A 72,089-nucleotide genomic window follows, 5' to 3' on the forward strand; every position below is an offset into this window, starting at 1 on the left:
TATGATTTCTGAAAGACAAAAAAAGGATAAGTTGAAATGGATAGAATCCACATTTTAAACTAAAAAAAAGATACTGCCATTCAAATAGTTAAATATATATAAGCACATTAATATATATTAATACCATGTATATAAAAATATTATAAAAATGAGATATTCTCATAAACAAATGTGCAAGCTTCTCAATATAGACATCATGAGGCACACTCCCAATCTGGATGTGGTTCATTTTAACTCAGTTACCAATCACTCAGTGAAACATATACATGGTTCTGCTGACATAGTTAAAGTATTGAAAGTGAAAGAAAGTGTTAGTTGCTCAGTCGTGTCCGACTCTTTGCCACTCCATGCACTATAGCCTGCCAGGCTCCTCTGTCCATGGAATTCTCCAAGCAAGAATACTGGAGTGGGTTGATATTTCCTTCTCCGGGGGATCTTCCCGACCCAGGGATCGAACCCGGGTCTCCCGCATTATTGCAAGCAGACTCTTTACCACCTGAACCACTAGGGAAGTTAAAGTATATTTTATAGTGAATAGAAATATGTATATGTTACATTAAAGAAGCTACTCAATGAACTGTACAACTGAAAAAAAAAAATCTCTTATTAGGTCTCAACACTCAGCTTATAAATGAAATACAAACCAACATACCCTATCCTGACACCCCTACCTTTATCACGTGAAAAAAACTCAGTACTTCAGTAAATATTTTTTTTCCTAAGTAAATGTATTCTGTGTACTCATTCATGCAGTTGATATTCACTTTGTATCAGTGTGAGTCAGGCACATGACAGGTTTTTATATACATTGTATCATTTATAATTCATCTTAAAATTATAAAATTGAAATTACAGTACCCCCACACTGTGGCCAGGGAACAGAGCCGATGTGATTAGACAGAAGTCCTTGGGGAAGGTGTCCTTCCAGAAAGGAGGAGTTAGTTCTTGGGAGGAAGCTCTTTGCATGCTTCCTGCATCCTCTTCTTTCTGTTGGGCAGGCAGACATCAGAGGCTTAGCTTGTTGCAACCTTGGGGACAAAGGCAAACGAGAAGGAAATCAAGCAAAAAGATGAAAGGAGTCTAGCCCACAGATGTGCTATTCAGCCTCCAGAGCAGCCCTCGCCTGCTTATTCGGACAGAAAAAGGAAGTTGGCTTAGCCACTGTTAATTTTTGACAAATAATGTGATTACATAGATAGAAACTGAAAGGCTAGCATAAAACATGGGGATGAGCGCTTCGAACACTAGTTATGTTTTCCTATTTTGCCAAGTGGTTCATATCCTTAAGGAACTTGAATTTCATGAAAGAAAAGACAAGTAAACAGGCAGAGTGATGGTGGCTAGTATATTACTACTAGAATTACTATACAGGGAGTCTCGTAAGCACTTTTTTATAGGGTCCTGGATTTGGCAGAATTAACCTTAGGAGAATTCCTTTACTCTGCTGCCACCTTTTAACCTCGTACTCATCCTTCTTGAATGTGTGTCTCATAATAAATGAGATAAAATTTCATCACAGGGTAGAGAAAGAAAATGTTCAAAAAGACCAGAAAAAAAGCAAGCCTTTACATCAAAGATGTTTGCTTCCTAAATTCACATTTGTTTTTTAAGTTTGTTTCCAGAGATCACAGAATTATTTTAAAAGTTAGTTATTTTAGTGTACATCAAGAAATTGTTCAAAAGATCAGATACTTAGTGTCATGAAAGCTACTTATAAAACTGTTTTTTTACTATGCATTAACCTGCAAGTGACAGTTACTGTAGATGTTTCTAGAAATGTCAACTGCTTTCTGGTTTAGATTCACTCCATAGCACCAACAAGTAGCTTCTAATTGACATTTTACTTTTTTGCTTCAAGCTAAAGACAGATGGGTATATATATGTGTGATATGAAAAGTGTGTTTTCCCAATATTCTTTTTCAAGTCAAATCATAGTCAGGTTCCATTGGACTTTTTTGAAAAGGTGTGTGTCTGTTCTTTATTTGTAGTGGTTTTTTCTGTCTCTAATTGCAACCTGACTGAGATTTTTGCATCCTGGAGTCACTAAGTATATGGTAGCTGGCAACTGGAGATTAGAATTTCAATATATGAATTGTCTCTTTTGGAGGCTTACAGAAATTGTTGGTAAAACAATAATAAAGTGATTAGACAACACTACAAATTGACATCTGTCTTGGGAATTCTAAGTGTGAAGATTAAAGCTAAGGTCAAATATAAGATTGTATTTTAATTTACTATACTAATTGAAATGACAAAACCACAGTCAATTATGAGTCTGATGCTTGTTGAAATTAAGGTTAAAAAGATGCTTGTGAGAATGTCTTTTTTTAAATTAATTTAATTTTTATTGAAGGATATTTGCTTTATAGAACTTTACTGTTTTCTGTCAAACCTCAACATGAAGCAGCCATAGGTATACATATATCCACTCCCTTTTGAAACTCCCTCCCAACCCCCTTTTAATATCCATTTCTAGGATAATCATTGCCTAACAGTTTTTAAAAGATGGAGGAAGATACTCGATCTGATGAAGAAACTAAAAATTGTCTGTTCTTAAATAAATAGAACACTAGGGAAATATACTTGGATAAGAGTGATTCTATAAATAAGTGCCTTTTGTTAATAGTAATCTTGTTTAACATTTGTTAAACATGCTTCCTTTGAGAGGCTTAAGGTGCTTTTTAAAAATCTTTGTTACTCTTTCACAGTAACTTCGTGAAAAATGAAACAGATCTCCTCTCTAAAAATGTCATTGTAAAAAGAATTTTCTCTGTGGGAATAAATGACCTAACATTGAATAAATAGCCCCCAAAAATCTATTGCTTCCTTTGTCTGCCGCAAAGTGTACAGTCAGATCAATGTCCCATTGAACTTTGCACTGATGTGAAATTGTCTGATATATTTAGTCAATTTGGGGCATAACATTTTAAAAATAAGTAGTCGATCATGTCTAATTTATCAGTTTATGTATCCCCAGCAGTTCTTATATGTTCATAATATATAATAGTTGTTCAATAAATATTTAATAGCTGCATTAGTATCAGATGCTGCTGCTGCTGCTGCTGCTAAGTCGCTTCAGTCATGTCCAACTCTGTGCGACCCCATAGATGGTAGCTCACCAGGTTCCCCCATCCCTGGGATTCTCCAGGCAAGAACACTGGAGTGGGTTGCCATTTCCTTCTCCAATGCATGAAAGTGAAAAGTCAAAGTGAAGTAGCTCTGTCGTGTCCGACTCTTCGCGGCCCCATGGACTGCAGCCTACCAGGCTTCTCCATCCATGGGATTTTCCAGGCAAGAGTACTGCAGTGGGGTGCCATTGCCTTCTCCGAGTATCAGATGAGGACTATATAAATGCCATGAAAGATGTGCATGCAAAGGGTTTAGAGGTTTAAAGAAAATGTGTCTCTGTTTTTGTTGTTGTGTAACAAACTACCACAAACTTAGCAGTAGGTACGGACTCTGGGTAGGGCTCACCTGAGTTCTTTGCGCAGAGTCACATGGCTGAAATGATGGTATTGGCCTGGGTTGTGTGACTACAGGAGTAACTATTCCATCATAGTTTGCTGTATAATATAACCCCATCCAGCTTCCCTGGTGGCTCAGTGGTGAAGAATCTGCCTGCCAAGCAGGAGATATGGGTTCAATCCGTGGGTCGGAAAAATTCCTTGAAGAGAGAAATGGCAACCCACTCCAGTATTCTTGCCTGGGAAATCCCATGGACAGAGGAGCCTGGTGGGCTACAGTCCATGGGGTCACAAAAGACTCAGACACAACTTAGCAACTAAACAACAGCAACATAACCCAATCCAGGGAGTCAGTACACATTACATGTGCAAGTTATACTCACATTCAACACGGTTTTAGAAGACCTGTACACCAGGGAGCGAGAGTCATGGGGCCATCTTAGAATTCTGCCTTCCACAGTAAATAGGGGTGCACACACACACATACACACACACACACTCCACACACATGAAGGCAAAAATCAAGGAGATCATCATTTGAATATTGTTACCCTTTCTTCACTGAGATTACCTTTTAAGAATGGGAGTAAGGAAAGAAGATGGCAATTCTACCTATAATTCAGGTATTTGCAAATTGACCTGTTCCATGGAATAAGAGCTATATGTATTGAGTGCTTATAATGTGTCAGACATCTGTCTGAATTCTTTCAATAGATTAGCTCATTCCATCCTCCAGAAACTGTAAGGGAGGGACATTACTATCTCCTCATTTATAGTTGGAAAACAGTCACAAAGAGGTTATGTTGTTTGTCAGAATCAAAACACTATTAAGTGGCAAGGATAGAACACTGTGCTTAACACATATTATACCCTCAATAAATGTATTCAGTGGGATGTCCCTGGTGGCCCAGCTGTTAGGACTCTGCTTCCAGTACAGGGGAGGTGGTTTCGATCCCTGGTTGGGGAACTAAGATCCCCTCAAGCTGTGCCCCCGCAAAAAGTCATTAGTAATTTGATTATCATTTAGGATTACTGGAAAAAATAGTATAGAAAACCAAAGAGGACATGAGTACATATCTTTACTAAACAAGCATTTTTACTGCTTTATGTTAGAACCTCTCTGGAAGGGTACCCATCTTGGAGAAGTATAAAATAAAATCAGGAAAGAACTTCTAAGTCAGTTACTTCTGTTTAGCAGTGCTCATTGTAGTGCTGTCCAATTTTTCAGTATATCGACTAAGAAAACCCAGGGTAAAGAACGGACAAAATCTTAAAATAGAAGCAAACAACACTGGGTAAAATCTCTGTTGTGTTTGAGAAACAAAATAGTGCATGAAAAGCATGTAACCCAGGTTTCATGACATAACCTGACTTTGACCTTTTGGTAAAGAAGTTAACTAAAAATCATACAACGAGTTGCTTTGTTTCTCTCAAAGCTTGGTTTTGGTTCTTCCAGTAGAAACCAGTTCTCAGGGGCTGATTCTCAAGTAGCCCCAGGACTGAGTCTTTTCTCCATCTCTTATCCCAGGCCCCCATCCCCCAAGGACTGATTATCTCCTCAAACACTTGATTCATCTGGGCAGATGTGGCGAAGTCCAACAAAGTACCAGGAATCCAGACTCCATGTCAGGGTCGCTCTCGTAGGCCTGGGTGCTCTTGGGATGAGAGAGGAAGCTGCAGGAGGCATGGAGGGATTGTAGAGGTTTTACTCCCAAATGCTCCAGGAAGGAACTGGGAGCAGGATAGGCCATGCAGTGTGCTTTCAATTTCACACTTTCTTTTTTCTTTTAAATTAATTTATTTTTTTAATTGGAGGCTAATTACTACATGCTTTCAAACTGTGGTGCTGCAAAAGACTCTCGAGAGTCCCTTGGACTGCAAAGAGATCAAACCAGTCAACCCTAAAGGAAATCAACCCTGAATATTCACTGGAAGGACTGATGCTGAAGCTCTAGTACTTTGGCCACCTGATGAAAAAAAGATGACTCATTGGAAAATACCTTGATGCTGGGAAAGATTGAGGCAGGAGGAGAAGGGGGTGACAGAGGATGAGATAGTTGGGTGGCATCACTGACCCAGTGGACATGAGTTTGAGTGAACTGTGGGGGATAGTGAAGGACAGGGAAGAGTGGCGTGCTGCAGTCCATGGGGTCACAGAGTTGGACGCAACCGAGTGACAACAAAAACAAGAAACTCAGTTCAGTGGAGAAAAAGCATCATGTTTCTGAATTAATATTTTGTAAGATCTGTTATAAAATTTTAATCTCGCATGCTCAATAGAGTTCAAGAAAATTATACTTCTTTATCAAGAAGCATAGAAGATTATTAGTTATTTTAATTTAAAGGGAATAGGGTAGTGATCAGTTAAGTGACCCTGAGATGATAATTCTATGACACTTTTATAGTCATTTGATTTTGAGATAAAGAAGCAACAGATCAATAGATGTCTGCCATGCTCTTGAATCAGAGTGCAATTTGAGTAAGAATTCTGTTCAAATAGATAAACACAGGACATAGCTATAAAGAAGCATGTGTTGGTTGCCATGGTTAAAAAAATACTAGTTTAAGTTTGGTGAGGTGCAGAGAGGTAATCAGGACAAACAAAGCCAGCTTAGAATTACTTGATTAGTAGAACTACGTAGAGAATTGTGTTAAGAGTTGACCGATAGCATTGGTAAACATTTTCTAAAGCCAATGAACATATGGAGGCAAATTTTAAGAATTTGTTACTCTACAGGATTGTGTCTTTATGTCTCTTAGGATGAGAGTATGTTAGTTGACATCATCAAAAAAAAGTTTGTTGTAATTGTTGAGCTGTTTCCTCTAATAATTACGCTTTTGCCCTGAGGTTGGCTTAAAAGCTTAAATTATGAATATTTCACATTATATTATTTTCATATTCCTCATACATACCTCATGCAAATTAGCTTTCTTATAGGCTCACACTGACCTTTCCGTCATTGATGGAAATTAAATTGTAAAATGAATCTGCTTAGGAAAATCATTTTCAGAAAATATTTCTTCCTCTGTGTTGTTGAAGTTGAAGAGAAGCTTTTAGCATGCCAAGTCATCAATCCTACTATATAATGAAATAAAAATCTAGACAATTGGTAAAAAAATAAGATGTTTTGTTTTTCTCAGGATGAAAATGAAATAACTCAAAATATTGGAATACAGCAGAAGAGAAAAAAGTGCCTACAACAATTACTGTGAATATTCTCAGAATTTTAGGATGCTTTTCATACCATATATTAGCATACTTGATTTTTTCCTCAGGCTGCTTGAAATTGATGAAACACATATAAAGACAAAGACATTTTGATTCTGTAAATTTCTGAAAATTTTCAATTTGTACTTCTAAAATAGTATATATTCATAGTTTAAGAAACAAAAAATACCTGAAATATCTGAAAGATGTGTTTTTGCATGTAGTAGTTACAGATAATAAACTATTTTCTGTTTTACCCAAGAGTGCTTTTAGAGTAATTTTTAAATTTCTTATGATTTCTGAGGCAAATAAAACTACAAGTTGTATATTTTCTGTTCACAAAGTCTCATTTGCCTGCTAAAATTCACAAAAGTGCCTTATGATGTCTGGTGGCACTCAAGTCTTGTATGCTAAAAATGGAGAAAAAGTTTGGGCTTCTCATGTACCATTTATTTTAAATTCACATTGCATCTTATTCTCAAAACTCTGAAATCATATTACATGGACTCTACTTTTATATAAACATCCTGATTCAATTTTCATACTGAAGTGTTTTTGAATGTAATGTCATGCATGGAATCAAAAATAGAAGCATTGGTGTCTTATTTTTGCACTCAGTAATTTGGTTTTTAAGCCAGGTTTACAGGGAACAGACCTATAAAGAGAGTTTATAGATTTCAGAATAATCTCAGCAACTGATTACTTAGTTTAGGAAGTTAAAGTCTAACAGATAAAATAGCCAACTTATAAAAGCCCATGAAACTCAAATCGATTTTTTAGAAATTTTAATTTAAAAAAAGTGGAAGAAAGAATAATTACAATAATTTATATAAAGTAGTAAGATAGTCAAGCTGTTGACTTCAGGATTTATAAAACAAAAAACATAAGTATATTCAATAACTGTTTAATAAAGTCTATGATTAAGTTACATATAACTTGCTAATATATGTACAAGTCTTTCCTATTTGAGAATATTTTCATAGAGATTCCCTGGTGGCTCAGATGATAAAGCATCTGCCTACAATGCTGGAGACCCGGGTTCAATCCCTGGGTTGGGAAGATTCCCTAGAGAAGGAAATGGAAACCCACTCCAGTATTCTTGCCTGGAAAATCCCATGGATGGAAGAGCCTTGTAGGCTACAGTCCATGGGGTCGCTAAGAGTCGGACATGACTGAGTGACTTTCTTTCATAGAGATTAATTATCTGGTTCTCCCAGAACCTCCAAACCTTCCTTTACTTTTATGTCAAAGCCTAATTTTCCTTCTAGGTAATTCATTGTTTTTCTATGATTTTAAACATTCTTTTACTTTACATAACATGATGAGCAACTTTAGAAGGATATATTCATCAAAAACTTTGAGATGTCTGATTGTGATTTTGCATTTGGTATCTGAGTCTTTTTTTTCTTCTTCTTCTTCTTCTTCTTCTTCTTCTTAAGGTGAAGTTTGGTCTGAATCAGGTTTTTGAGAGAGTCATTTCCTAGGCAGGTTGATAGGGAGTCTAGGGGTCCCCAAGGAGATAGGAGTCTGGAATTCTCAAGGAGGAAGAAAGGACAAACTTTTTTTCTTTCTCCACATTCCTTAGGATTATATAACAATAATGTATCCTGCCTAAGGACAGTTTTTGGATTCAACCTTCTGTTATCTTAAAATGTAAATTATGGGAGTAGACCTGGTCTTTACAATGATGTATCTTGCCTGAGGACAGTGTTATCTTAAAATGTAAATTATGGGAGTAGGTCTGATGAGGTCTTTACAACCTCCAGACATTCTTTGGATTATATAACCTCATTGTTCACACTAGCAAGCGGGTACTCTTTCTGCCCCCTTCTGATGCCTATGTCAGAAGCTTTCTCTATCTCCTTTATACTTTAATAAAACTTTATTACACAAAAGCTCTGAGCGATCAAGCCTCGTCTCTGGCCCTGGATTGAATTCTTCTCCTCCGGGGGCCAAGAATCCCAGTGTATTCGCGTGATTCAACAACAACCTTTCATCTTGGGGGCTCGTCCGGGATCCTTCAGGACAAGGTAAGGATGCTTGGAGCGTTAGTTCTTTGTTCTCTTAGAGAACACGTTTTCTGCTGTGCTTTACTAACTCTACCATGTGCTTGTGTGAATGAATGGCATGCCCTGCGTGAAGCAAGTAAGGGGCCCTGCTTTGCGGTTCCACGGTGATCTCATATGGCTTATGGCAGAAACCTGTCGGGGTGTTATACCGACCTGCCAATGCCAAGAGGCACCCAATGTCTTCTTCGGGAACCGACCAGAAATGGGCAAAGTGTGTGGACCGAACTCTCCTTTCTTGGTCAAACTTTTCGGTCTCTTTGACCATTTCATAGCTTCTTGGGAATTAGAAGTACTAACTTAATCTATTGGATCATAGACTTTCAAGGGACTTGTGATCTATACTGTTACTGTGTACTGTGGCTTAGGTCCCAAACTTGGATTGGTAGTCAAGAAAGCGCCTAGCCTTGCTAGGAATCAAAAGTTCAGAAGCTAGATGGAGCTCTAGCTCCCAGAACATCTCTGAGGTTAAAGGTTACTCAGATTGGAACTGCAATGGGTTTTTTTCTTTGGTAATGCCAGCTCTTAGTAGATCAGAGGAGGCTGTTATACTGGTGTGGTGATGCTTGGAAAGAACATCTCAGTTTTATGTTCACGTCGGTCTTATTGTGGTCAGGAAATACTTAGGGTCGTGCACAGGCACTCAGGTGACGAATGTTTTCCCCAGCAGTCTTAGCTTGGGAGGCATTCTGGAAGGTTACTCTGATCGCACCCCGGGTGACATCAGAGGCAAGCAAGGTTAAAGGTGAAGAGCTGGACATCAAGTAGGGATGCTATCAAGTCTACCCCTGGTACATCCCCACCCCATCTTGGTGGTAGAACCGGGAGGGATGAGTATGGCGCCTGCATCGGTAAGGGACAGACTAAGTCCGACCAGGAAGGAAAAGCTTTTGGTGTAACGTCTGTCTACACCCCCATCTAAAGCAGGGAGGGACGCCTCCGGTAGAAAAATGGCCTTGGTCGCTTTTTTCTCTTTTAGAGATGGGAGCTAACAATTCCAGCCTCACTCCTTTGAAAAACTGGGATAGATTTGATCCCCAGGGCTTAAAGAAGACACACCTGGTCTTCCTATGTGATACTGCATGGCCACGGTATCCATTTGAGGATGGCGAACGGTGGCCAGTTGGAGGGTCTCTTAAGTATAATACTGTTCTCCAATTAGACCGGTTCTGTAAGGAACAAGGGAAATGGGTAGAAGTAACATATGTGTTGCCCTTTTTCTCTCTGCAAAATATGCCAGACTTATGTCCTAAGGGTATAGATTTGGGCGTGAAACCTTCAGCTCCCTCCTTTACATCTCCTGTCTCAGTACGACCTCAGACCACTCTCATTTCAGTAGAAACTCAGACCATCGAAGTAAGAGATGAGATGGAGGACAGGAAACAAAAAGAAGAGGAAAAACAGGTTTCTCCAATCTATCCCTGGGATCATATGCGCAGAGCAGCCAGAGAGACGGGAACAGCCACACGAGCTGTTGCCTCTTTATGAAACACCCACCGGGAGAAATAATCAGTCTGTGAGAGTTAATAAGCCTTTTTCTTATCAAGAAATGCAAAGAATCAAGGAGGATCTGGGAGACTATTTAGAGGACCCAGAAAAATATATTAGAGCTTTTAAAGGTGTTACTCTGCTTTATGACCTCACTTGGAAGGATGTGTTGTATATCTTGGGACAAACGCTGACTCCCGAGTCAAAGAGTTTTGGGAAAAGCGTTTGCTTATGGAGATGAATGGCTTGGTAATGAATCAGTAGGGAAGAGGGAGAACGAGATAGTGGCCCTCCCCACTGGGAATCAGGCGGTCCCAACTATAGAACCAGACTGGGACTACAACACAGCTAAAGGAAGATGGGATCAGAGTCATTTTGTTAGATGTATTCTTGAAGGACTTAGGCAGGCGTGCCTTCTAAGCCTTTAAACTATGGCAAATTGGCAGACATAGAACAGGAGGAGAAGGAAGCTCCTGGTAAATTCCTAGATAGACTGAGAGAAGGCCTTCGCAAATTCACTGAGATTGATCCCGAAAGTGAAGAGGGAAAAGTGATCTTAAAGAATAGATTTCTCACTCAGTCGGCTCCAGATATCCGCCGTAAGCTATAAAAACAGCAGTATGGACCAAATCAGTCTTTAGATACTCTGTTACAACTGGCTCAGACAGTCGATTATGGTAGGGAATATGAGGAAAAAAAAGAAAGGCAAACAAAGACAAAGAAAAGGCGGAAGGCTTCGCCATGGCTATGAAAAACGTTCTTAAACAGCCTGAGAAAAATGCCCAGAGGGGCCCAGGTGAAAAGGGATGGGCTTGCTATTACTGTGGAAAGGAGGGGCACCTCAAGTGGGATTGCCCTCAGGCATCTAAGCCGCCCCTGGCTCCATGTCCGGTCTGCAAAGGACCACACTGGAAGAGAGACTGCCCCTAGAGGCGTAGGTCTCCGGGGTCAGACTCTCAAGACAATCAGGACTGAAGGTGCCTGGGGGTCCCCACACAGGCTCCCGTCCTAATTACACTTGAGGAACCCTGGGTATTAATAATTGTGGGAGGCCAATCCGTTGATTTCCTTTTAGATACTGGGGCAACTTATTCTGTGCTTACTGAAGCCCCTGGCCCACTTTCTTCCCGATCCGCTTCCGTAATGGGACTGTCTGGATGAGCCAAAAGGTATTATTTCAGTTATTCTTTATCTTGCAACTGGGATTCTGTGCTGTTTTCACGAGTTTCTGATTGTGCCAGAATCTCCCTCACCCCTTTTGGGAAGGGATATACTGAGCAAGGTCCATGCCTCTGTTTTCATGAATATGGAGCCCTTCCTTTTTCTCCCTTTAGTTGAACAAAATGTAAATCCTAGAGTATGGGCTGATGGAAAATCTGTGGGTCGAGCACAAAATGCTATTCCTGTACTTGTTAAGCTCAAAGACCCACACGTATTTCCACATAAGAAGCAGTATCCACTGAAACCTGAAGTTAAGGAAGGGTTAAAACCCATCATCGAAAATTTAAAGGAGCAGGGACTATTAATTCCCTGTAACAGTCCTAGCAACACTCCTATTTTAGGTATAAAAAAATCGAATGCTAAATGGAGACTAGTTCAAGATTTACGAATAATAAATGAGGCTGTAGTTCCTTTACACCCTGTGGTGCCTAATTCTTATACGCTGTTGTCTGAAATTCCTGAACGAGCCAAATATTTCTCAGTAATTGATTTAAAGGATGCCTTCTATTCAGTGCCTTTGGCAGAAGAAAGTCAATTTCTATTTGCCTTTGAAGACCCTACACAGCCAGCTTCTCAGTTAACCTGGACAGTTTTGCCCCAGGGATTTCGTGACAGTCCTCACTTATTTGGACAAAGTTTGTCACGGAATCTACAAAACTTTAATAGCTCTGAAGCAGTGGTGTTACAATATGTAGATGATATTTTGCTCTGTGCTGAGACAGAGGAAGCTTGTTCGAGGGCCTCAGAAGATTTCTTAAACTTTCTGGCAGGCTGTGGTTACAAGGCATCAAGAGAAAAGGCTCAGCTTTGTCAACAGTCGGTTAGATATCTGGGCCTAATCATATCAGAAGGGACTAGGGCCATAGGCCCTGAGAGAGTTAAACCTATACTAAATCATCCCCTACCTATGACTTTAAGACAATTGAGAGGATTTTGGGGAATTATAGGTTACTGTTGCATTTGGATTCCGGGTTATGGGGAACTTGCCCGGCCTTTGTATAAACTTATAGCTGAAACTCAGCAGGCCCAAACCGACAAACTGGTTTGGTCTCCAGAAACTCAAAAGACTTTTAAGGTTCTTCAGACTGCTCTCCTGCAAGCTCCAGCTCTGAGCTTGCCCACAGGGTCAGAATTTAATTTGTTTGTCACTGAAAGAAAAGGTGTGGCATTGGGAGTTTTGACACAACCCCGAGGGCCTCACCAGCAACCTATTGCTTATCTAAGCAGAGAATTAGATGTAGTTTCACGTGGGTGGCCCACTGCCTAAGAGTAATTGGGGCAGCGGCTTTATTAGCACCTGAAGCTTTAAAAATAATTAATGGATGAAACCTTACTGTACTGACTTCTCATGATGTGAGTGGAATCTTAAATTCTAAGGTTAATATTTGGATGACAGACAGTAGGCTTCTTAAGTATCAGTCATTGTTGTTAGAAGGACGAGTAACTAAGCTTAAAGTTTGTGGAAATTTAAATCCTGCCACTTTCCTTCCTGAGAAGGAAAATGAAACACCTGATCATGATTGTTCTCAATTCCTAACTTTAAACTATGCAGCTTGGGAGGATCTAAAGGATACCCCATTAGACAATCCTGACATGGAAATATTTACAGATGGCAGTTCTTTTGTTCAGGATGGAAAGCGTAAAGCAGGTTACGCTGTGGGGACTGCTGAACAGGTTTTGGAAGCAAAATCTCTCCCCCAGGAAACCAGTGCTCAGTTAGCGGAGCTTGTGGCCCTGACCCGAGCTCTAGAGTTAAGCAAAGGGCAGCGGATGGGCCTGATAATCTATGTGAGTCTACTTCTGCTGACTCGAAAAATCCTGAGTCTGCCGTTTGATCCTCAAGACAATGCCTTCCTGTCCTGGGCTCACTCCTAGGCTGCATTCCACAATGGGTCTAACTGCTGGGTCTGTGGAGCACTCCCCTCTTCATCAGTGGAAGGCTTCCTGTGGTGGACATCCCCACTTCAAGGAAAAGACTTTCTCTAAGTCTGTGAATACCTTCGACAACAATCACATGCAGTGCCTCTTCATCTGATGACATCTACCAACCCTAAAATTGACTGGTGCAACACGTTGCACTTTAACTATGAACATGATGTGACTTTTAATTTTGATTCTGAATGTTGTGTTTTTGCTGTTTGCTCCCTGCATCTGTAATTGTATAACTGGATTTGTTTCTAGCCACATGACAGCTTTTAAGTTACGAATGGTTGCTCAAACTCCTGCTACTGCTGTAGCTTCCTCCAACTACTATTTGGGGCCCCTGGATCAGATATCCTCAACATGAGGATTAGGAGAATATGTTGCCTCACCAATTTAGGGACAATGCCCCTTGTCAGCTCGGAAGTAGTTATGGAACGAGAACGACGCCCCTTTTCCCTAGGCAACATAACTCTCCTAAAAGAAAAGGGGAATGAGAGAGTCATTTCCTAGGCAGGTTGATAGGGAGTCTAGGGGTCCCCAAGGAGATAGGGGTCTGGAATTCTCAAGGAGGAAGAAAGGACAAACTTTTTTTCTTCACATTCCTTAGGATTATATAACAATAATGTATCCTGCCTAAGGACAGTCTTTGGAGTCAACCTTCTGTTATCTTAAAATGTTAATTATGGGAGTAGACCTGGTCTTTACAAGGATGTATCTTGCCTGAAGACAGTGTTATCTTAAAATGTAAATTATGGGAGTAGGTCTGATGAGGTCTTTACAACCTCCAGACATTCTTTGGATTATATAACCTCATTGTTAACACTAGCAAGCGGGTACTCTTTCTGCCCCCTTCTGATGCCTATGTCAGAAGCTTTCTCTGTCTTCTTTATACTTTAATAAAACTTTATTACACAAAAGCTCTGAGCGATCAAGCCTCGTCTCTGGCCCCGGATTGAATTCTTCTCCTCCGGGGGCCAAGAATCCCGGTGTATTCGCATGATTCAACAACAACCTTTTATGTTGAAGAGATTTAAGCAGACACCTCATTTATATTTTTGCTAAACACTCAGTCTCATGACATGGAAGAGAAAAATTAAGCTTTGTGATCAAAATTTACAATTTAAGTTTTTGCTTTTTATACTATTACCCAGTAATAGTCATTCCCACATTCTATAGATGTATTTGAATCGTGGAAGCAAATCTTTGTAGCATATATAAAGTAGTAAAAAGAAACAATAGGCCTTTTAAAATAAAACAGAAGAATGAGCCAACAGCTCTAATTGGGTCTTATGAAAATTAATCAATCAGCTATATAAAAATTAGGGTAGTTCTATTTAAAAACAAATTCCAGAGATCAACTCATTTAGTATTGTTGTTGTTGTTCTGACTCCGTTGTGTCCGACTCTGTGACCCATGGACCGCTGCATGCCAGGCTTTCCTGTCACCATCTCCCAGAGCTTGCTCAAACCCATGTCCATTGAGTCAGTGATGTCATCCAACCACCTCAACCTCTTGCCCCCTTCTCTTGCTTTCAATCTTTCCCAGTATCAGAGTCTTTTCTAATGAGTCAGCTCTTGTACAAATTTGCTGGCATATTAAGTGCAGCACTTTAACAGCATTACCTTCTAGGGTTTGAAATAGTTCAGCTGGAATTCCATCACCGCCACTAGCTTTGTTCATAGTGATACTTCCTAAGGCCCACTTGACTTTGCACTCCAGGATGCCTGGCTTTAGTTGAGTGATCACACCATCTATGATATCTGGGTCATTAAGATCTTTTATGCGTAGTTCTTCTGTGTATTCTTGCCACCTCTTAACATCTTCTGCTTCTTTTAGGTCCATACTGTTCCTGTCCTTTATTGTGCCCATCTTTGCATGAAATGTTCCCTTGGTATCTCTAATTTACTTGAAGAAATTTCTAGTCTTTCCCATTCTCTTGTTTTCCTCTATTTCTTTGCACTGATCACTGAGGAAGACTTTCTTATTTCTCCTTGCTATTCTTGGGGACTCTGCATTCACATGGGTTTATCTCTTCTCTTCTTTGCTCAGCTATTTGTAAGATCTCCTCAGACAACCATTTTGCCTTTTTTGCATTTCTTTTTCTTGGGGATGGTTTTGATCACTGCCTCCTACAATGTCATGAACCTCCATCCATAGTTCTTCAGACTGTCTATCAGATCTAATCCCTTGAATCTAGTTGTCACTTTCACTGTATAATTGAAAGGGATTTAATTAAGGTCATACCTGAATGGCCTAGTGGTTTTCCCTACTTTCTTCAATTTATGTCTGAATTTTGCAGTAAGACGTTCATGATCTGAGTCACAGTGAGCTCCTGGTCTTGTTTTTGCTGACTGTATAAAGCTTCTCCATATTTGGCTGCAAAGAATATACTCAGCCTGATTTCAGTATTGACCATCTGGTGATATCCATGTGAATAAATATAACTTATCATTTGTAATCAAACTATATATGTATATATCTATATATATTTAGATATTTTCTATCTGTCTATCTACCTATCATTTTTTTCTAATTACCCTGAAAACTTATTTTACAAATTCTTGGCAAGATAGCCACCTAGAAAAAAGGACAAAAAAATAGAATAAAAGAAAATATATCTGAAACTGGCTAGCAAAAATAAATTAATGGACCAAGTTGCATAGTTACTGTTTCTTTCAGGATCCTATGATCTTTTAGAGAATGTGTATAGTATATTTTACAATGATGTGTTTATGAATAATATAGGCTTCCCTGGTAGCTCAGCTGATAAAGATTCTGCCTGCAATGCAGGAGACCCCAATTCGATTCCTGGGTCAAAAAATTTCCCTGGAAAAGGGATAGGCTACCCACTCCAATATTCTTAGGTTTCCCTGGTGGCTCAGATGGTAAAGAATCTGCCTACATTATGGGAGACCTGGGTTCAGTTCGATCCCTGGGTTGGGAAGATCCCCTGCATAGTGTGTGGCAACTCACTCCAGTATTCTCGCCTGCAGAATCCCCCCTGGTGGACTACAGTCTACGAAGTCACAAAGAGTCGAGCCACTAAACACACATATGAATAACACAGATAAATGAAGTTTTATGGATTGCACCATGATTTTTCAGTGAATTTACTTCATAATTTGAGTTAGCCTGTATCTGTTTCGGTGGTGATATTCATTTTTCTGTGTCTTTTAACACAGAAAATACCACTTTTCACTTTCTACCAAAAATTTGCTTCCAAAACCTCCGTATAAAGTAATTTTCTATGAATATAGCCTAAATACATTTCTGGGAACTCGTACTTAAAGGGAGCTTATAATGAATCACATTATGATGTGAATGATGCCCATTTATCTATTCCAGGAGATCAGCTCAGGTTTCCAGAGACTGGTATTTTAAAGTAGGTTTCAATGGAGAGAGCATTTCAGTACCTAACCTCAGACTATAAAGTATACTCAGACATATAGTGGAGACACAGAGATGTGACTCTGGTGTTTTACTACATCATTGTGAACCTGTCTTGCTAGTTTTTAGAGATAGGTGAGGCAAGATTACATGAACATTTTGCATGTTATATTGAAATGATTGGTTCATGTGTTTGCCTACACAGGAACCCCTATGGGGTGTAATATCTTCAGTGATAAACTTTATACTGTGTTACTCATCTTTGCATTCTTACCATCCAGTACAGTGACTAGAATCAAGGTGAAGCTGTAGTAAATGTTTATTAAACTGCAGGGGCTCTTTGTAATTAAGTAAGGATAAATTAGGCATGAGGTATTCTGCTAACCGCTACTGCTAAGTCACTTCAGTCGTGTCCGACTCTGTGCGACCCCATAGACGGCAGCTCACCAGGCTCCCCCGCCCTGGGATTCTCCAGGCAAGAACACTGGAGTGGGTTGCCATTTCCTCCTCCAATGCATGAAAGTGAAAAGTGAAAGTGAAGTCGCTCAGTCGTGTCTGACTCTTAGCGACCCCACGGACTGCAGCCTACCAGGCTCCTCCACCCATGGGATTCTCCAGGCGAGAGTACTGGAGTGGGGTGCCATTGCCTTCTCCAATGAGGTATTCTAAGCTATAGATTATTAAATGGGTGTCATTAGTATCATTAATATGGATTTGACCTCATTTGAGTTCCTATTTAAATATTCTTATTCCTCTGCATGTATTAATGTTCAGAAAATAATTTGGGAATGTCACATATTGATGGCAATCTTTTCAAATGTTTGTATTTATTTCTTTGGTCTGGTACATGGAGTCTATTAATCACAATTTTGGTATTTTTGGTAGCTCCAAATTTGATAGTGTTTTAATCTTCATATTCCACACAATTATTATTTATTTTCTGCCAATAGGTAAAGATATCAGAGATGAAAGTTTAAATAGACTATGTGAAAGTTAATACTGTTGTCTTACTAAATCTATGATAAATTAGTCCCTTTGGTTATAAATTCTAAAAGTCGCATTTTTACTATAGAAAATTTAATTAGAAAGCAAAGTCCACATTTGGAATATAAAGAATGATTATATTTTTAAAATCACAGTTGAGGACTGGTTTTTAATTTTATTAAATGCAATATTTTACCACTCATGCTGCTAATTTCTCCCTTTTGGTTCTCAAGTGATATGATTTTTTTTTAAATGTTACTTTTAATTATGCTTCCCAGGTGGTGCTAGTGGTAAAGAACTCGCTGGCCAATGCAGGAGAAATAAGAGATGTGAGTTTGATCCCTGGGTTGGGAAGATCCCTGGAGAAGGAAATGGCAACCCATTCCAGTATTCTTGCGTGGAGAACTCCATGGACAGAGGAGCCTGGTGGGCTACATTCATGGGGTTGCAAAGAGTGCGACACGACTGAGCAACTAACACACTTTCACTTTATGATTATGTCATTTTTTAATAAAATGACATTAAAAATCCTTTGAAGGAACTTTTTTACTCTTGGAAGGAGCTTTCTTGATCAGTAAGGCAAAAACAAAGAAATGAAATTAACAACCAAAAAAACCTTAATTAAAATGTGTTTATATATTGTATATGCTTTTGGTTAGTTTTGCCTTTATAAGACAAGCAAAGTTTTTGCAAGATAATGGTTCTATTTTTCTCTAAAATGAAATTAGTTACTTAACTCCTAGCTTCAAAAGAGAAGTGATACCTGCATCATCATTTACAAATGGATTTGAGATTTGAGATTAATATGAAGGGTTATTTGTAAACAAACATGGCTTTCAGTTGCATATTATAGAATGCAGATTTTTTATCAGAGAACATCCCAGGAAGAAAGTTTCTTTTGCTCTCCCTTTCACTCTTTCTGTTTGTTTCATCTCTGAGTGTTCAACAAGTAACAGTATTAATCAAATACACAGTGTTCAATAAATATTTGTTAATTCAGTCACTATGCTACAGAAAATGGATTTGTATATGTTATCTTAAACTTTATTTTCATTGTTGAAAAGACCTCAGGTGATATAGATGAATGAGCTTGTTAAATTATCACGGGGTTTGGGTTTTGTTTTCATTTTTAAACAGATGATAATTAAAGAGCAAGGCAATTAAATATAAGGTTTCTTCATATGACACAGTGAAAATAACTTTAATGTGTTTAAATTTAGCTAATGCTATAGTTAAGTCTGTGAGGATTTCAGGGGTCATGTATCTTCAATAAACTTTGTTCCCTTTTTTGCTCATAAAGGATGACTATACTGAACATAACCAAATAGTCAAGCTTTGTTTTCAGCTTTTTCTTTTAAAACAAAAAATTGTTTTTAATATTCCAATATTTTTCACTTAGCTAAAAGTCATTATTTACTTTTATTTGCAGTGAACAATTATAAAAGATTTTGTGAGAGCAATAGCTGTCCCTATATTTTATTCTGGAAATCTCATTTTTCTCAAAGGATGTTTGTTTGATTTGTAATCTAGACATTACTAGAAACTTTATATTATAATTAAAATGTGGTACTTAAATACAGGGAATGCTTTCCATAATCCTGCCCATGCACTAAAATAAGTTAATCTATACTTGGTACTTTATAAATATTTTAAAATTTAATCATCTTAAGAACACTTTAAATGTTTTATTCCAATACTACAGATGAGAAATTGAAGTTAACATTTAAGTAACTTTGCCAATGTGTTGCTCTTGAAAAGTGGCAGAGCCAGGATTTAAATAAAAATATGCCACATTGTAAAGATTTTACCTTTTGCTGAAATACTGTATTACTTTTCTCATAATGCTTCCTGTTGCTTCCATTTGATCCCAAGGCTGTTTATTGATCTTCTGTTATGTACAAAATGTGACAGTCTGGTTTGACTTTTGTCTCTGTGCATCATGACACCTCAAGACATCTAATTCAACTCGTCTCTCTTTGAAGTCAAATTGCTTCTTTGACCCTTTTTTTTTTTTTTTTTTTTTTACTGGCCATTAAATAAAAATTTAAGTTATATTTCCTGTGATTTTTTTTTTCTTTTCACTATACTTCTAATTTTTTAACAAAATTGTTTCCTATTCTTAGGCCAATATCCCATGTTAATTTTTAGTCTGAAAATTTCCTTCACTGACCACAGTTATGTGCCTCTTTTTTAAATTTGTGTGTCAACTGAGAGAGTCATTTCCTAGGCAGGTTGATAAGGAGTCTAGGGGTCCCCAAGGAGAGAGGGGTCTGGAATTCTCAAGGAGGAAGAAAGGACAAACTTTTTTTCCTTCTCTACATTCCTTAGGATTATATAGCAATAATGTATCCTGCCTGAAGACAGTCTCTGGATTAAGGACAGTTTCTGGATTAAACCTTCTGGCTAATTCTGTTATCTTAAAATGTAAATTATGGGAGTAGGTCTGGTGAGGTCTTTACAACCTCCAGACATTCTTTGGATTCATTGGAGAATATATAACTTCATTGTTAACACTAGCAAGCGGGTACTCTTTCTGCCCCCTTCTGATGCCTATGTCAGAAGCTTTCTCTATCTCCTTTATACTTAAATAAAACTTTATTACACAAAAGCTCTGAGTGATCAAGCCTCGTCTCTGGCCCCGGATTGAATTCTTCTCCTCCAGGGGCCAAGAATCCCGGTGTCTTCACGTGATTCGACAACCACCTTTCACAACCAAGAGGTGCTTTGAAGAATATCAGGTCAATAAATGAATAGAATCCATAAATGTGAGGACCATAAGGAAAATCAGAAATCCTGAGTCCTTATCTTGAAGAAATGTGTGGAATTAAGATACTTAGAAGTTAAATGAACATCTGAGGATCAGGCATCTGATTAGGGAGCTCAGATATTGGAGTAGAAATTATTAATCAAGGTGTTTTGTCACTGAGCTTAATGCTAAGACTCTTGGGTTTTTGTTACATATTTCTGCAATTCCATCAGCCAACATTCAGTACTGTCTGCATGTTTTTTACTTGACTTCTACAACTGCTTATTTTGTTTCCTTTATTTGGCTCTTTGTCCCCCCATATACACCCACTCCTTGAAGTCAGGGCTTGGCTTCATTAAAAAGTCCTGGTATGATTTTGAAGGATCTCATGGAGTATTTCATAATTTATGTGATATCAGATGCTTCTGAAGGGCATTTCAAATGAAAAAGCTACATATTAGCTATTTGTGGTCCCTGAACAATGCTGTTAACATCAACCCATGGTTTTTTTCTTAAGAGATCAGAAAGCTTGTATACAGTCTTAACTCTATGCATAAAGTAATCAAACTCTTTAAAAAGAGACTGCTGTAAACAAAGAAAATATCAATCAACCAAAGAAAAAATAGAAAAATAATTTTCTTAGTTGATCTTTGAAATGCATAATACCTTGTTTTCATATTCACAATACTGGGAGTTGATATTAGCATTAAGATCAGTGACAAAACACCTCGATTAATAATTTCTACTCCAATATCATTCTAAAATAAGAAAATATGCCTTTGTCTAATTTGATGACAGGAAGGATAATCAATAATCAGTGAGAGCATTTAGACCAAATAAACATTAACTGGACAAGTGAAGAAATTAAAAAATATTTATTTCTATAGGTGATATCAGAGAAGGCAATGGCACCCCACTCCAGTACTTTTGCCTGGAGAATCCCATGGACGGAGGAGCCTGGTAGGCTGCAGTCCATGGGGTCACTAGCGTCGGACACGACTGAGCGACTTCACTTTGACTTTTCACTTTCATGCATTGGAGAAGGAAATGGCAACCCACTCCAGTGTTCTTGCCTGGAGAATCCCAGGGACGGGGAAGCCTGGTGAGCTGCCGTCTATGGGGTCGCACAGAGTCGGACACGATTGAAGCGACTTAGCAGCAGCAGCAGCATAGGTGATATACAGATTTACATTTTACAGTTCAACTAAAATAACATTTGCCAAAACCAAATGTATGGCATCTTTAAATACCAACATTTACAGACCATGCAAAACACATTTATAGGAAGAGAAATATATAACTATTAGCATCATCTTATTTGAATAATATAGTATTAAATTATTCAGTGAGATGAGATTTGAAACAAGAACATGATCAGTGGAAGAACATTTTCTGAATATAAGCCAATGTGGCAGATGCCTGAGCTCCCAGGGCCTTGGACTCCTTGCTTTTTTATTTCTTCTCATTCCAAAAATGAAGGCTCACTCAGGGGATAAACCTCTTTTGGTCATTATTGAAATGATGGACTACCCACTGTTTTAGTGGCAAGTTCCCCCCACAGATGAGAAGATGCTCCTCCCTGAAGCCATTGCATCATCTGGTCCTGTTTCTGTGACCAGCAGTGGTGGCTCTGTGTGACTGGGTGAGTTTATGCTCACTTTGGAAGGAGCCCAAATGTGGATCACATTATCAGTGATCAACCTAGGTTACGTGTGATCTGGAAGTTCTGTAGAGATGACTGTGTCCTCCCAAAAGTTTCTGGTGCTGGTTTATAACTAGAGGTGATAGATTGCTATTCAAGAGCCAGGGTTAGTAAACCAAGAACAAATGGTCATCCTCTCTCATTATGAGAACTGGATTGCTGCTATACTTTCTATAATCAAGCATAGAGAACCTTCATCATTATAGAAAGTGTCCAAATACACGTCTATCTGAGCATTGTACAGTCTGCATCTAGAAAAAATTTCAAACTAGATAATTGGCCAATCTGTTGACAATTTTGCAAAAGCTTAACCTTTATTTAACTTTACAATCTTGTACAACACTGTTTTTATTTCCTTACTGCCTTTTAATTAAGGAGCTTTCTGACTATGAATGAAATGAAGTCAAATGGAAGCTTTTACAGAATATCTTGGCAGATACATTATATATTGTTAGACAAATAACGGTTTTGATTTGCATTTTTAAAATCATTTCAAATGACACACTTATTTTAAAAGATGTACCCATTTGTCAACATAAACATGCTGTATCTTAGAAGCAAACGAACAAGCTTACGAATAAAATGAGCAAAAATAATTTTCTTTATAACCAAATGGCAACATCTGACTTTACATCCTGGAATTCATTGTAGGTAAATGAACGCGATCGTCTTCTCAGATTTGTTGGTCTCTGTGATCTTCCTTCTGTCAAGTCTAAATAGATGTCAGATTTCAGAAAACGCATGTAACTGTCTTGTTCCATGAGCTGATACACTCTGCTTTGGGCAACATCAAAACTGTGGAGGGTGGGTTGGGTGATGCTCTTGGAGATGATTTCTTTGGTGTGAAAATCAAGGTTAACCTGGAAAATAATAACAACAAAACGGTAATTATAGTCAGTCTCCTTAAGTAAACACCTTGAGAAACAAAAGTACAGGACTGATTCCAGGTCAGAGGGGGCAAACTGCGCTTGGATGCCAGGTGAGTTTCCTGTTGTGGGCCTAGGGATCCAGTGATTCATTCTGGGCTGTCATTTCATCTGGCTCTTCTCTTCCTGTGAGCCTGTTCTTTCTGTTTCTGCTAATGCAGCATCGTGGACCATCGAACTGGTACATACCCAAGAGATCATTAGATTCAACTCATTTTCAAAATGGAAACTAAACTTTGTAGAAATTAAATTATTTTGCGTGAAGGTTAACAGTGTGTTTGGGACATATTTGGGATTTCAGTGTGAGGCTTTTGCTATATTTCAATGCTTTTTTCATTTTATTATACACCTATAAGTATATGTGTGTTGAAAATGCCTATTTTTTAAAGGCATAAAATCTTTAAGGTTTTTTATTAAAGCACTGATTACATATTTGGTGGTAAATTTTTAGTTTTCAGGTAGGTTTCTTCCTTTCCCTTGATGGGTAACAGTACATAACCAGCTGCCTTTGTTTGCATGTGTGCGTGCTCAGTCACTCAATCCTGTCCCATTCTTTTAAGACCCCATGGACTGTAGCCCGCCAGGCTCCTCTGCCTATGGGATTTCCCAGGCAAGAATATTGGAGCAGGTTGCCACTTCCTCCTCCAAGGGATCTTCCCAACCCAGGGATCAAACTTGAGTGTCTTGCATCTCCTGCATTGGCAGCGGATTCTTTACCGCTGCGCCACCTGGGAAGCCCTGCTTTTGTTTACCTGTGTATAAGTCTTGCCTTGGGGAAAACAGGATAATACATTGAAACACAAAACAGATTGAAACACACTGAAACTAGGAAAATAAGTGTTGTTTCATGCAAAATGATATCTACACAGGCAATGCTACTTTGTGGACATTATCAATTTATAGTCAAACAGAAATCTTAGCAGTGACAGACTACAAGTTCTATCCTTTAGTGCAAAGACTCTATTTATTGAGCACATACTAGAAATATAGAACCTCTAATTCATATTCAAGGATAATCAAGTAATACTTGCTAGTTTATTAGCTATTTTAGTAATTCTTTCATACAGTTACCTCATACAGTTACCTCATTTGAGCTTGCAAAAAAAGAAAAAAATCACAATTGCTTTTTCAATTGAATTCATTACCACATTAGGTTTAGCTTATCTTTCTATTATGAAATTTTCTTTTCATTTATCTTAAGGTGTGGGGATGATAATTATGGGGCAACTTAAACTTTGTACAGGTAGGTGAGCTAACATTAAAATGGTATATGATACATGCTTCTTGATTCTCTTATCTTCCCCACATGTAAAAATGTTTAGTTTCTACAAGAGGTTTAGTTTCTACAAGAGGTTACTTGTGCTGTGATTAATATTATAAATGAATGAATCTTAATGTTGCAATTAATTATATTCACTCAGTCTAGAATAAAAATATCTCAAGGAGTAATATCAATTATACCTTTCCTTCCATGGCAATATCTTTATTTTTATTTTTTAATTGTCTTATAATGCATTCTGTTTGTATATAGAAACCTATATACAAGCATATCTCAGACATGTTTCAGGTTCCCTTCCAGATTACCTCAATAAAGAGAATATCTCAGTAAAGCAAGTCACACAATTTTTTGGTTTCCCAGTGCATAAAAAAGTTATGTTTACGTGATAGTCTAAATGTGCAGTAGAATTATGACTGAAAATACAATCTACATACCTTAATTAAAAATGCCTTATTTCTAAAAAAAGGCTAACCATCATCTGAGCCTTCAGCAAGTCGTAGTAGTAATATCAAAGAACACTTATCACAAATTGCCATAATAAGCATAACGATGCAAAAGCAAGAAATATTGCAAAAATTATCAAAATGTGACACAGAAACAGGAGATGAGCCAATACTGTTGGAAAAATGGCACTGATAGATTTGCTCAAGGCAGGGCTGTCACAAACCTTTAATTTAACACAGTATCTGCAAAATGCAATAAAAGTGAAGGGCAATAAAATGAGGTAGGCTTATAAAGAGACACCATTTTTGTTTCAACAAAATTCTGACCTTTTTGGTAGAATGTACAGCAATACTGATTTGATGAAGTCATATTTTCTAAAAAAAATTTTCAAACAAATGTACAGTTTTACAATCATCTTTACCTCTTGTGGAGCATCATTCTGTATAAATTTCTCATATATTGCTTTTGCTTTACGAATTATTTGTTGAGGGTCTTTGCTTTTCTTGAAATCTTCACAGGCTATCCAAAATTCAATGTTTTCCTCACTGAATTCAGTTTTAAGAAATCTGGTAAAAGTCTCCAGTCCATCTACCAAGAAAAGACGTGACATATTTTAACTATAAGATATTCATTTTGAGAAAACATATTACTTTATATTAAAGTTTAACCATGAATGTTAGCAGAAGAGGTGTGCTGTCTTCTCTCTGATTCAGGGCAGTAGCATACATCTTGGTCTTCCCTGGTGGCTCAAAGAATATTTCTGCAATGCAGAAGACCTGGGTTTGATCCCTGGGTCAGGAAGATCCCCTGGAGAAGGGAATGGCTACCCACTCTAATATTCTTGCCTGGAGAATTCCATGGATAGAGAAACCTGTAGGATCTACAGGGTCACAAAGAGTAGGATAAGACTGAATGACTAACACTTTCACTTCCTTCATTACACATATCTTGTACAGTATATATGAGAGTTGTTGTTCAGTTGTTCAGTCATGACTGACTGTTTGAGACCCCATGGACAGCAGCATGCCAGGCTTCCCTGTCCTTCACTATCTCCCAGAGTTTGCTCAAACTCATGTCCATTGAGTCAATGATGCCATCCAACTATCTCATCCTCTGTTGCCCCCTTTTCCTCCTGCCCTCAATCTTTCCCAGCATCAGAGTCTTTTCAAATGATAGACCATGTATCAATTAGCTGATTTCTTTACAACTATGAAAAAGAAGTACCATTTCTGTTGAAATAAGACCAGTAGTATATTTAGACATGAGAAACAGGGACTTTTGGGCTTCCCTGGTGGCTCAGTGGTAAAGAATTGACCTGCCAATGTAGGAGATATGGGTTGAATCCCTGGATAGGGAAAATTCCCTGGAGGAGGAAATGACCATACACTCCAGTATTCTTGCCTGGGGATCCCATGGACAGAGGAGTTTGGTGGGCTACGGCCCATGGGCTTGCAAAGACTTGGACATGACTGAGCACGCACACATGCTGACTCTCTCAGCCATACCTCTCCCTGGGCTGTGTGTGGTAGGGTTAGTCTACATAGCCAAGGAGCCATTCCAGCTGGAGACCATCACAACTTCTGCACTATGCTTCTTAAATTCAGGGCCTTAGAATTATCTGTAAAAAGACTTTGTGTTTCCAGGATTTACATAGATCTCTTTGCCAAGTTCATCCACAAAAGGCACCTGATCCAGTGGAATGCACACTCCAAGGCTTGAATGTGGGGAGGACTTGAATTTGCATGTTGGGGTGTTCACCCAAATGTGATAGGAGGCATCTGACAGTGTGGCACCAAACCATGGGTGGAAAGTGGAAGAAGGCAGGGCATGCTATTTGGTAGAACTGGGAAGAGTATGAGAATTTTAAAATCAAACTTAATCTGCCAAGTATCAAAACAGAAGGATAGAATATCTTCTTTTAAAGGTTTATTAGCCTGATCTATAATGGTTAAGAATCTAGAAATATAGTATTGGACCTCCATTTTCACTTTTGTCCTGCGCCCCATAAATGTTAGGGGCAAGTATCAAGTCTTACGGAAGACTGCTAGGGTTCAAGTTCTTGTTCAGCTAGTGACTATGTGATGTTGTCTTGTGGCTCAGCTGGTAAAGAATCCACCTGCAATGCGGGAGACCTGGGTTCGATCCCTGGGTTGGGATGATCCCCTGGAGAAGTAAAAGGCTACCCACTCCAGTATTCTGGCCTGGAGAATCCCATGGACTACAATCCATGGGGTTGCAAAGAGTTGGATATGACTGAGCAACTTTCTTAACTTATGGGTGTTGCATGAATTGGTTTTTCTTTCTGTACCTTGGTTTCTCAGTATTAAAATGAAGATAATGATAGCATCTACCTGATAGAGCTGTTTAGAGAATTAAATGTGACAAAATATACAAAGTATGGTTAAAACAGAAACTGGCACATAGTAAATATGAGTTTTGATTGTGATGACGGTATTGATGATCTTGCTGATTAAAATATTTGTAAAGCTCAATTAAATAAAATTTCATAGCTAAAGCTGTGGCAGACTCAGAATTCAACATTAAGACAGCTGACTTTAAAACTAGTTCTCTTTCAATTTTTTATAATATTCTAGTCTTTTTGACTTACAGGTATTTTTTACATTTAACTTCGTTGAAAAAATTATACATTTACATGTAGTCATAGGAGATAAAAGAGCCCATGTACCCTTTACCCAGTTTCTACCAATATACATTTTATAAAACTGTAGTAAAATATAACAAATAGGATAATGATACTGGTATAGTTAAGATACAGAATATTTCCATGATTGCAAGGATATCTCATGTTGCTTCTTTACTGTTATAGTTACATTTTCCCCATATCCAACCCCTCCTTAAACTTTAGGAATCAGTAATCTGTTCTCCATTATAATAATTTGGTCAATTCACAAATATGAAACATGTAGTATATATTGCTTGGGGTGGCTTTTTTCATCTACCATGACTCTCTGGAGATACATCAATATATCAATAATTTCCAACTTTTCATTGCTGTGTTGTATTCCATGATGTAGAATTGTTCATTACCACTGAACTATTAAAGGCTTTCCTGATGGCTCAGATAGTAAAGAATCTGCCTGCAGTGCAGGAGACCTGGGTTATATCCCTGGATTGGAAAGATCCCCTAGAGAAAGGAATGACTACACACTCCAATATTCTTGCCTGGAGAATTCAATGGACAGAGGAGCTTGGCAGGCTATACAGTCCATGTGGTCACAAAGAGTCGGACACGACTGAGTGACTGTCACTTTCACTTCCACTTTTCATTGAAGGTTTTAGGAAGCTATTATCAATAAGGTTGCTGTAAACATATATGTACACATCTTTTAATATAGACATATAAGATTTTATTTCTCTGGGATAAGAGAAGTGAAGCTGTTCAGTCATATGGTATTGAAACAGAGAAGAGGGCATTCATTGAAGGAGCATTAATAAAAGGTAAAAATGTTCCTTTTAGATTTTTCAGATAAATTCTCTCAGTGAAATTCACATTTGAGTTGGATACAAATGATTCTTAGCGATCTTTCTCTAGGTTTGTTCTCTACCCATTCAGTCACTAAGTCATGTCTGTCTCTTTGCAACCCCGTGGGCTACCACTTGCCAGGCTTCCCTGTCCTTTTCCATCTCCCTGAGTTTGCTCAAACTCGTGTCTGTTGAGTCAATGATGCTATCCAACTGTCTCATCCCCTGTCGTCCCTTCTCCTCCTACCTGCAATCTTTCCCAGCATCAAGGTCTCTTCCAATGAGTCAGCTCTTCACTTCAGGTAGCCAAAGTATTGGAGCTTCAGCATCAGTCCTTCCTGTGAATATTTAGGGTTGATTTTCTTTAGGATTGACTGATTTGATCTCCTTGCTGTCCAAGGGACTCTCAAGTGTCTTCTCCAGCACCACAATTTGAAAGCATCAATTTTTCAGTGCTCAGACTATTTAGTGATCCAACTCTCATGTGGTTGTGGCTTATTTCTCTTTCTGCTCTTACAGGTGAGTTATTACAAAAGGTAATTGCACAAGGCATGAGCTCTGTCTGGATTTCTCACTTGGCAGCATTTGATAATAACAGTATCCTCCTTTTTGAAATATTCTTCTTCCTAGGATTCTAGGACAGCATACCTCCTAGTTTATACCATCCAATCACTTTAATGTAATTGTCTGCTCTGGCTTAACATTGTTTGTTCCCTGGTTAAATGTGATGTTCACAGGGATTCTTTACAGTCTTCTCCTTTTGTCCCCTCTATCCATTTCTATTTCCTTTTTCTTAGTCTATTCTTCTGTATCTTCCTCTTATAACATTTTCCCTGAAACTCCTTTCCCTCTTACCTTCTTCTGTATTTTATGCATATTGCTGGCACCTACAGGCAAGATAAGGTGTTACAAATAATCTTGGAAAACAATAAAGTTTTTTTTTAGTTAAATTTAATTAGATCAAAATAAGAATTTTAATCTCATTATATGAAATCATTAAAAGAAATTTTTCTCTTAACCTCAGCTTTTCTCCAGCTACTGATCTATATCTTTCCCCTTGCAAATACAAAGTCTCTTGAGGAAGCTTTATATAGTTGGTCTCTTAATCTCCTCCACTCATTTACTTTCCTAGACACTAAAGTGTGGTTTCTATTCAACACTTGACTTAAATAATTTTTACCAAAATGACTTACTGTTATATTCAGTGGAAAAGTTTCTTTCCAATCCATAGATTACTTCATCTCTCTATGTCAGCAGACAAAGATATGTTTATAATTTTTCTATGGCACTTACACTTTTGAGTTTCTTTTTCCTCTGACTCTTGCTTTTCTTCAGAGTCCTTTGGACAGCAAGGAGATCAAACCAGTCATGAGCTACATGAGTCATGATCCTAAAGGAAATCAACCCTGAATATTCACCAGAAGGACTGATGCTGAAGCTGAAGCTCCAATACCTTAGCCACCTGATGCAAAGAGCTGACTCTTTGGAAAAGACCCTGAGGCTGAGAAAGACTGAGGGCAGGAGGAGAAGAGAATGACAGAGAATGAGATGGTTGGATGGCATCCTTAACTCAATAGACATGAGTTTGATCAAACTCTGGGAGAGAGTGAAGGACAGGGAAGCCCGGTGTGCTTCAGTCCATGGTGTTGCAGAGTCGGACGTGACTTAGTGACTGAACAACAACATTTGCTTTTCTGAATACTTCTCAATTTATCCTTCTTCATTCTTCCCTTTAACTCTATTTCCAGGACAATTATTTCAACACTTCAAAACAATGAATATGCTGATGACTTTCAGAAATCATCTCTAGCTCAGATCTCTTTCCTGAGCTCCAAGCTTATATTACCTGGTAAACACCTCCACTGAATTTCGCACCAAAATAATCACATCACAGCTGAATTCATTATCTTCACCCCAAAGCTTCCCAGAATGTTTCCATTTAATGACACCATCAACTCAACATCATAACCCACAACCTTGATATCCCCACAGATCCCCATTTTTTCTTCTCAACCCAATTGATAGTCATATCTTGTCAGCTTATCTCCTTCATATATCGTACATCTCTCTTTTAAAATATTTAATTATTTACTTTATTTGGCTGTGCTGGGTCTTAGTTGTGACATGTGAAATCTTTAGTTGAATGTGAGAACTCTTCGTTGCTGTATGTGGGATCTAGTTCCCTGACCAGGGAATAAACCCATGCCCCCTGCATTGGGGGCACAGGCTCTCAGCCATTGGACCACCAGGAGAGTCCACCTGTCTTTTCATTTTAATGCAATCTGGAATTACCTTTATTCAGATCAGGATCATCTTTTACATAGCTAATTTTAACTACCTTCTGTCAATAATTGATGATTCTGTCTCCAGTCTTCTCTTGCTTCCTTCTCTCCCAACCCTCCACTTTCCTAGTTTATTATCCACATTCTAGTCAGTAATATCTTTCTAGAGCACAAGTTTAAATATGTTTCTTCACTGTTTAAAATTTCCCAGAAATGCCTTAATCTCTTTCCACTATCTTTTTCACACTTTAAGCTCCAAGCATAGTGAAATAACTTAGAGTTCCACTCATGTGCCATGTTCCCACATGTCTTTACCTTCTATTGGAAACATTTTCCCTTCCTACTCCAATTTTACAAATCAGATTTCATCAGGTTAGTCTGTATCAGCCATTGAAGTTTAAATCTGGAAAGATTTCACCAGTCTCTCAAGGGTAGGTTGGGTGTCCTTCATATATGACTTCCTAGTACACTGGGTAACAAATATTGTACTGCAGTTGCTTGCTTATTTTTGTTTCTCATTCTATATTATGAGATTTGTGAGAGGAAAATCCTTGTCTTATTTGCCAAAAAAAAAAAAAAAAAAAAATCCCCAGCATGAAGAAAACACTCAATTTTTACTTACTAAAAGAAATAAGAAATAATTGAATACAAAGGAAAAGTACAAAATTTCATTAAAAATACAAAAGTTCTAGGGTATGTTTTTGTTTATTTAATGAAATAGAATACTTTTAAAAGAAATTGTCAGAGCCAGAAAACATTAAGTAGCAATAAACAACAACAACAACAACAAAAACACAAAGAATCTTGTCCAATTATAAATATGGACACCCAAAATATGAAATTAACAATATACTATTCATTTAAGAAGTCAATCCTTATTTTAGCATGATGCCTTTAAACAATTAATTAATGTTCTAATTTCAAGCTTGTCAAGCAAAAATCTTATTATGGTTTGGCTCCTTTCTTGAGTGCACAGAAGAGAAGTGGCTACCAGTGACAGTTTTATTTCTGAATCTATATTATTAAGTTGGACCTCAGCCTCATGAGTTTTGCCAAAGTGAGCCTCTACTGAGTGTTGGGTCCTTCTTAACATGCTAATATTCAAGTCTGCAAGGTTAGATTTTTGTGGAAAATGCCAGCCTGTGTGGCTTCAGATAAGTTGACAAGCCTTCACAGAGGTACACAGCTCCATTTTGGATATCACTGTGGGTTATAAGCATATTCTCAATTTTTTTGTCAACTATTTTATTAAATAAATTTGTTTTCATCCCAAATTTCCCTCCAAGCAACTCATTAATTTATTGAGAAAAAAAAATTTATTGAATGCTAAGTATTTCCTGGACACTGATCTAGGTTTTAGAGATCCAGTAGTGCTGAAAATGTTTCATCATATTGGGACTTGAACGCATGTGCCAGGATTTGAACTGGACCAAAACCCTGCTTGGGACTCTAACTCACATAGCTGGGACTCAACCCAGCCAAAACTCACAGTAATGAAACTTGGGTTCTTGTTGTCTTATCACAGTGATAGGTAAGAAGTGGATTTGTTCAGAAACACACTCCACAGACAGCATGGGCCATCACAGAGGGTGAGTGAGCCTGTGAAATGTGGTGTGGTTAGCTTTTATGGGCTGGCTAATTTCATAGGATAGTGAGTGGGATGTGGAGAACTGACTCATTAGAAAAGACCCTGATACTGGTAAAGATTGAAGGCAGGAGGAGAAGGGGACAACAGAGGATGAGATGGTTAGATGGCATCACCAACTCACTGGATATGAATTTGAGCAAGCTCAGGGAGTTGGTGATGGTCAGGGAAGCCTGGCATGCTGCAGTCTATGGGGTCTCAAAGAATTGGACATGATTGAGTGACTGAACTGAACTGAACAGAATGAGTGGGTGGGTTATTCCAACTCTTTTAGGGAAGGGGTGGAGATTTTCAGGAGTTGGGTCACTGGCACTTTTTGGTCTTTTGTTGGTGCCTTGGAACTGTCATGGTGCCTCTGGCTGTGTCATTTAGCTTGCTGATTGAGGATCAAGGTCTAGTTGAAGTTGACTTGTCTGCCATCTTGGATGCATTTGATTCTTATTGGTTTTCGTGGTGTCCTCAGGCTTGGTCGTTCTTTCAAAAGTTGTGCACTGCCCCCTTCCCTCCTGTTTCAGTACCCAGTAGACAAAATCCTTGCTTTGATTTTTAAACTAGAGTCTCACCTTAAATAGAAAGAGATATTGCATTCAAACTATAAAAAAGAAGAGGGCCATAATAGAGTAAAAAGAATCAAATTTGCCTTTTGACAGCATATAACCATAAAACTTGTGGATGGCATCCCCGACTCAATGGACATGAGTTTGAGTAAACTCCGGGAGTTGGTGATGGACAGGGAGGCCTGGCATGCTGCAGTCCATGGGGTTGCAAAGAGTCGGACACAACTGAGTGACTGAACTGAACTGAACTGAGCAATAAAACTAGACAAAATATCAAAACGGTCATTTTCACAGAGTATAACTGGCAACAAGGCCTGGGAGCAGTATGAGAAGAGAAACATATGAAGTGATCCCTAGGTTTGCTCTGCCTTTTTACCTGAGAGTACATATAAGGCTGGAATGGATACAGATGGAGCTCAACAAAATTAAAAATCTTGTTGAGGAGGCAGAAATGAGTTTGGGGATCATAATATGTTTGGAATTTATGGGTCGGTCAAGGTAGTAAGGGAAAAAAAAAAAAGAGAGATCTGCAAAGGGTTCCTGGACGTCTACATGCAGGTTCTCTGCCCATTCTTGGCTGAGGGTCATGCTGTGCGTGGGCAGGGTAAACTCTGTGAAGCCCAGAAGAGTGTAGTGGCTGAGAGGTGAATGAAGATCAGGAATTTGTGTAGGTATGGGAGGCTAGAATTCTGACCCAGCCATAATGGAGACACCCCACAAGGGTCATGTTTTTGTCTAAATACTTTGCCTAAAGGCAAAGTCTTTGTCCTCAAACTAATATACACTGGAAAGAGATTGGTTCTAAAGATCAATCTGATCAGAAATAATCAAGGGGACCCACCAGTGATTTAATCAGAAAAATAATCTAACAGCATAATCTAGACTTCTATACCTTCCTCCTTGCTCATATGCAATAAATATTTATTAGGAATGCAAGTAATATCTAATGTGGCCTATTATCAATAACAAAAATAGTCAAGAGAAATTGACCACAAGGTATCTCAAATTTGGATATTGAACTTAGGATGTTATAAAAGCTATTATTAATATGTTGAAGAATGTAAAGTTTAAAAAAGACACAATCAGTGGATAGATGCAAAATACAGCAGAGAAATTAAACTTATATAGAAAACAATCAAATGGAAATTATAGAACTAAAATGGAAAATATTTGAAGGAAAAAATTCATGGGATGGGTGTGATAACAGATTAAAGACTGCCTGAAAAGATCAGTAGACCCAGAAGATAAGTAGGTAGAAATTATTTAATCTAAGGATAGTAGGAAATTTTCACAATTAGAGATATAGATTTTATTTTTATCCACCCATAAATTTATAGAACAAGTAGAATGTCAATGAGAATATATAAAACCTGAACATTATCAACTAAATTGACCTGACAACTATACAACATTGTACCAAACACATCTTTTCAAATAAATGAGGAAGATTATCTAAGATGGAAAACAAGCTAGGATATAAAATGAATTTAAATAAACTTCAAAAAATTGATATCTTACAAAGTATGTCCTTTGCCCATAAGGGTTTTAATCAAAATTAACTAGTAACATAACTATAAAAGTCCCCAAATATTTGGAATAAAATGATACATGTAAATAATTTATAGGTCAAAGAAGAAATCACAAGAGAAATTAGAAACTATTGAATTATTATAAAAATACAGCACATCAAAATTTGTGGAATACAGTTTAAACTGTATTTATAGGGAAATTTACTGCATGAAATGCTGTACTTTACTAACAAAATATGGTCCAAGTTTCTACTTTAAGAAGCTTGAAAACCAAGAGCAGATTAAGACCTCCATAAGTAGAAGGAAAAATTCATAAAAACATAGCAGAAGTCTATATAAAAGAAAACAAAGCACAGAGAAAATTTACAATGCTGAAAGTTCTTTCAAAACAGAACCCCAAGTGAGGCTGTTTAATAGTAGGAAGCAAATAAGTGGTATTATCACAGAATCTTAGAGATATTACAAAGACAGTAATTATTATGAATGATTTTATGTCAATAAATGTAATTTAAAATGGGAATATTATTTTAAAAATACCTATCCAAACTGACAGTGAAGTGGAAAATCTGCAGCTCCAATTAATAAATAGATCTTTATAATAAAGATCTCTCCCCTCCCCCTCAAAAACAATCTTTGGGCCCAGATTTGGTGAATTTCATCACCAATGTAAGAAAAAAAATATTATAATCTTCCAGAAAACAGTGGAGGGATGAATAATTTCCTTCTTATTTTAAGAGGAGAGAATAACTTTTAATACCAAAACTTAAAATTATAACATGAATACCACCCCAGAAATAAAAATTAAGAAAGGAAAAGAAAATTATAGACCAATGATCATAGTCATAAAGATTCTGAACAAAACATTATAGTCAAATTCAGCAATTTAAAGAGGGAGAAGCATATATTCTAGCATTAAGGCTAAAAAATTGTGAAGTAAATGATAGCTTTCTTTGTCTACTCAGTTCATTCTCAACTTATATTCATTTCTTCTATTCATTGGTCTCTAGAACTATTCTTCATGATCCGTGGTTATTTGTAATATAAGTTCCATACAGAGTGAAGCAAGAAAAATGGATATGGTAGAATTATGGCGATAACTAAAAGGGTTTGCATTTATAACATGTTTAGAGGTTTTGAGGGCTGAGTGCTGTTTATATGCATGACTACATTTAGTATTTACAACAGATGTCTGGAATATATCCTACGTTCATTTACATAGCTGAGGAAACTGATATTCATATAAATACAATTGTCCCAGATCTCACTTTTCAAACAAATGTATTGTAGAAGTGTAACTTTCTCAAGAAAGCTACATTTTCTGTCAGAGGTAGAGCGACGGTCCTCCAAAGAAGTCCATGCCCTAATTCTCAGAACCTGTGAATATGTTACCTTACTGTGGAGAAAATGCTTTGCTAATTGATTAAGATTAAGGACCTTGAGAGGGGGGAATTATCATGAATTATCCAGGCAGACCCAACCTAATCATTCAATCCTTAAAAGTGGAAGAGAGGGGCAGAGAAATGGACCAGGGAGGTACAATATAAGGAGCACTGCTACTGCCCTTGAAGATGGAAGAAGATGCTCCCAAGCCAAAGAATGTGATGGCTCCCAGAAGGTAAAGATGACCTTAATTTAGAGCAGGGTCATTAAGGAGACATTGGTCCAAGATTTCAAAGACCTGAGTTCTGTCAGGAACCCACGTGAGTAGGAAAGGGATTCTCAGCTAGACCTTCGGAAAATAACAAAAGTGTGCTGACACCTCGATTGTTTTCTAGTGAGGTTCATGCTACACTCCTGACCTACAAAACTACAAGATAATACATTTGTGTTGTTTTAAGTCCCTAAAGTTGCCATAATTTGTTACAGCAGCCACAGGAAAGGAATGCAGTCTTCAAATCATGTGTTATATATCACCATGTATTTCTCCTATATCTGGAACTTGTCCTCTTTGGCATGAAGCACTTTTTTAATGTTGAAAGCAACAGTTTGATTATGTTAGCAATCCAGAAACTTAACGTGAGATATCAGTAGCCAGAAGTGACACAACCTACAGACATTCCCTCTTAGGTATGGGATCTCTCCAACCACTACCATAATGGAGGAGCCATGTGGGTCTCTTCTACTCCATGGCTCCTTCCATTGGTGTTTGCACTGGGATAAGGGGGGAGTCTGCCGTTTCTTTCCCTCAGTAAATTGATCCTGAACACCAGATGTTAGTGGCTAAACTTTACTGAAAAAACTAGGAAGACAGGCAAAGGTCAGTCTCCATAAGAATTTGTGAAGGCATCCCAGGACTGACATACAACCCAGAGCTTGTCCAGTGATTTAGATGCTAGAAAGATAATTCCTAGTCAAGCACAACTGTCTTAGGAGGCCTTAGTGCTTAAGCGCTTCCTGGATAAGTCAACAAATTCTAGTCGCTGAAAAGAAGGAAGAACAATCAATGTCGGTGATATTGAACTACTCTTTTTCTTACTTTTCTGGCACAGTTAGTGTTTGATTTTCAAGATTTATTTCTCTTGCTGAGTAGTGTGATTTGGTCAGAATGTAGCAGGGACATATAAGTGGATAATGATTCCTTAAAGCATTTTGATAGATTTTCCCCAGATACCTAAAAATATGTATATTTCAGAATAAAGTTAATGATTTACCTCTGTTTTAATTATTTTTAAGCCAAAAATAGCTGTCAAAGTGAACACAGGGGGGGTCAAATGTGTGGGTTCTACCCTGGCTTGGTGACCCATTAGCATTTATAGGGGTCTGTGATTCTTTAGTGTGTTCTGATTTGATTTTCCTTTCCACAATTCCTTTCTCTCTCTGCAGCTCAGTACCTGAATGTCTGAAAAAGCAGTTTGAGTCATTATTATTGTGGATGATTACATTCCTTTCATTTTTGAAAACTACCATTACAGCAGCAACCTTTCAAGACTTCGGGTAAAGCTGGAGCCCCAGGCTGATGACTTTAGAAAACAGGCTGAATAAGCATCATTTGGCTGCTGGTTGGCAACAGCTTGAAAACTTCTTGCTGTTCTATTTACATGACTAGAAAGATAGTTTTGTTTCACAATCTCTGGTTTTACTTTCTGTCCCCTTTCCCCCTTCTTCTCTAATGATCCTAGGGAGACTAAGGCACAACAGGCCTTTCAACCCCTAAATAAAAACTGCAACAGAATGTTGGCAACGTTAGGTGTGTGAAAGCAAAACCGCAACATACACAACCATCTGTAGACCAATTGGCTTGACCCAAACTTTAGACAATTACTTAGTCATGCCCCAGCTTTTGGCCAGAACTTTAAAAAAAAATATTGAAAATTCCCCTTGATGAATTTTTAATGTAACCAAAAACCACTGCTTACCACCCATACTTCCTTCCTCTTTCAAATTTCTAAATGCTTGCCCTTTTGTCCTCCAATTAACATCCACTTTTTACTGGATTGAATACTAAATATATGTACTCTCTTAATTTATCTCTCATAATTATCTACATTCTTTGCATTTTTAATAGATTTCTGAAATTTCTTATTTGCTTGGTGACTGCTATAAAATAGATTTCCAAGGAGAATCCCTTGACTAGCTATCAGGAAAGACAGCAAAATGATTGTGAGAACATGTTCAGGTAACTCTAAGAAAGCAAAAGTGGTTACGTGGAAAAGTGCACTCAGATTTTGCAAAGCCTGTCACTGGGTAGTATTGCTGTGTTCCTGGTGCAGATACTGCTTCTTCCCCTTTTGTTCCTAACCACTCCTCTGTTACTATTTAAATGGAAATTAAAGCAAAGTTAGCAAATAAAATGCCTTACAACAGAATGGTCTGTCCCAGGTCAGATCTAGATTGGAGAGAGGCAACTAAGAATATGTTTTATTGGGTTTATGAATAAAGATAAGATAAAGATACCTCAGTGAAGGGAAAGGCTTTTTTTGCATTTTATTCTATCCATATGTCACATGTAAGCATGGACTAATCAGTTTTTAAATACTGGATTATTCTTAAAGCCAGTTGATAAATGACTGTGATAATTTTAGGAGGAAATGGCTATTACTTTTCTTATTAATAAATCTCAAGTATAATAAACTTTTTTATATTGAAACCAAAAGGGGATCATCCATATGCCAGACAACTGAAAGTGTTACTCATTAAAAATAACTTCCTTCATCTATCTCTTAATTATTTGTGAAACACCTAGTATGAACCTGAAAACTGTAATATAAACTGAAAAGGCAATGATATTAATTATAGCAGCTGCAAGTTTTGAGTCTTTTATAAGTTATTGGTGCATTGCTGTGTGCCTTTGATTAGGGAAGTTCCATTTAATTTTTTAAAATTTATTTATCTTTTTGCTGAAGGATAATTGCTTTACAGAATATTGTTGTTTTCTGTCAAACCTCAACATGAATCAGCCATTAGTTCAGTTCAGTTCAGTTGCCCAGTCATGTCCGACTCTTTGCTACCCCATGAATTGCAGCATGCCAGGTCTCCCAGTCCATCACCAATTCCCGGAGTTCACTCAGACTCATGTCCATCGAGATGGTGATGCCATCCAGCCATCTCATCCTCTGTCATCCCTTTCTTCTCCTGTCCCCAATCCCTCCCAGCATCAGAGTCTTTTCCAATGAGTCAACTCTTCCCATGAGGTGGCCAAAGTACTGGAGTTTCAGCTTTAGCATCATTCCTTCCAATGAACACCCAGGTCTGATCTCCTTTAGAATGGACTGGTTGAATCTCCTTGCAATCCAAGGGACTCTCAAGAGTCTTCTCCAACACCACAGTTCAAAAGCATCAATTCTTTGGCACTCAGTTTTCTTCACAGTCCAACTCTCACATCCACATATGACTACTGTAAAAACCATAGCCTCGACTAGACAGACCTTTGTTGGCAAAGTAATGTCTCTGTCTTTGAATATGCTTTCTAGGTTGGTCATAATAATTTCATGGCTGCAATCACCATCTGCAGTGATTTTGGAGCCCCCCCCAAAAAAAGTCTGACACTGTTTCCACTGTTTCCCCATCTATTTGCCACGAAGTGATGGGACCAGATGCCGTGATCTTAGTTTTCTGAATGTTGAGCTTTAAGCCAACTTTTTCACTCTCCTCTTTCACTTTCATCAAGAGGCTTTTTAGTTCCTCTTCACACTCTGCCATAGGGGTGGTGTCAACTGCATATCTGAGGTTATTGATATTTCTCCCGGCAATCTTGTTTCCAGCTTGTGCTTCTTCCAGCCCAGCGTTTCTCATGATGTACTCTGCATAGAAGTTAAATAATCAGGGTACAATATACAGCCTTGACGTACTCCTTTTCCTATTTGGAACCAGTCTGTTGTTCCATGTCCAGTTCTAACTGTTGCTTCCTGACCTGCATATAGGTTTCTCAAGAGGCAGGTCAGGTGGTCTGGTATTCCTATTTCTTTCAGAATTTTCCACAGTTTATAGTGATCCACACAGTCAAAGGCTTTGGCATAGTCAATAAAGCAGCAATAGATGTTTTTCTGGAACTCTCTTGCTTTTTTGATGATGCAGCGGATGTTGCCAATTTGATCTCTGGTTCCTCTGCCTTTTCTAAAATGATCTTGAACATCTGCAAGTTCATGGTTCATGTATTGCTGAAGCCTGGCTTGGAGAATTTTGAGCATTACTTTACTAGTGTGTGAGATAAGTGCAATTGTGTGGTAGTTTGAGCATTCTTTGGCATTGCCTTTCTTTGGGATTGGAATGAAAACTGACCTTTTCCAGTCCTGTGGCCACTGCTGAGTTTTCCAAATTTGCTGGCATATTGAGTGCAGCACTTTCACAGCATCATCTTTCAGGATTTGAAATAGCTCAACTGGAATTCCATCACCTCCACTAGCTTTGTTCAGAGTGATGCTTTCTAAGGCCCACTTGACTTCACATTCCAGGATATCTGGCTCTAGGTGAGTGATCACACCATCGTGATTATCTAGGTGTACATATATCCCCTCCCTTTTGAACCTCCCTCCCACCTCTCTCCCCATCCCACCCCTCTAGGTTGATGCAGAGCCCCTGTTTGAGTTTTCTGAGCCATACAGCAAATTACCATTGGCTATCTATTTTACACATGGTAATGTAAGTTTTCACATTACTCTTTCCATACATTTCACCCTCTCCTTCCCTCTCTCCATGTCCATAAGTCTCTATGTCTGTTTCTCCATTGCTGCCCTGTAAATAAATTCTTCAGTACCATTTTTGTAGATTCTGTATATATGCACTAGAATAGGATATTTACCCTTCTCTTTCTGACTTACTTCATTTTGTATAATAGGTTGTGGGTTCATCCACCTTATTGGAACTGACTCAAAGGCATTCCTTTTTATGGCCGATTAATATTCCATTGTGTAAATGTAGAGCTTCTTTATCCATTGATCTGTCAATGGACATCTAGGTGGCTTCCATGTTCTAGCTATTGTAAATAGTTCTGCAATGAAAATGGGATACATGTGTCTTTTTCGATTTTGGTTTCCTCGGTGTACATGCCTAGGAGTGGGATTGCTGGGTCACATAGTGGTTTTATTCCTAGTTTTCTAAGGAATCTCAATACTGTCTTCCATAGTGGCTGTATCAATTTACATTTCCACCAACAGTGCAAGAGTGTTCATTTTCCCCACACCTGCAGCATTTATTGTTTGTAGACTTTTTGATGATGGCCATTCTGACCAGTGTGAGGTGATATCTCATTGTAGTTTTGATTTGCATTTCTCTAATAAAGAGTGATGTTGAGCATCTTTTCATGTGTTTGTTAGCCATCTGTATGTCTTCATTGGAGAAATGTCTCTTTAGGTCTTTTTCCCACTTTTTGATTAGATTGTTTGTTTTTCTGGTATTGAGTTGTATGCTTGCTTGTATATTTTAGAAATTAATCCTTTGTCAGTTGTTTCATTTGCTATTATTTTCTCCCATTCTGTGGGTTGTCTTTTCACCTTGCTTATAGTTTCCTTTACTATGCAAAAGGTTTAAGTTTAATCAGGTCCCATTTGTTTACTTTTGTTTTTATTTACATTATTCTAGGAGATGGGTCATAGAAGATCTTGCTTTGATTTATGCCATCGAGTGTTCTGCCTATATTTTCCTCTAAGAATTTTATAGTTTCTGCTCTTATATTTAGCTCTTTAATCCATTTTGTGTTAAGAGTAAGTCCTGTTCTACCCATTTATACAGATGAAGAAGCTGAAGTTCAGAGAGTTAAGTTGCTCTGAATCTTACAGGTAGAGAAAGATGGTACAAGGGTTTGAACCTAGGTTTATTTGGATTACAATTATAGAACATTTATCACTCAAGTGCATAAAACAACAAAGTCTTGACTGTTGAGGAATATGGAGATTAACAGACAAGACAGACATGTATAGACCAGTGACTAAGGAAGGAAAATGGCAGGGGTGACTAACTCTGGTGTTTGTGTGTGTGTGTGTGTGTGTGTGTGTGTGTGTGTGTGCGCGCGTGCGCGTGCGCGTGCGCGCACGCACGCACGCTCAGCCATGTCTGACTCTTTGCAACCCATGGACTGTAGACCACCAAGCTCCTCTGCCAAGGGATTTTCCCAGCAAGAATATTAGAGTGTGTTGCCATTTCCTTCTCCAGGGGATCTTCCCCACCCAGGGATCTAACCCATGTCTCCTGCATTAACAGGCAGATTCTTTAACACTGCACCACCTGGGGAACCAAATTGCTTAAGATTGTTTTTAGAAGCTTTCCGGAAATAACATAAGTGCTACTTAAATATCGTCCTTCAGGAATCCACAGAGCACGAATGAGTGTTAGCACTGCACAGCCGCTGTGCTTTGAAATATCATCCAGAGCCCTTTGTTACTATGCTTGGTCTTGAGCTTGACACAGACATTGGAAATGAAGTCACAGCATTAACATTAGGAAAAGCGCTGTGTGCTTACAAGTGCTTGTGGCGAGTTAATCAAGAGTGAATGGATTTTGTTGGCATAATACGAACATAATAGGGATGAATAAATACTAAATAGAGAAACAAATTAATGATGAATTAGAAGAAAGTTCATTTATTTAAAACTTTAAGTAAGTGACTTTTTAAATAATTATACACCATGTTGTGCAGGATTATCCCAGCATACTGGTTATTTCCTGTTTCTCTAGGCACTTAGAGCAGCTGTATGAAGTCAGGTTACAATGGAACCATTTCTCACACAGAAGCAATAACTTACTAAAGAGTTCTTCAGAAAGAAGCAGTGGTGATGCATCTGCCAAAAGTGCCTGATAGAACCTGGGATTAGAATTTACCCTGGAAGAAGCTGGCTCAGTGTGTCACACAAACAAAATGCTTGTAATTGCACGTTTCTAAATTGAAACTCTGGCATCTGTTGGCGTATTTTTCTGATGCCAAGAAACCAAATGAAACAAAAAGTCAAGAAACTGAAGCTGAAAACCCAAGTACAGTGTAATACGCTAAGTACTAGGTTACCTTGCTTCTCCTTTGATATTTGGCTTGTGACCTGCCACAGAATGTTGTGGTTACTTTTGCAATATTGATGTATTTGTGTGGTCCATTTATAATTTAGACTGGACTTTACCTTTTGTTTTTGGTGAGATCAAGTAACTGCTTGTTTGTTATAGGTCAGCTTGACTCAGAAATTTAACTTTGCAGAAGCCTGGAATCTCTTATCCTGCAGAACACCAGTAACTGAAAATTGGGAAGGGCAACTGGAAAAACCACAAGGTGAAAAGTATAAGAAGTGCTCATTTCCTTGCCCAAAGGAAAAGTGAGCATTTCCTTGTAGCCTTTACTCAAAGTCAGTGTTACATATTTTCCACAGTATAATCAGCTCATATTTTTAAATCAAGGCGGTGAAATGATTTACATAGTCTACTTTTATCTTATCTTGTTATGAATTATTCTCAAAACGAAGTTTAGTATAGTCACAATTTAGGGTGCAAAAAGTCCAAGCCAATACTTGTTAATAAAAAGGCTAAAAAAATTGGTATTATTTGTAGTGGCTGGAAAAAAGGAAATAAACAGACAGGTTTTTTCTTTTTAAATTGATGGATACTCCCTTCACAAGAAATAAACTTCTATTTCAAATATTAAGTATCAAGTATATGAGATGGTTAGAAAATCTTTCTATAATCAATCACTCTTCCATATTCTAGATGTATGTCTATAAAATGCTGCAAAACTTCTGATAAAGTTTATCAGCAGTTAAAGTTCAAACTCTAACCTGTTACCTTCTCCAAATCTTTTTCCCCCCTCTACTTCTGATAGATAAAAAGCACTGTTATGTTCCTATTAATACAGAACAAAATCTAGGGGTCTTTGGCTCATCCTTTTTAAGTTCATCTGTTTCTTCACCATTTCACTTTACAACATCTATACACATTCAGTCAGTCAAGTTCATCCATTTTCTTTCCAAAATAGCCCTTGCTGCTGCTGCTGCTAAGTCACTTCAGTCGTGTCCGACTCTGTGTGACCCCATAGATGGTAGCCCACCAGGTTCCCCCGTCCCTGGGATTCTCCAGGCAAGAACACTGGAGTGGGTTGCCATTTCCTTCTCCAATGCATGAAAGTGAAAAGTGAAGGGAAGTCGCTCAGTCGTGCCCGACTCTTCGCAACCCCATGGACTGTAGCCCACCAGGCTCCTCCGTCCATGGGATTTGCCAGGCAAGAGTACTGGAGTGGGATGCCATTGCCTTCTCAACCTTGAGGTTAACTTTGACATTTGTAACAGCCTTGTATGTAGTCCTTAAAATATGCATAGAATTCTACCTTTCTGTCCATCAGAGTAAGCCTTCTAATTAGCAAACTCTTCTGAAATTTGTTCACAACTTGATTTTCTAATGTGTCTGTTCACTGCTCTGCCCCAGTGAAAGAGACCTGTTTGCTCTCCTAGGTTACATTCAAGTTGCTTATTTCTCTGGCCTTTTTCCTGCCTTTTTCTCTACTTAAAAATAACCTTTTCCCTCTGCCTGTTGAAATCTTGCACACATCTACATAATTTCCATTTAATGATTTTCTAAAGCCTACATGAAACATTGCAAGTTCTATAGGCATTTTTAAAAACAATTGTTTTAAAAAATTGTTTTTAAAACACATTGTTTTTAAAAATTGTCATTTTGCCAATTGTTTTGCACATGATGTTATTCAGCAGCAATGTTTTACTTTCAAAACTGTCTTAAGCAGAACCATATACACATATGCATACAAATACACTTACATGTGTGAGTGTAATATATATATGTATATAATTTTATTGGAATTTATTGATTTGCTAAGTTCATTTTGGTAACATTTATTTTCATAAAGTCAGTAAGTAAGAAGACTGATGACTAAATTTGAAACTGATGATTATGAACAACAGATAGTCTGATCCCGGTTTTTGATTGATTGTTTTTCTTAAACTATATCATTGATATATATGAATAGCCTTAAATTACAGATTTTTATGATTTATTTTGCCATTTCAGACAAATCTGTCAATCAACAGGGAAGGCAGGGAAAAATTATACTAATATCTGCATAGAAACTCATGAGGAACAGAAGTAAAATTATTTATGGACTGTGTTGTGTTAAATTTACTATATAACATGTTTGAGTCCATTTTTTTTTCAGATGATCATTTGCTTTTAGGGTAACATTTACAGAAAAGTTAGGAAGCTCAGACAGAGCTACCTCACACCACACCTGCAGTTCCCTCCTATTATTAACATCTTATATTGGTAAGGTACATTTGTTACAATTAATAAACAAATACTGATTCACTATTATTAACTAAAGTTCCTACTTTGATTATATTTCCTTGGATTTTATGTTTTGTGCTTTTTATCAATTTTAAGAGAGTTATAGTTACATTTTAGGAATGAAATTTGAATATAATAGTGGAATTATCAAAATACTCCATGGATTCTTTAGTTTCTGTGGAGCATAGCAAAAACAATGTTCTTTCTGTTTAGTCTTGTCTATTATCTGTCATCCTCAGCCACCCTTTTCCAAATTATGTTTCTCAATAAAGAATTATGTTCTCTCTAGTTCACTAAATAAAATGCACTGTTTAATGCCCCGTGCCTGTGTTGGCTTTCTGCTTGGATGATCTCTTTCTCTCTTTGTCCAGCTAGTGAATTTTTTATTAACCCCCTAAAATCTAACATAAGAACCATCTACTCTATGGCTCCATTCCTTAAAATGCCAATAATTATTCTATTTTGGTTTTAGGATCAGGCATTTTTGTCAAATATTCAAATTTCTCATGTATTTTGTTTTGACTTATCACGTCACTCCCTATTTGACTAATTTAATACATTTCCATTTCCTTTGTATAGATATGACATACAGAATTTGAGAAAATTACACGTTTAACTAAAGGGAAATCCTATAAAATCTGATGAAGTTCTGATGTGTGTGTATGTGTGCACATGAGTATAGGAACTTTCCTTTTTTGTCTTTCTGGCCTACAGTTAAGTCAATAGAAATGAGCTGAATTTAACCATTGCAACCATGAGACTTTTTATGTGACTATTTTAAGTTTTACAGTTTAATATTACAATAAGATTTGCAATTTAGAAAAACTGGATTTGGGGGATTGATAAAAAGAATACCATTAACATAATTTTTTGCAAGTCCAATATAATTTAATTATCACTTTGATCATGAGCAATAATAGTTCTTCCCACTGAAATTTAACCCTGTAAGTGATGCTAATACAGCTTGGAGTAGGTTGCAAAACACAAAAAGATTAGTACAGAAAAAGATGATAATTATTTTTTATAATAACAGAAACCATTTACATTTGAATAGTGTCAAACAGCTATTGGCTTCTTACATATCATTTAATCCTGAGAGAAATTTATTCATATTGGCACTAAAGACATTGCTATCTCCATTTAGAGTTGAGGAAGCTGAATGTAAAAGTGATTAGGAAGCTTAACTAAGGTTATACAACCATTGTGTTACAGGAGAGAAGTGAAGTGAAGTGAAAGTCAGTCATGTCTGACTGTTTGTGATCCCATGGACTATTTACTCCATGGAATTCTCCAGGCCAGAATACTGGAGTGGGTAGTCTTTCCATTCTCCAGGGGATCTTCCCAACCCAAGGATCAAACCCAGGTCTCCCACATTGCAGGAAGATTCTTTACCAGCTGAGTTACAAGGGAAGCCCTACAGAAGAGAACCAGAACTCAGATCTCTAAAGGAGCCAGGGACTAACATTTTTCCTAGCAACAGATCTCATTCTATAACTCAAGCACTTAATATTTACCAGGTGATGTGCTGTGTTTGGAGATCCACATATGAAAAGTCATGTTTCCTTACAATAAACATTCAAATTAGAAAAAAAAAAAAAAGTGAATTCCATTTCTTTTTTTTTCCTTCCCTGACTAATGAAGAGGCATAAGGGCTGAGTTGTGCCCAAGTGTTGGAAATAATAGGAGATTAGAAAAAGAAGTAAGTTTTGGGAGGCATGAATTACAAGGAAAGTTTCACACAGGCTGTAATTAGATAAATACCTGAACTCAGTCACTGTGGAGATGAGAATGGGAGACAAGTTCGACATACATTTGGCAAGAATTTTAACAAAAGTCAAGACATGACTTGATATTGGGAATGAAGAAAAATGGGTAGTTGAAGAAAAGTGAAAGTGAAAGTGAAGTCGCTCAGTCCTGTCCAACTCTTTGCGACCCCGTGGACTGTAGCCCACCAGGCTCCTCCTTCCATGGGATTCTCCAGGCAAGAATACTGGAGTGGGTTGCCATTTCCTTCTCCACAGGATCTTCCCTACCCAGGGAATGAACCCAGGTCTCCTGCAATGCAGGCAGACGCTTTAAGCTGTTCACATTATTTTTCTCCAAATAGGGATAGAGCATTACAGTGAAATGAGGGTGGAGTAACACATTAACTTTTTTCAGCATAAGAGTCCCTTCTTACCACGGCTCTCCATCTTCACTGATGACATTCTTGCCTAAACTTAAGCCTTGGTTTCTCTACCTATATTTTTCTTTCTCTGACTCAATATAACAATCCAGAGGCAGAATCTATTTTCACTGGAAGTGGGAGAGTCTTCAGGGATTGTCTGCAGAAATAGGATTCTCTGTCAGTAAACTCAGGAGAACACGAACTAGTTGCCAAAACCTTATAGAGGGTGAACAGTTAGGGATGCGAATACTGCAGGACATGAAGACAGCCTAGACAACGTTGGTTTCAGCGAACAGTGCACAGTACTTGGGGCTGAATTACAAGTACTGAGCTCGCAGCTGACCCAGCAATAGGAGCGCCTGCTTCCAGTAGACACCGCGGATGCGGAAACGACTGACAAGTGCTGTAAACAGTAGTCAGCCGGGGCTCATTCAAAGAATGAGGTAAGGAATAGGACTTGGATGTACAAATAAAAGTTGTGGACTAGACGAAACCTGTGGCTATTTGGCAGTGATAAAGCGTTGCTTTTTAAGCAGACTCTGCGTGATTTAGTGTGGGGAAACAATGAACCCTGTGTTTTTTTAACCTCATTGCCTACTTAGCTCAACCTGTCAATTTTCCTACCTGAAAGAAATCTGAATAAAGATAAGAAAAAAATTGCTTACTCACCTGCTGCCTTAGGAAAGTTGACTCTTAAAAAGTAGCAATTCTGGCAGCCTGTTCTTAACCCTTACTTGAACAAACTCAGGATTTGTCCTTACTTTCCATCTCATCTACAATGCTCCACCTTAAATGGCCACCTAAACCTCAGCTCCTCTGCAAAATTCTGATGACTGACTGATTCAACCAGTGAATATTTATGAAATTAAACAACATCTCTTCTCATGAAGGTTTCTAAAATGTCCATCAAGAGTATTTTTTGATCACTTAACAATAAAAATAACATAGATAATATGGGATTTAATAAAACCAAGTTTCTCATGCACAAATTATAAACACTGAAAATTTTTATTCATCCAGTGGATGAAACTGGATGAAACTATCCATCCAGCACCAAGAAATATTTCATCCACAAAAAGTGGTTTTTAATAGCATAAATATATTTGAAAAATACGCTTTATTTTTAAACAAAAAATACTGTTTATTTGTTAACCAGTCTATTATTTAGTTATTTTTGTGGATCAGAAACTCAGATTGCTGTACAATTTCAATCAGGCTAAATTTTTGTGACAGCCTGTTTTTGTACAGTTACATACAAATTTCATATACTTTTCCATTAAAGAATAAAGTATTTGGGAAAAATAGCACTAACCTTTATGGGAAAGCAGTTTGTCAAATGATTCACCCCATTTTATTGCTTCTTCTGGGGAGACTCTGTTTGAGAAACAAAATGTTTTATACTGGAACATGCAGGAAGTCTATTTATGTATCTGCTGCAACATATGTTATCATATTGCTCTTTTCGGTCACATTTCACAGGATTTCTCCTTTGATTATTATATGAAAGATCGAAAGTATTAGTCAAACTTCTTTTGGATTTTGCCTATCAGATGATGTGTTAAAATAACACTATCCTCTCTTGAGTTATTTTATTTTCTAAAAGAAAAACTAATCATGTCTTCAGTTAAAAACAAAGAGAAGGAAACCAGGTCAGTTATCTTTCTTAATTCATCATATAGAAGAACCTAAACTGACAGTATCTTTTAGTCAAACTTTTTTTTTAACTGCAATTTCCTTGAAACTTTCACCACAATATGCAGCAATTTTTTAAAAAAATAGATACAGGAAGTTTGACTAATGAAGCTTTAAAGATGTAAGAAATATGAAATGTTTTTAATGCAATAAATGTTTTAGAAATGATAATTGAGAGAATTGAATATATTTGTCTTATATCTTTTATTGGTCATATTTTCTGTTTGGAAGAATTTGTATTATCCTAGTATATAAGCTTATTCCATTTTCTTTTTAAACTAAAGAAATGGCTAAAAATGACAAGACATCCCTTTTTGTGTTTTACGTTATATTATACCCAGGGTGTTTTTTCCGAACTACTGAAGAAAGAGATGAATAGTACTTTTCAATGACATTGTGCACACTCTTAATGAGTATTTCATCAGTTTATAAGGAGTAAAATATATCATTTAAAATTGACAGGCATATAATTTTAAAAGAGCATCTTTAAATTTTTACGAGATTATTTAATTCAAGCTATTAAAATAGTTTAATTTTATGGAATATTTCTAGTTTTTTTGAAATGAGATCTCTAACCTTCCTTATATTACTGTATAATTTCCAATAAAATAGGAATCCCTAATTTCCTCTTTCTTAAATCTTTAATGATAGAATCAGCAAAATGTCCCCACAAATAATTACAAGTTATTCACCTTGTTTCTTTGGCCAATTGCCCAGATCTAGTGGAGGTAGTATCATCATAAAACACAGGTTTCTGTACCAGAAGACTTAGCCTATTTCTTTTTTCCTTAGCTCTGTAATGAAAAGGCATTAGCTTCAGGACAATTTGGATGACAATTAAAATCTCTCTTTCTGACTGTCACACAGATTTGTGACTGGTAATCACATGAACACCCTTTCTCACCCACCTCCACTCCTGACACACTCACAGTGGTCTTATTGAGAGTCTTATTTAAATACTATGTTTGTGGAGGAATTAAGATAGCGTATGTGAAATATATTTCTCCCCCCCATGACTGTAAAATATTTGAGATTATATTTCAATAAGTATTATTACTGGTTCTTCTGTATGGTTAAAATTGTTGGACTTAAAAAAAAGAACACTTTACATTTAACAATTGTTTACTTCTAATAAATACTTTTTTTTCAGCTGTAACAGTACAATCAATATATTTTCAACCAGATATTTTAAAAACAAGTGCTAAGAAATATTCAACGTCAATCATGTTTTTAAAAGTAAAATGCTGATTTTTAAAATTATGATTTTTACCTGATTTTGGCTTCTTTGCTTGTTTCTTCTTTTCCTGAACCGTGTATTAACTTGAAAATAGTTTTTTCTTTTGGTTCGCACATACTTAATTAAGAAAAGAAAACCAATGATGTTTCCATCTTCTCTCTCTAAAATGAAGAGATGTCTAATTTATTACATCTTTCACTTGTTAATGCTACTCCCTCGTTATACATGGTGTAGTAAAAAGTTATCTTGATTCTGTCAGCAACCTTTTAAAAAAAAATCAAGAGCTTATGTTTCTGCCTCTGCAAAAATATAGAACTGAGGAACTAAAGTACAATTCAGTCCAGAGTTGTTTAGGGAAATGATACTACAAATTTGCAAAAGGCCTCTTGGTCTCCAAGATAAAGATTAGTATTACCACAGTGCCACTTCTCTTTCTAGTTTGTGCAACCAGATGATGCTTTAATAGACTCAAATGACACCGTCATTTCCCACAGGAACTTTTTGAAAAGGACTTTAACGTGTGTAGTATGCATTAAAATGTATCAGGGCAAAGTCCTACACTAATCATTAGGAGATATTTCCCTTTTTCTTAAAAAAGTATTTTTCCTAATTTAATTACATTGAATTAGGTAAATTACATTTAATGACATGTCATGTAATATTAATCACATTTACTTAATGTATCAAAATAAGAATATAAACCATAGAGTTTCATAGTAGAAGAGGGCAGTTAAGAAGCATTTAATTCAATGATTTTTAAACACAGGTCCATGGAATGATTTTAGACATTCATAAAATGTTTACCAGTCCATGATGAAAATGGGAAAAAAAGATAATATGCAATTTTTTCTTGAACCACATATATTTTTGATGTGAAGCACTTATTTTGAATGTCTTTAATGAAATGTTTTTAATTTCTTTATGTCTTTAATGAAATATTTTAACTAGAGATGGCAGTGTGTATGATTGTTTATGTTCTTACTAAAAAAGAAATGGCAACTGTATGTTTGCTCAGCCTCCATTTTCTTTTGTTTCATGAATCCCAAATACTTCAGAAATGCTAATGTCGACCATAACTCACACTAAAAAACAAACAAACAAAAAACCAAAAACCCAGGATGCAATATAGTAAGTGATTTATTCTTATGAAGTCCCAGAGGTTAGTAGAAGAGGAGATCTGGAATTATCAGAGCCTTTGATCTCCAGTAGCTTGTGCTTTAGTGTTGCCAAATCTTTGATATCCAGTTGTGAATGCTTTAATTACTCTAAAATTCTATATATTAAAAAAAGTTAGCAAATCTAAAAGAAAATTTTTTTCCAATCTTTTGAGTGACTGATTTTAAGAAAATAGTTATTATTAGGGATTATTCTTAGGGATTCACAGGGATCCCTCTTAGGGATACCAACTAGGAACTAAAAACATTTACAGAATTGAAATTAAAGAGTTTTCATATATATTCATATATACACTCCTGATTCTATAACTTTTACTTTGAGCATATTTTAAGTTCACGTTGACTGCAAATTGAATGTTAAAAATATTATACATGAGGGAATTTTATATGGCAAGTCTAGCTGGAAACAGATGTTGATAATGCAGGTACACTGTCATCATGAAGTCTTCTGTTCCCTAGGTGAATGAGGTCAAGGGCAGATGAGCAAGGATATCTTCTAGTCCCTAAGACTGTATTTGAATTATTATAATCCAGAGGAGTGAGAGACAGGAATTTACTATTTTCATAAGATTTGCTGAAGTTGTGTGCCAGATGTGCTCTTCATGGGCTGATAGAACTATGGAGACAGAGATTGTAAAAAACAGACACCATTACATCAAAGGCCTGTCCAAAGATCCGAAGAGAATTGGGAGATGTATGGACTTCCTCTGGGTGTAAACAGACAGGTGGAAGCAGAAGAAAAGAAGGGTAGAGGCTACATGATGACCTGAGCTGATAATCATTCTTTGGGGTGCAGTTATCCTTTAGCTTGAAGAGTATTTTCCAAAGGTAGGTTCCTAGGTTGACTGTTGATTTTCTTTTTAATTTTGTTAAATTTCAGCACTTTTAAGATGTTACATTTTTGTCCCCTGGTATCCATTATCCCTGATGGGAAGTCAATGGTAATTTGTATCACATTTGTTACTCTCTTTTTTCTCTTTTACTCTCTTTTCTCTCTGACTACTTTTCAGATTTTTTGTTTGTTTTAATCTCTGAGTTTAAAAAATTTGATTAAGATGTGAAAGGTGTTCATTCATTCTATTTGGGATGTATTTAGCTTCTCGGATGTATGGGTTTATACTTTTCATCAAAATGAAAGCATCGAGTCTCCTTTTTCTCTCTTCCACTTTCAGAAACCCCAATTGCAGCTGTGCTTGACCCCTTGACATGGTCCACCTGGTCACTTAGGAACTCTTCAGTTTTTTCAGCCTCATTTCTTTCCGTTCCTCAGATATTTTTTCATTTCTAGGTCTTGATAGAAGTTTTCACCAATCTTTTCTTCCTCAGTGTTCTAATCTGTTGTTAGATTTATTCAGTAGTGTTTAAAATCACAGTGCAAGAAATTTGATATTTTTACAGTTTGCATTTTTCTCTTCATTATGTTCTTTTTCTTCGAAGTACTTGAACATATTTAAAATATACCTTTATTGAAGTCGTTTTCTGAAAATTTGTCTCTGTGGTTCTGGGTCTGATTTTATACTGATTTTTCTCCTAAAAGCATATTTCCCCACTCTTTCAGATGTTGAATAATTATTTATTGATGCTGAACATTTTGAATTTTATAATAAGTATCAGGACTTTGTTAGTCTTTATTTAATGATTTTAGAGTTGGTGTTGGTCTGGCAGTTACCTCAGTATCAAGTTTGTCCTTAAAGACTTTTATTTAAACTTTGTTATGGTGAGCCTAGAATAGCCTTAATTACTAAGATACAAGGATTCTTAAATTTCAAATGAATTCTCAGGGTGTTCATTAAAGCTTTTCTATTCTGGATGTTAAGTACTCAAATGTCCCTTAGCCCTGTGTGAGCTCTGAAAATTAACTTATATCTTATGATTGGTATCCTTTGTCAATACCCATAGTGTTTTATCCTGCATATAAGCTGCTTGGTGTTCAGCCATGCTCAAAGGTACAAAGCTACAAACTTCTTGAGATCTTTCTAGTACTTTGCCTTGCAAATTTCACCTCTCTTTCATTCACTGAATGTAGATCACTATTTCCTCAACTTGGAATAGTACTTTTTGCTCTATTTAAAGAATGCCCCTGTAAACTTGGTCTCTAAATGAGAGTTACATTTCTTCCCTGAACTGAAGTCTTTAAAGAAGGCAGTTGAAATTGTATGGTCCACTTCATCTGTTTTGTGTTAAAAATCACATATCTATGTTGCCTATTGTCAGTGTCTGAAAACAGTTGTATTATATATTTTTCCAGTTTTCAAGTTGTTTATGGTAAGACATATGTTATATCAGTTAGTCTATCATGATTAAGGCCATCTTTGTGATAAATGTATGTCTGCTTCTTGTTGTTTAGTTGCTAAGTTGTGTCTGACTCTTTGGGACCCCATGGACTGTAGCCCCCCAGGCTCCTCTGTCCATGAGATTTCCCAGGCGAGAATACTGGAGTGGGTTGGCATTTCCTTCTCCAGGGGATCTTCCCCACCCATGTCTTCTGCATTGGCAGGCAGATTCTTTACCACTGCGTCACCAAAGAAGCCCATATATCTTGTTACATTACTGAATTCCATTATTGGTATTATTGCTCATAGAATTACTTACAGTTTTTCAGTTAGTTTTCTTGATTCTCTCAATAAACAGATTCTTTATAAATATTAGTTTCAACGACCCTTTACTAACTGTTATACTCTCATTTATTTTCCAGCCTAATATTATTGTTTTATAACTTCAATATAGAAAGTTGATAGAACCTTTGTATTCTTTTCCTTGGCATAAGGAAAAATTAAGACCCACTAAAATGAGGCTTAGACTTATCTTTTGTGAATATGTGCATTTATATGATTATGTTCCTTGTTCTCATCTTTCCTTAGTATAACTTCGCAAGGAACTTCATACATTTCTTTGCTTATTTTCACATGAAATTAGTTTTCTTGTATTGTTAGAAACTAAAGCTAAGAAAGCTTAGCTTTTGCTTATCTAATTTCAATAATTATCATGATGGTAATATTGGTATTATCATTCTGAGACTGCTTTTATTTATTTATTTTTTATTTTATTTTATTTTTAAACTTTACAATATTGTATTAGTTATGCCAAATATCGAAATGAATCCGCCACAGGCATACCTGTGTTCCCCATCCTGAACCCTCCTCCATCCTCCCTCCCCACACCCTCCCTCTGGGTCGTCCCAGTGCACCAGCCCCAAGCATCCAGTATCATGCAACGAACCTGGACGGGCGACTCGTTTCATACATGATATTATACATGTTTCAATGCCATTCTCTCAAATCTCCCCACCCTCTCCCTCTCCCACAGAGTCCATAAGACTGATCTATACATCAGTGTCTCTTTTGCTGTCTCGTACACAGGGTTATTGTTACCATCTTTCTAAATTCCATATATATGCGTTAGTATACCGTATTGGTGTTTTTCTTTCTGGCTTACTTCACTCTGTATAATAGGCTCCAGTTTCATCCACCTCATTAGAACTGATTCAAATGTATTCTTTTTAATGGCTGAGTAATACTCCATTGTGTATATGTACCACTGCTTTCTTATCCATTCATCTGCTGATGGACATCTAGGTTGCTTCCATGTCCTGGCTATTATAAACAGTGCTGCAATGAACATTGGGGTACACGTGTCTCTTTCCCTTCTGGTTTCCTCAGTGTGTATGCCCAGCAGTGGGATTGCTGGATCATTTCACGCCAGTCAGAATGGCTGCGATCCAAAAGTCTACAAGCAATAAATGCTGGAGATGGTGTGGAGAAAAGGGAACCCTCTTACACTGTTGGTGGGAATGCAAACTAGTACAGCCACTATGGAGAACAGGGTGGAGATTCCTTAAAAAACTGGAAATAGAACTGAGACTGCTTTTAAAAATGAATAATTAGTTGATGTTTTTATTTACCATTCTTTGTGTCCTTGAGAAGAAGAATTTTTAGTGCAGAATAGGGGACACACAGATGCAATAAGGAAGAGTTTAATTAAAATCTCATTAGTCTTGAAGTCAGATTTTAGCAGCATAAGTTTAGGAAGTTGTTACTCAGTTGGTTATTCTTTTACATCGCATGGAGTTGGGATATGTATTTTTCCTACCTATAAATATTTCCTACCTCTTTACACTGCAAAGTCCTAGATACAATGACTAATGCTTTAGAAAAGAGACTCAGATTGTGGTCTTGAAATGTCACTTCTCACTAAAAGCAATCTAAGTTTAGTGGAGACATTGCTGAGGTCTGAGACAGGAAATGTACAAGCTGAGCCTGGCAAATCTTGTTATTATCAATTAGAAAGTTAGCTGTCAAAGGCTAGTGGAGTCAGTCAAAATTATTCAAGGGCCAACTTTGCTAGTCTTCTACTAATCAAAATGAGACCATTTCAATTTCAATAACATTAATAACTAGAATGGATGAAATAGATCAAACTTATTTATATCTATGGGTGCATAGTGATATTTTAAGATAATTGTGTACTTTCAGAGGATTATAGAAATTAACCCATTAAATTGAAAACTGGTTAATAAAGGGAGAAATTAAGCGTTTATCCTACATTTCTTATTAACTCTACCAGGGTAATCAGACAGTCAGTGAGAGGAAGTATTTCTTTATTAAAAAATTCTAACAAACAAGTAAAAGTGAAATAATACTACTAAAATCTCAGTTTTTTAAAAACATCAACAAGCAATTAGATAAGGTGTTAAATTACAATGGTTGCTAGGATCTCAGACAGAGACAAGCAGACATCATGTGCTTCCAATGGCTGTGACATATTCTACTTGCAGTAGAGATCAAATCTGAGTTTGACCCAGTCTCTGGACTCAGCTGCCCACCTGCAGGCATGACTGCTAAACTCTAAGGAGAAGAAAGAGCGTGAAATAAGGGGGTGGAGGTGGGGGGTAGGACTGTCTCTTTCATTCAACCGTACACCAAATGAAAAATAGACAGTCGAATATGTCTTCTCAAATAAAGGACTAATCGCCCAATTAGTTCTACCTGAAAGTCTGTTTGATGTTATCAAGGAGACACCCATGTTTTACTACCAATCAGGTACTCAAAATCAAACACTATTGGTACTTTACTAGCCATTTTGAGTGTAAACTGTTTCACAGCATGAGGTAAGGGAGCTCTGAAAGAACTTACATTCCCCAAAACTAATCAAGTCTACCTTTCCATAATTCTCCCTGAACTACTCTCAATCAGAGCAGCTGGGTTATTTTTCAACCCAGCAACACAGTGTGACTGCTGGCTCTCACTAGTTCTTCCAAAATTCTTTTTATCCTCATTTGAAAATCAAAATATTATTACTGCTACTTATAATCATAAAACAAAATTAAGCTGAAAACAAATTCCTTGACTGCCTCTAGTGCAAAAGGGAAAAATTACAAACATTCTTAACATATCCACAGTGAAAATATTACATGGGGTTTATTGGGGAAACACAGAAAAGCAGCAAAGCATACAGGATTTTCAACATTTGTGTTATTCCACATAAGAAGATGCCTGCCATGGGATTCTGCCTGCAGTGCAGGAGCCACAGGAGACACGGGTTTGATTCCTCAGTCTAGAAGATCCCCTGGAGAAGGAAATGGCAACCCACTCCAGTATTTTTGCCTAGGAAATCCCAAAGACAGAGGAGCCTGGTGGGTTATAGTCCACGGGGTCGCAAAGAGTTGGACACAACTGAAGTGCCTAAGCGCACACACACACACACACACACACACACACACAAACTAGATATTTCACAGAAGGGCTCTAAGAGTGAAGTCTCTCTGCACTCACTCAAAATATGTATAGGAAAGGAGGACAGATGGCATCTGTGGGTCAACGGGAGAATCTTAGTTGTGGAAATGCCAGAGTTCACTTCTCTTCCACTGAGCTAACTCACAACTGCTATGCTAAATTATTTCTGAGCTAGAAGAAGAAGAGGAAATGACCCCGGAGTCCATCCAGGATTGTCTCTACTTAATCCCTTTTAACCTGAAGAATTCCCATAATAGAGCTTTACTTATTTGTTGTTGTTTAATCACTAAGTTGAGTCCAACTCTTTGCAACCCCATGGACTATAGCCCACCAGGCTCCTCTGTCCATGGAATTTTCCAGGAAAGAATACTGGAATGGGTTGCCATTTCCTGCTCTAGGGGATCTTCCCCACCCAGGCATCAAACCCTGTTTCTTGCATCTCCTGCATTAGCAGGTAGGTTCTTTGCCACCCACTGCCATACAAAATAAAAGGCTCCACTCAGCTTTATATGAGCCCTGTCCACCTTTTCAGTCTTTTCTTCTCACCTTCAACCTTCTGTCCTTTTAACCCCCAACCGTACAGTATTCTAGCCATTCTTACAATGGATCCTGATGTTTTCCAAAACCTAGTCTTTCTGCTGTCAGTAAAAATATTCAAAGACTTTGAAAAGGGGAAAAGAATTACTGAGTAACTTGTCCAGTTACCCCTTTGGAGTTATCTTCCCTTCTCATTATCTTTGAGGTATTTGACAGTTCCATTAATTGTTGAACACTGATAGTAACACCCATGCTTCTGTTTCACATAAATGCAGGTTAGCCCAGTTGAGTTGCATTTCATTACTGCCCTATGGATATTGATTAATTTTGTATCTATGTATAAATCATTTTAGCATTCCTGATAACCAACCAATATGTGCGTGTCTTGAATTCTTTTTTGAGCCATGAGTAACATCTTCCTTATTTCTTCACTAATTAGTGAGTTAAATGAAATGTTGCTGCTGCTGCTACTGCTGCTAAGTCGTGTCTGACTCTGTGCAACCCCATAGACGGCAGCCCACCAGGCTCCCCATCCCTGGGATTCTGCAGGCAAGAACACTGGAGTGGGTTGCCATTTCCTTCTCCAATGGATATTGATTAATTTTATATCTATGTGTAAATCATTTTAGCATTCCTGATAACCAACCAATATGTGTGTGTCTTGAATTCTTTTTTGAGCCACCAGTAGCATCTTCCTTATTTCTTCACTAATTAGTGAGTTAAATGAAATGTTAGATACATACTAATATTTACTTTACATTTGTATGAGTCATGATTTTACCTGTTAAAAAATATCTTTTAAAAAAATAATTGGTCCCTTCTTTCTAAATGGTTCCATCCTCTATTCCTTTTGAAAACTGTGGTTAACCTTTAAATATTAAGCTGAAATGTTGGATTTGCTGTCCTTCAAAACCACTTACAACTTAACTGGGGAAAATTGAACACCCCATCCATTGGACTTCTCTGTACCTAATACATAATTTCATGATAAGAATTGCAAGATTCCATTGCTCATTTTTTCACCTGTTTTTTCTTTCTACTTGATTCTAGCCTTGATTATAGGAAAACTTTCTTATTCATTGTTGTAAATGTAGCACACAGCTTTCTGCCAGGAACACACTGAGATTTTATTACATACTGTAATAAAAAAGGGAGAAAATGGCACAAAACAAATGTATATTGTAAAGGATTATTAAAATGTTAACACTCTTGGAACCACTACTGAGGTGAAAAAATCATATTTTGCCAGCTACCTGGAAGCTGCATCCACGTGACTGACCATCATTACAAGTTCTCCGTCTCCCCATGAGTGACTATGACCCTGAATTTCATATTGATCACTTCATTTTTTTAGTTTTATAACCCAGCATACTTTGATATTTATCTTTTCCATTTTTAAGCTTAATATGAGTTTTAAGTCTCTTTTATTACATCCCTCATCAATCCTCTTCTTCCCTTAAAATTTAACTATTGAAAAACTGGGATGCAGTTTCTCCCATCATCTAGACTTTGATGACTGCACATTCATGGTGTAATGCAAACAACAAGTTCCTCTGCTTATGAATGATACTTGCAAGTATGATGAATACTTCAGGAATTAAAGGTATAACTATCAATATCTATGGTCAAAGCTACACACATTATAATTGGATGATAAATTACCTCCTACTATATCCAAAGACTTGCCAAAATGAGAATTTAGAGTTTTATATGCTGACTGAAGTTATTTTTATTTCCCTTTCATATTGCAATGTATTTTAATTTTTATGTCATTGTCAAATATAAAGCTTAATTCAATAAATTCAAAAGGATTAAAGAACTTGCCTTTATAAATTAATATAATCAAAGCTGTGGATGAATGCAACCCATAATTAAGAGAATCAAGAATGAGAAAAATGACAGTGAACATGACTTGTTCACTGTCAGCATATTACTGGCAGAGTTGAAACTGGGATCTGGTTTTTATAACTCTCAGACCTTCCTCAGGCTCATCTGTAAGTGGGTAAAAGCTTTGGGCTGGGAAAATGCTCTGCTCACATTCTATGTATAGCATCCCTCTCTTTGGTTGTGACTTGACTACGGCAAGGTTCCTTTTCCTCTCCCACAAAGGCTTTAACCTTAAAGTGAATAAAAGCTACCATTAGTCTGCCTCTCTTCCAGGCTCTAGTCCCAGGACAATTTTCTGCTTTATTATCGTGCTGTTCAATGATGTCCTTCCCCACTTCCTGTCCTGTAAAGTCTTTTCTAATGCTTAATTGCTAGTTTTTCTAAGACTCAAATAATATATTGAAGTTTTAAAATTTGGTCAGAAGTTTACTTTTTTAGTAAGCTGTTTAATTTGAAAGGATTATAGATTCATAGAAATGTTGCAAAAATAATAAGGGAGTTGCCATATATTCTTCCCTTATTTTCTGCCACTATTAACATCTTACATAATCCTGGTGCATTTGTCAAAGCTAATAACACAAGTGTTAATTTTGGTGATTTCCCAGAAGTTGAGTGGAGGCTAGTGTGAGGGCAAAAAGTTCCTGGGAACTGCAAACTTAGGGGGACACCACATTTTATAGGCTTTCCTTCCAGTAACCCCACTACGTTTTTATGGTAAAGTTCAAGAAAATTCCCCTCTTGTCTTTGGCAGGGGAAGAAAACAGTAACCATTATCCATCATGATCAATGCCTTCTCCATATCAAAGACCTACTTTCTGGTAGAAAAGATTTTGCCAAATCTATTCTTAAACTTTATCCAGATGAAGGAACAAAACTCACTTCAGCCTTCCTATCTCACTTGAGGGGTGGAAAAACACAGGTGTCTAGGAGCAAGGCTTTAAGGAAGTATATTTGGTAGTGCTGCAGCCAGGGAAAGGTGTAGGGGCCTGAATGCAAAGAACACTGGAAAAACACTTGTGAAGGTCCAGCCTCCAAGACACAGGCACATCAAATGATTGAGACTTAATTAGAAGATCATAGAATGTCCCCTCCTCGACTTACCACCACACCAACACAGCTCCCGGCTTGGGTAGAATGCTGCTGCTGCTAAGTCGCTTCAGTCGTGTCCGACCCTGTGTGACCCCATAGGCGGCAGCCCACCAGGCTCCCCTGTCCCTGGGATTCTCCAGGCAAGAACACTGGAGTGGGTTGCCATTTCCTTCTCCAATGCATGAAAGTGAAAAGTGAAAGTGAAGTCCCTCAGTCGTGTCTGACTCTTAGTGACCCCATGGACTGCATCCTACCAGGCTCCTCCGTCCATGGGATTTTCCAGGCAAGAGTACTGGAATGGGGTGCCATTGCCTTCTCCATTGGGTAGAATAAACGTGCGCTATAACTGAAAGAACTAAAATACAGACTCTATGAACAGGGATACTTAGGGAAGTCTGAAGTCAAGGGAGGAGATCAAAACAAGGACATTGGAAAAACTTCAATTAGAATATCCTGTTGTCTCCTTATATGAGAAGTTGCATGTGACTTTCTCCTATATAGAAGAAAAGCTTTTGGTGGGCAGGGACCACATTGCACCATCTTGGCATGTTCTGCATTGGTAATAAATAGGTTGTCAGCAAGGATTTTTGAATGAAGAATTAGGTAAACAAGACAAGCATGTGTTCACATTATGGGAATATACATGGGATTGACAATAAATCCAGAGACTTAAAATCTTGATTTTTAATACATTTTTTTATTGAAATACCAACTTACAAAAGTTGATATTTCTCCTAATTCACATAGTTTCCATTTTCTATAGATGAGTGGCTCAATCAGGGAGGCTGGTAATGATTAAGTATATATTATAGTTTTAGGCATCTCTGTTGGAAATTTCCACATAATTTTGTTTTTACTTTCATGAACATTTCATGCTGAGTCCTGGAGTGTTTTACTGTTTTTGTAATGAAATTCCCTCCCAACTCCACATGGTCCATATTCACTCATACCACTCTTTCTTTCTTTGTGTTTCTTACTTTTATTTTACTGAATTAGGAATGCAGCATTTACCGAAAAAAAAAAAAAAAAAAAGGACACAAATGGTGCAGCCACCCAAGGACCAAGACGGTAACCTCTTCAGTAAGCGGCATTGCAAACCTCAATATAAATTCCCCCTAATTGAAAAAGCCAGATTCCAGTTCTTTTATCAAAAAGTGCGGGCAGCTGTTGTCAGGAGCCTTCAGATAGAGATCCCTTACCCCACTGCCAGCACAAGAGAGAGAGAAAAGACGGGAGAGAAACTTTTAGAAACTGCAGAGAAAACGCCACGTTCCTCCTGTTGAGTGGGGTCGTGAGCTTCGGGTGTCTGAAAAGGAACTGGGCAGAGTGGGGAAGGGATGTTTTCTGGTCAACTTGACAAATCCCATACCAGGTATGAGTTTTTTCCTCAAGATTCTTTCTCCGCCTTTTCTTCTCTCCATATAATCTTCCTCTTACTGAGAGCTTTTTTTTCCGTCAGTATTATCTGGGCCTATTTTGGAAGCTGCGGTGTTATCTTGGAGGGTCGGGGGGCGGTCTGTGAGCAAGTTGGGTGGTCACAGAGAGAACTCCTGGGGCTGCTCCGTCCAGATTCACGCTGGGCATCCAGCTGTATTTCTTCCACGTCGCCAATGGAAACAGAAACCAACTCTGCAACACAGAGGCGTCCCCACTATCGCCGAAGTACAATTCCACCCAAAAGCCACACAGGCTCACCTCGGGCATCACTCTGAGACGTGGAGCCCAGGAGTCGGATTCAGCGTCCAGGTCGACGTGGGGTCAGTGTACGTCCGGGTCGACGTCGGGGTCAGTGGATGCTCTGTGGTGGGAGTGGGAGCGCTGGGCACCGAGGCTGGAGACCCGAGTCACCACACAAGTGCTCTTTTTCGAGAGGTAGGGACAAGCCACTGTTTGGGTGATGTGTTTACATTTCCTCTGTGGTCTTGACTGAACAAGCTGATGTTTATCAGTGAATTACCTCTGACTCCGAGTTTCCTTCCAGATAAAGATCTCATTTTTAGGAAATGTGTTAATAAATGAGAAACAGCCTCAATGAACGCCTTCTTTGGTTATAGTTTTACTGTGCTCGTTGAACCCGGCAGCATTCATACCTGTATTTCCTGAGCATTGGTCAAAAAAGGTGGTTGGCTTGATTTATTTTATTGAATACTAGAATATAGATGCTGAAATAAGGTATATGTAGTGCTGGTCGAAACATTGAAGACAACTTATAAACAAAATACCGTTGTATGGGGGAGGGTGGTGGGAGAGAGAGAGAGAGGGAGAGAGAGAGAAACACACTGTCTTCAGAAATCCAGCTTAACACATTATTGACCAGAGACGTATTAGTATGTCTTTTGTTACCCAAACATTATTGACTAGAGACATTTCAATATCACCTACATAACAAATCACTGGCCACAGGTGTTAGTTTGTGGAAAAATCCCTGTGTCAATAAGTAGTTAAGATATTGCTTATTGGGTTCCTAATGAAAGCAGTTCAGTTCAGTTCAGTCGCTCAGTCGTGTCCGACTCTTTGCGACCCCATGCGCAGCACGCCAGGCCTCCCTGTTCATCACCAACTCCCGGAGTTCACTCAGACTCACGTCCATCGAGTCAGTGATGCCATCCAGCCATCTCATCAGGAGACCCTCAAATTCTTGGTGACTAGGTGTTATCCTTAGGACAGAAATAAAACTCCGTATAACACGTAAATTATGTATCTTGTATTTTAAACCAGTTTTTCATAATGTGTTTCAGTATGGTTCACGTGAAGTTCATAAACATGATTTAAATATCAAAATGTAACATTTTCCTTCCAACTTTGTCCAAGTTCGAGAAACTGAGAGAAATAGTATTTCAAGTGACTTTAGTGTTTGGCTCACTGGAAAGTTAGGTTTTTGAGCAGGGATGGTACATCAGCCTTTTTTTATGACCGGATAAAATATTCTCTCAGGCCCTCTGATGCTCTTGGTACTTTTTCTGTGAGCATCGGGCAAACTTGGGCTCTTAAGCACCTTGTTTGCCTTGAGGCTGAGAAAGATGTGTTCCTGACAGAAGACACAGGGAGGAAGCACCCTGATTTTGAGCACATAAACTAGACTCCTGGTTTATTATCAGTCTCTTAAGTTTGATTGTAGAAGTCCAGCTTTTTGAGCCCAATTGACTGGGACTGTACTGTTATACTTGGGCTCCTGACAAAATGGCTATTGGACCTGGGATTGAAATTATCCTGTCATCTTGAGGGGCTCTGTCAGAGTGACCTGCTCACCTCCCTCTTAGCTGGCTCCTTCTTTTTTTCAAAATAGGGGGTTCTTTTGTGTTTTTTCTTTGTTGGTTAATCCATTGAGAGACAAATTCAAATATAGATCAAATGACTGGCCGTTTCTAACCTTGAGTCTGTGGATTTTTTTTTAATCTTAAAAATTATTGGAGCATAGTTGATTTCCAATATTGTGTTAGTTTCAGGTGTACAGCAAAGTGCATCAGTTGTATGTCTATATATATCCACTCTTTTTTAAGGTTCTTTCTCCATTTGTCCATTATGGAGTACTGAATAGAGTTCCCTGTGCTATACATCCCGTTCTTACAAGTTATCTATTTTATGTATAGCAATGTGTATGTTAGTCCCAGTCTTCCAGTTTATACCTTCACTGCTTATACCCTGGTAACCATAAGTTTGTTTTCTATATCCCTGGCTGGATCTTTTTAAGAGTAGAATTATCGTTGCTTAGAGCTTACACAGCCTTTTCCAGAATAAATTGTTCATTTCCTTTCTAACTTTATTCCACCCTCCCAGGAATTTCTTCACCCACAGAGTCCCCGAATCTCCTATGGGTTACTCATACTTGCCCATGAATCATGTGGTCTCATTAGTGGCTCTTCCCACCTCTGCAGATTCAACAGAGTGATGAGCAAAGTAGAGACCATGTGCTTCCTAAGTGGCCTGTATTGAACCCTCTTGGTCCGGTGCTTTGCTCACTACTATTTGTCAGCTTGATGTGCCGGTCGAGATTTCTGCCTCATTTCTGCTGGAACAAATGTTCTTTTCTGAGGATAAGCAGGAATCCCTTCCCATTATATAATGTTTAGCTCCACAGCAAAAGTCATTTTGCTTCAGCAGTTATATTGGGAAAGGGTTAACCTAATTCATTGTTATTTCACTTGAATTCTTTTTGTGTTCATCAAAATTTACATATTTGCCAGGTGCATATGCCTTAGCAGACTCAGTTTCCTGTTGATTCTGTACCAAATTACCACAGACTTAGTGGCTTACAACAACACAAATTTATTATCTTATGGTTCTGGAGGTTGGAAGTCCAAGATGTGTCTCACTGGGCTAAAATTAGTCAACAGGGTCATGTTCCTTTCTGGAAGATCTAGGAGTAAATTCATTCTCCTGCTTTTTTCAGCTTCGAGAAGCTGCTCATGACTTCCTCTAAAGCTGCAATGTCTGGTTGAGTTTTTCTCCCATGGCATCACTTGTCACCAAGTTGTGTCTGACTCTTTGTGACTCTATGAGCTGCATCATGGCAGGCTTTCCTGTTCTTCACTACCCACACTGAAGTTTGTTCATGATGATGTCCATTGAGTCGGTGATGCTATCTAACCATCTCATCCTCTGCCACCCTCCTGTTTTGGCATCACTTTAAAGCTGATGTTTCTGTTTCCCTCTTCCATGTTTAAGGGAGCTTGTGATTACATTGGTTCCACCTGGATAATCCATATTAATCTCCCTATTTTAAGTCAGTTGCTTTGTAATTTTAATTCCTTTTGCTATAATTCCTCTTTGCTGTGTATAATATATCCACAAGTTCTGGAGAACAGGGCCTGGATATCTTTGAAAGGCCATTATTCTGCTAACCACACATATATTCATTACAACTAAAGACCAGGAAACAGAATAAGGGTAAAATTCAATCATTCTGATAGTTGAGAGTTTCGTTTGATGACAATATTTAATTTTAAAGATAAATGTTATTTGAATCCACATATATTTAATTGTTCAAATAGTTTTCTTCTGTATTCTCTCCAACTGATACCTAAATTTTAGAGTTTAGATCTCTAATAAAAATGTAAATGTGGAAAGGAAAATTCTTTGGACTCCACAATCCATTCATGTCTTTCACCTTCTCACTTCTGGTAAAAAGGAGGTTCTTTCAATATAATGATATACTATTTTCTAAGTCCCAGTCAAAATGAATGATAAATATTGTGAAATTGGAAATATAAATACTTTTTTCATTAGTAGCAAACCTTCCAATGTTTTTCAAGTATTTTGAACACAAAGTTTTTTTTTTCCTTATGATATCAGTATAATTTTACACTAAGGTAGTTGGGATACTTTCAGCAGTTGTGGATTGAGAAATACCATGACAAAGTCTATTATGGTTTTACTAATGCTTTAAGATAAGTATACACATTATTCATTATGACACACAGATATTTTACTGACAATAGAACATATATGTATATGATATTCTATGTATTTATTTTATATACACTGTTCGTGCATGTGTACTAAGTTGCTTCACTTGTGTCCGACTCTTTGTGACCCTATGGACTCTAGCCCACCAGGCTCCCCATCCACAGGATTCTCCAGGCAAGAATACTGGAGTGGGTTGCCACACTCTCCTCCAGAGGATCTTCCCGACCCAGGTATTGAACCTATGTCTTATATGTCTCCTGCATTGGCAGGCTGGTTCTTTACCACTAGTGCCACCTGGGAAGCCCAAAGTGTTAGTCACTCAATTGTGTCTGACTCTTTGTGACCCCATGGATTGTAGCCCACCAGGCTCCTCTGTCCATGGAATTCTCCAGACAAGAATACTGGAGTGGGTAGACGTGCCTTTCTCCAGGGGATCTTTCTGACCCAGGGAATCTGCATTTCAGGCAGATTCTTTACTGTCTGAGCCACCAGGGAAGCCCCATACACTGTTCACAGGCCCCTTATAACAACTGCAATTCAGAAACCTGGTTAAACCCAGATGGCAAGCTGCTTACTATAAGTCAGAAACCTCTCAAAGCTGTCTTCTTAGTCTTCATCAACAGCAAAAATTTTAATTCAGCTATTTTAGAGTACTGTAAAATACAGTTGCTTCACTTTTGTCACTTTTGACAATTAAAATTGAGAACTTGGAATCTACAAAGAAAAAGTGTTGGAAATTCTGAAATAGAAATGTGTAAATAAATTGATTTTTCATCCCTATCTCCAGTAGTTGCCTAGTATAAAACATGTGATTTAAAATTATTTAATGTACAGAATTAAGATATGCTTATTAAATACTACTTGATAATTTAACCCACAGTCTCTCAGAACAAATTCTAAAAACTCTTGAGCCAGATGCATATTCAAATTTTATTCTGATTTAAGACTTTAAGAAGCAGGATGCTTATTTATGATAAAGTGAAGAATATCTTGTAGGCTTTCTAATAATATTAAACTCTCTACCTAAAACCTGAAGTACATTGTTTCACTGAGTGGTTGTCTGTGCTTGAGAGATCACTGTGTTTTATGGAACGATAATTGGAAAAAACTTTTAGAAAGATAAAAAGAAACATTTGATGAGATACATAAATACTATGTACTAGAATATTTATTAGAAAAAATAAGTAAAAATCTTAAACAATAATTAAAAAAATTTCCTATTGGCTTATTGATAATTAATGTGGAAAATAAATCACGTACCTAAAATAACTGCTTAAATGAGATTGTGGAAAATTTAGCTTAGTAAATTGAAAAAGTCAATTTAAAATTATATAGTTTAGCTAACAAATCTTTTCACCTTGTCTCATTCATTTTACTAGATAATATTTTTAGAAGCTTTATCTCTCAGTTAAGATTTGGTTCAGTTCAGTTCAGTTCAGTTGCTCAGTCATGTCCGACTCTTTGCGACCCCATGAATCGCAGCACGCCAGGCCTCCTCCTAAATTTTTAAATAGTTCCTCAGGTTTATTTAGATGATGTATTTAAACTTGTTATTAATGGAATATATGTTGGATGTTTACTGCAAGCTTTTCTGTTCAGATGACTGTGGTACAAATTTCCTCTAAAATAACTCTTGATCCAGATTTAAGATTATCAGGAGCCCAGCAATGCAGAAATGACATTAACAATGTATAATTCCATGATAGTTAAAATTTTCTCAAATCTGATGGAGAGGAGGGATTATATGCCAGTAAAATAAGTAAAAGACATTGGCATATTTCCATTGCTAGGGGCTAAGGACACAGGACATTTACAGGTTAAATGGGGCATACATTTTAGTTTATGTGCCCATTATAGCCACTGTTGACAGGAAACAGGATGCACACAGTGTGAAACATGACTTGCAGAGTCACTGGAGGCTGGTTCTCTGAAATTTACTGAGTCCACTGCCATTAACAGCCTGTGTAAGTAGGAGCCTGCACAAAGTATTTTGGTTTTATTTACATAGCTAAACAGTGTATTAAGAATTGATCATTTATCATTCAAGTTTTATAAATAACCATTGAATCTTTTATTAAGAGTACTAATCTATAAAAAATGGTGATACCTAGCCTGAAGATACTATTTTTCCATGAGGTATTAAATAAATTTTTAAAGTAAATTTCTGGCACATAAGGAAATCTACATTGGTAAGTTAGAAATCATATGATATTTAGGAATGCTGTGATGGGAATATTTTATTGCTGTTGCTTTTGTAAATGTTACTGTTTGAGAGAGAATTTTAAGTTCTTCCTATCAAAGCTAGATGTAGACAAGAGCATGGATTAGTTTAGATTATATATCAAGGTTTTTAACAAAATAACACATCATGCTTTCTAGTGGTTAGATGTGACTGTTTGATATTTAATTCTAAAGAAGCAATGATGGATAGTTGAAAAGAACATAGTATAGTTTCAGTCCGTCCTGGGCTCACGCGTTGCGAGCTGTGTTACCTTCAGGTCGCTTTGCCTTATTCTGCTTCAGTTTGCTCATTTTATAAATGATGATAATAGTAGCACGTACTTCAAGAGGTTGTCTTGAGGATTAAATGGGTTCATATGCATAAAGCACTTAAAACATTGCCTGACATCTTCTAAGTGCTTTTGAAAAAGGTGTTTACATATTTATTATTATACACCGGGCACTGTGCTGGAGTCTGGAAAAGGAGTGCCGTCTGGGCCCTGTTCTCTGAGAGCTCACACTGCAGTGTGGGAGGAGGGGCTACCCAGATCACCTCCGTGCCACGTGTTCAGCTTCTGTGTGAGATCCATGCAAGCTGCTATGGCAAAAGCTTGACTGGGGGTTTCTCAAATAGAATATCTGAGCTGTTTCCTGAAACTAAGAAATTATCCAATCGAAGGAGCTGGGGAAGGGCATTTCATTTAGAAAATAGCTTGAAGGCAGACACAGAAGGGTGGGATAAAATTATGCAGGGAACGTCTAGTAATTCTATTTCAGAAAGCTTAATCACAGGGCCTATCTATACCTATGTATGTCCCTCGCTCCCCCTGCCACTGCTTTGGTTTATTCAAAGGAAATCAAATGTTTTTATATTGGTCATAGACCCTGCAAACCAGCACAGTACTTTCCACTTATCTTAAGCACATCTGGGAAGAAGGATGTGGGAACAGATATTTTACTTGAGAAATGACCCCAGGAAGCACAAATGAAAAAGTACTGAAAAAGAAACAGAAAGAAAGAAGTGCAAATGAGGTGTGTGTTAATAAGTGGGTTTCTATTTTGGAAATTGAGGGCTCAATCCTATTAGTGATCTTCTGAAAAGACATGTAGAACATATTTCTGAATCATTCCAGGGGAAAATGGAGAGATGGGTGTTTATTTATCAACTTTCACCCCTGCACATACAGCATTAGCTGAAGGTTTTATTTTGAAGCCTTTAGTCAGCAAGCTCTTGTGGGGCTGGAATTAGCTCTCATGAAGAGGAGAGAGATGCAGTGTTTAGAGTAGAATGGTATCAGCACACTAAGAACTGTCTTCTGCAGCTTCAGGTGAGTTCAGGGGGAGACTTAGAAGTTAGGAAGGAGGGACTAGCTGAGGGAACACAGTCAGGTGAGCTGTCAGCCCTCTGAAGACTTGATTCTGTGGCCTCTGGTAACAAGAATGAGGCAGAGGCTGACTGGAGACTTGAGATAAAGGTGAAGTAGGGAGAAGAGAAATCATTGAGCATCTCACAGACCATGTAATGCTGGCAATTTATCTTTTATTATTAAGTTCTTTAAAACGATTTTCATAGAATGTGAAGTATTTGAATTTGCATTTTGGGTTGCTGTCTTAGATTGTAAACATTATCCTTAACTGGAAAATAACATAAATGTATCTGATTTGCTGAACATGGTTTAAAATGTGTCTTGCCCACAAGTGGAGATCTGGAATTTAGCAAAAAAAAAAAAAAAAAATTAGATTGTGTTATAATTTAATTCAAGCTAATTAAATTATAAAACTATTAAATTCTTTGAACATGTTTTAAATTGGTGAAAAAGTAAGTAAATTGCAGTATTTTTATAGTATAGAGTAAAATGTATGTATTTCTACACATTTACAGAATTCTATCAATCTCTCTCATGATGTCACATATTGGGTCAGAATGTAAAAATGCACCACCATATTAAAGAATGTTATGCATAGTAACTGATGAATGCAAGCAATTAACCTTTTAAGTTTTATTGTGACCATATGCCATTTTATTTATGTTTTTCCAGCTTTATTGAAATATAATTGACATGTTGTGTAAGTGTAAGATGTACAACATGTTGATTAAATAAGACTGGAGCTATCACTTCAAGATATTGATTTCATTTTCTTTGGCTCTGTACGTAGAAGTGGGATTACTAGATCATAACCATGTGCTATTTTAGATACAAGTTTTAGGATCAAAGAATTGTATAATATTCATGCTAGGTGTATTCCTATTTGTCCCCACTCAGTGGGCGTACTCAGAGAAGTGAATGATAGAGCTTTAATTGCTTATTTCTGCATAGTATAGCATCAGTTACAGAGTTTAGTATTGACTTACGTTAACAACTTTGTAGAACTAATGAATAATTGCATTTACAGTGATTATTAAACAAAAGAATAATTTGCAGGGTATGATCAAGTTACTTTAATTCACTGTTTCAAATTTCTACTGATAATCCCTTTTATATTATAATGTGACTATTTCATGAAAGTTCTAATACTGTTCTGTGATCTTAAATCCTTTGACAGAGATCACTCTATCTATATTTCCCATCAGCAGTTTTTAACATGCACATTAACCACATTGAATAATTTTGTAAGATGGAGTTAATTTACCTGGCGAGTTCACACATAAATCCAGTAGAATAAGGCTAAATTTACCACATTGGTGGTATAGTGTGAGCATAGCTGCCTTGCAAACCGTTGACTTGGGTTCAACTCTCACCCAATGCAGCAGGCCTACCTTTGGGCTTCCCTGGTGTCTGAGCTGGTAAAGAATCTGCCTGTAATGTGGGAGACCTGGGTTCTATCTCTGGGTTGGAAAGATCCCCTGGAGAAGGGAACAACTACCTGCTCCAGGATTCTGGCCTGGAAAATTTCACGGGCTACAGTCCATGGTGTTGCAAAGAGTCGGACACGACTAAATGACGTTCACTTTCACAATATATTTAGCTGTATCAGAATGGATATATATTTGATTATGTTAAGTTTAATGTCCAAAATAACAGCTCTTGAGTTCCTAGAAAAAATGTTAGTCCACTTAAATGTGCATGTGTGGTGTGGGTACACGTATTGTTTTTGGAGTATTTGTTAATATGTATATCTACAGAGAGATACATAGAGATACTTAGCCAAAGATAATTCACTTTTCGGCTATTTCTCACAGTTTAAAAAACCCTAACTAGGTACTGTTTTCACTGATTAATTGTTGAGAGCCAACTAAATGTTATACTTTGTCCAGGAAAGATGTACATTTTCGAAATTCCCATAACGTGGAGGAAGAAACTGCTGAGTCTGCCAACCCAGAGACACTCCACGTCGCTGAAATATAGAATAGAGAACTGCCAGAATGTCAGGACCCAGGTAGCTTAGCACGGTCCCTGATGTTTTACGGGAAGGAAAAGAAACTTCCTTATAAAGATTCTTCTTTCAGCCATCTCAGGGCAATTAACTGCACAGGCAAAGTTCAAGTGTAGTGTCTTTATGTATATAAAATAATGTAAAGGCCTTTGTTATACAAACAGCACACAGATTGCAGTGGCAGTGTGTTGTGGACAAAAAATAAAAGGAATCTCACTAAGCTGTAGTGTTTCCCAGGCATGTGATTTATCATCTGCACTGTGCTATCCTAATGACAAAAAAAAGCATCTAAACTACCTTAAATTGTTCACGTAATTATTTTAAACAATACAACTGCTTGTCTTTTCTTTGTCATTGTTGGACAAGTTAAAACTTAATATGGAGTGGAATTTTTCTGTAATACATTCCTTAGTACCTATGTACTTAGAGTCAAAGACGATAACTATTGCACAGCCTATGATTCTATTCCACTCCATTTTCTCTGACTCATTCAAGGTTTCTTAATTATTTTTATAAGAGGCTTTACTGGTTTTA

At 37.4% G+C, this 72,089-nt stretch overlaps 1 protein-coding gene across 1 annotated transcript; it reads right to left on the reverse strand.

Annotated features, from left to right (window-relative positions):
• Nucleotides 1–21,379: 21,379 nt before the first annotated feature.
• On the reverse strand, nt 21,380–50,513 carry RGS18 (regulator of G protein signaling 18). Its single transcript, XM_055581845.1, is given in 5 exon segments — nt 21,380–23,049; nt 25,260–25,426; nt 48,518–48,579; nt 49,590–49,691; nt 50,168–50,513. Coding segments are annotated over 5 exon segments (708 nt in total). The 5' UTR covers nt 50,287–50,513; the 3' UTR covers nt 21,380–22,791.
• Between the last annotated feature and the right edge of the window lie 21,576 nt (nt 50,514–72,089).

The sequence above is a fragment of the Bubalus kerabau genome, chromosome 5, assembly GCF_029407905.1.
Source record: "Bubalus kerabau isolate K-KA32 ecotype Philippines breed swamp buffalo chromosome 5, PCC_UOA_SB_1v2, whole genome shotgun sequence".
NCBI classification, from domain to species: Eukaryota; Metazoa; Chordata; class Mammalia; order Artiodactyla; family Bovidae; genus Bubalus; species Bubalus kerabau.